The sequence below is a fragment of the Amia ocellicauda genome, chromosome 9 (genome assembly GCF_036373705.1).
Source record: "Amia ocellicauda isolate fAmiCal2 chromosome 9, fAmiCal2.hap1, whole genome shotgun sequence".
NCBI classification, from domain to species: domain Eukaryota; kingdom Metazoa; phylum Chordata; class Actinopteri; order Amiiformes; family Amiidae; genus Amia; species Amia ocellicauda.
The window spans coordinates 20,000,805-20,072,893 of NC_089858.1; the positions used below are offsets into that span (position 1 = coordinate 20,000,805).

At 36.5% G+C, this 72,089-nt stretch overlaps 1 protein-coding gene and 1 long non-coding RNA gene across 2 annotated transcripts in view; both read right to left on the reverse strand.

Annotated features, from left to right (window-relative positions):
* Positions 1–16,311: 16,311 nt before the first annotated feature.
* LOC136758255 (uncharacterized) lies at positions 16,312–53,688 on the reverse strand. Its single transcript, XR_010819935.1, has 4 exons — positions 52,637–53,688; positions 51,636–51,751; positions 19,108–19,189; positions 16,312–17,101 (listed from the first exon to the last, which is right to left on the reverse strand). It is a non-coding gene; the product is annotated as an uncharacterized LOC136758255 (long non-coding RNA).
* An 8,187-nt stretch (positions 53,689–61,875) lies between these two features.
* Positions 61,876–72,089, reverse strand: part of uri1 (URI1 prefoldin like chaperone) — a 30,220-nt gene continuing 20,006 nt past the window's right edge. The window contains exons 5-11 of the mRNA XM_066713682.1: positions 70,847–70,938; positions 70,324–70,384; positions 68,860–69,040; positions 67,855–68,101; positions 66,655–66,797; positions 63,544–63,784; positions 61,876–62,953 (exon numbers count right to left, since the gene is read on the reverse strand). Of these exons, the coding sequence (XP_066569779.1) occupies positions 62,765–62,953; positions 63,544–63,784; positions 66,655–66,797; positions 67,855–68,101; positions 68,860–69,040; positions 70,324–70,384; positions 70,847–70,938 (1,154 nt within the window). The 3' untranslated portion in view covers positions 61,876–62,764. The remainder of the gene's footprint in view (positions 62,954–63,543; positions 63,785–66,654; positions 66,798–67,854; positions 68,102–68,859; positions 69,041–70,323; positions 70,385–70,846; positions 70,939–72,089) is intronic.

The window sequence follows — 72,089 nt, forward strand, 5'->3', positions numbered from 1 at the left end:
TGCGATTATAACACTTCCCCATGTCATTTTTGCTTAAAGCAAATGATACTGTAAAATGCACTACCTCCGCTTATCGGTACATGCAGCTTGGACGCACCTAAGTTGATTTACCTCGAAAGTGCGGTACTACCCTGCGTGTGACAACAGAGGAATCGGTCTTCCATATGAACCAGATGTTTATGGCAATGGCAACACTATAGCTACCTCGTTAGTCAACAATTAGTCAAAGTCTGCCCACCCTCGTCAATGTAATGCCTACCATACAAACAACATTACAATAATCCGATGCTAAATTGTCAACAAGGATAGCAGAAAGCTGCATCCACCTTGGGCAATATTGCTACACACTCTGCCTTTGAAACAGCCGTTTCCCCCCACACCCCGGTCGGGCCTTTCCCCAGACAAACCAGCGCTGGCTCCTCGTCGCTGAGGTGGTCAGGCACTTGCAGGGGTAACGGAGGAGTGGGCGCTTGTAATATCTGGGCCATGCCGCCACTATGCTGGCTCTCGGCGGCTGCAGGCCCCTCCTCGCCGCGGTTTGCTCCGGTGTCACCAGGCGGCAAGACGGTTGCGCAGCTGCCTTTGCGTCTGGACTCGGCGGCGGATTAGCGTCAGTTTGGCGGCCTTGGACTCCGCGGTTGGCTTCTCCACTTACCCCGCCGTTTTGATACAATGATGCCATTGTGCCCTACCGAAACCACGGTCTGATGTCCATCATGCTACCTAACTAAACTATTTCACTGCCCAACTAATTTTAACTTTAGGTAAATTCTGTGGAGTGAAACTTGGTTGATGTTGTTGTTGTTGTTGTTGTACAGAACTTTGACAGTAAACTTCAAACGGCCGCGTTGGCCCCGCCCCTTCTACCGTGAAGGCCAATCAAAAACCCCTCTTCCAATGTAGGATGCAAGGGAGTTTAATGAATGAAACAGAGATACAACAGACACAAAATCGGGTGGGCATGACTGTGGGGGCCAGATTATTGCACAAAATATGGATACAAAACTGAGGGGGCACAATACCAGAACTATATGCTGAGCATGAATTATAATTTACCCACAGTTATTACAGCACTATTTCACTTGAATATGCTCTTTCATTCAGTTACCTTACTGAGGTTGTTGCCAGTAATAGCAAAGCTCATATAGCTGAAGTACGTTTTCTGAACTAAAAACGATCACATAATTTCATAACAATCACACACACACACACACACACACACATTTTTCTCTACCACTTTCTGTCTTTACCTTTGTTAGGGGGTATCAAAATGAGGCTCAAAGTCATCACCACTCCAAAAATGCATGTCAGATATACTGTTGTTTAGAAGAGAACTTATATGGCATTTGCACAGTGTTCCTATTTCAATGTAAAATACACCAGGTTGATAAATGATATACAGTGCTCTCCCGCCATACCGCCAACCTCATAGCGTGCTACTCTTTCTGAACAGATGTCTACCAATAAGTAATCGATGTTATTGATACCCCTTATACCGCCATTCGCCAAATTCACAAGTCAAACAAATGGACATAAGTATTGTAGCTTACCTCGATATAGTGCCAATTAAATACTGAACAACACACTGCTACATGCTGGTCAAGCTTGCATGCACTGTTTCTTTTTTGCAAAGAGTGAGGGTTGTTCCTGAAGACAAACAGCATTTAACCCATCCAAAGTCTCGGGTTGATTAGTCTCATCTGAAAGGCTTGATACAGTCTAAGATGAGCGACTTCTATAAACCACAATAAACAAAACTCGAAGGACAAACCAAGAATAAAAATACATGTACGGTGAGATGTGTGTTGTGTGCAGGTTCTGCTTAAATTAAACAAAAATAAAAGCAGCAGAGTACTAAATGTAGGATTGCATATTAAGAACAGTACTCAAGTTTATCATTCTTATTTCTGTTTGAACTGTACTTAAGTAACAATGTTATGTGCTACTAAAAGTACAGTTTGTAGTAATTCTTTTGTGAAAATACAGTACATTTAAACGTTCATGATACTGTAAAAACAAATAGTTCTGCCACCTATATTTGCTACCACCACTATAGCAAAGCATTTTGATTGTTGGTCTTTATAACATTTTTTGCTTGGTTGACACAAAGTAAGTGTTGTTGCATCTATATTACAGGTTTAAATACTGTAATATATACACTGATCAGCCATAACATTATGACCACCTGCCTAATATTGTGTAGGTCCCCCTTTTGCCGCCAAAACAGCCATGACCCGTCGAGGCATGGACTCCACTAGACCTCTGAAGGTGTGCTGTGGTATCTGGCACCAAGACGGTGGGGCTTCCATGGATCGGACTTGTTTGTCCAGCACATCCCACAGATGCTCGATTGGATTGAGATCTGGGGAATTTGGAGGCCAAGTCAACACCTTGAACTCGTGATTCATCAGACCAGGCCACCTTCTTCCATTGCTCCATGGTCCAGTTCTGTGCCCATTGTAGGAATTTTTGGCAGTGGACAGGGGTCAGCATGGGCACCCTGACTGGTCTGCGGCTACGCAGCCCCATACGCAACAAACTGCGATGCACTGTGTGTTCTTACACCTTTCTATCAGCACCAGCATTAACTTTTCAGCAATTTGAGCTACAGTAGCTCGTCTGTTGGATCAGACCACACGGGCCAGCCTTCGCTCCCCAAGTGCATCAATGAGCCTTGGCCGCCCATGACCCTGTATCGCCGGTTCACCGCTTTTCCTTCCTTGGGCCACTTTTGATAGGTACTGAGCACTGCAGACCGGGAACACCCCACAAGAGCTACAGTTTTGGAGATGCTCTGACCCAGTCGTCTAGCCATCACAATTTGGCCCTTGTCAAAGTCGCTCAGATCCTTACGCTTGCCCATTTGTCCTGCTTCTAACACATCAACTTTGAGGACAAAATGTTCACTTGCTACCTAATATATCCCACCCACTGACAGGTGCCGTGATAACAAGATTATCAGTGTTATTCACTTCACCTGTCAGTGGTCATAATGTTATGGCTGATTATATATATATATATATATATATATATATATATATATATATATATATATAAGCAATATCACACGAGCAAGAGTGCGATATGGCCCTACATCGGCATTGTTGTGATTACCTACGGCCTCGTGCCTGTGGCCGAATCACAGCAGTGTAGATGTAGGGCCATATCGCACGATTGCGAGTGTGATATTGCTTATATACAACAGTTCAACGAACAAGAAAATAAAAAAAGAGAAAAAAACGTAGGACTATCATTAAAAAAATGCACTTGTGTATGGAACTACTTTCTTACACCACAGAGCAGGATGTGCTGTTGCATTTCAAACGATGCACTTACCTCCAGCATTCTAAAACGTCTTGTGTGAGTGAGATAAAGAGAGAGAGAGAGAGGAAAGAGAGAGCATGTGTGCTTACCAGTGTGTGCCGTGACTCATATACAATTCAATAAATAAAGAAGCTAATATCGATCAAAATCGCTGAGGAAAACTTTGATGTATCCAGTGTCACGAGCCCCTTGTTTTCAAAGGTTAATGTGGCAGAGTGATACACACAGTGAAGCGTCCGAGTGCTGTTGGTGTCAGACCATCAGTGCTCATGGAACGTCTCTCGTCCAATCAGATTCGAGGACTGACTATATATATATATATATATATATATATATATATATATATATATACACACACACACACACACACACAGCTCTGGAAAAAATTAAGAGACCACTGCAAAATTATCAGTTTCTCTGGTTTCACTATTTATAGGTATGTTTTTGGGTAAAATGAACATTTGTGTTTTATTCTATAAACTACTGACAACATTTCTCCCAAATTCCAAATAAAAATATGAATGGAATGGAATGGCTGCCATACATGTAGAGATGCTGATTTAAGAAAAAAAATGCAGTGGTCTCTTAATTGTTTCCAGAGCTGTGTATATATATATATATATATATATATATATATATATATACACACTCACCTAAAGAATTATTAGGAACACCTGTTCAATTTCTCATTAATGCAATTATCTAACCAACCAATCACATGGCAGTTGCTTCAATGCATTTAGGGGTGTGGTCCTGGTCAAGACAATCTCCTGAACTCCAAACTGAATGTCTGAATGGGAAAGAAAGGTGATTTAAGCAATTTTGAGCGTGGCATGGTTGTTGGTGCCAGACGGGCCGGTCTGAGTATTTCACAATCTGCTCAGTTACTGGGATTTTCACGCACAACCATTTCTAGGGTTTACAAAGAATGGTGTGAAAAGGGAAAAACATCCAGTATGCGGCAGTCCTGTGGGCGAAAATGCCTTGTTGATGCTAGAAGTCAGAGGAGAATGGGCCGACTGATTCAAGCTGATAGAAGAGCAACTTTGACTGAAATAACCACTCGTTACAACCGAGGTATGCAGCAAAGCATTTGTGAAGCCACAACACGTACAACCTTGAGGCGGAGGGGCTACAACAGCAGAAGACCCCACCGGGTACCACTCATCTCCACTACAAATAGGAAAAAGAGGCTACAATTTGCACAAGCTCACCAAAATTGGACAGTTGAAGACTGGAAAAATGTTGCCTGGTCTGATGAGTCTCAATTTCTGTTGAGACATTCAGATGGTAGAGTCAGAATTTGGCGTAAACAGAATGAGAACATGGATCCATCATGCCTTGTTACCACTGTGCAGGCTGGTGGTGGTGGTGTAATGGTGTGGGGGATGTTTTCTTGGCACACTTTAGGCCCCTTAGTGCCAATTGGGCATCGTTTAAATGCCACGGCCTACCTGAGCACTGTTTCTGACCATGTCCATCCCTTTATGACCACCATGTACCCATCCTCTGATGGCTACTTCCAGCAGGATAATGCACCATGTCACAAAGGTCGAATCATTTCAAATTGGTTTCTTGAACATGACAATGAGTTCACTGTACTAAACTGGCCCCCACAGTCACCAGATCTCAACCCAATAGAGCATCTTTGGGATGTGGTGGAACGGGAGCTTCTTGTCCTGGATGTGCATCCCACAAATCTCCATCAACTGCAAGATGCTATCCTATCAATATGGGCCAACATTTCTAAAGAATGCTTTCAGCACCTTGTTGAATCAATGCCACGTAGAATTAAGGCAGTTCTGAATGCGAAAGGGGGTCAAACACAGTATTAGTATGGTGTTCCTAATAATCCTTTAGGTGAGTGTATATATATATATATATATATATATATATATATATATATAGTTTTTGAAGTTTTGTTAAAGATACTTCTTTATTAAAATAGCCTGGAAATAAGCTTACTACTTAAAATAAAACCATTGCATTTATTTCAAACATCGTGTAGGGGTTGGACATGGCATCTGGGCTTTGAAGGCATATGGGAAAAGTGCTTTTATTTCTATATAGGGCACATGATCAGCGTCATCATTCAGCACCTTTACCTTTGACCGAGAAAGTACCTAGCAATCTTTTCTTGTCATATTGTAGTTTTAAAGAAGGTAGACTGCTATAGCGTTTGCACTGTTCCTGTTCCAAAGAAGATATAAGAAGATAGGTGCCGAAAAGTTTTTTTCGCTGCACTTTCTAATATATTTAAATCATGATTATAGATACATTTTATATTATCTATGTGTCTGCATACAACATAAATATTTAAAATAATTGATACATTAATTAATAATTAAATTAACTGCCTAGCTAGCTAGATTTACATTAAAATGCACCCACCGCTGCTATATTTTCCCAATTGACTTGGGAATTGACTCCGCCTTGTTAACGCAAAGAGTTCTGGGACTTCAACGCTAAAACACTTCCGCATAAGTGTACTGTTTTGTACACTCCGTCAAAGGGAGCATTGAAGGGCACAAGCAGTTCAGTTAAGCTCCTTCACTCGTCCCCTAAGGTATTGGGTTACCCCTTAAGATGGCGACCATAGTATCTCTGCCTCGCAAAGAAGGTAAAGAGGGAGCAAGTGCGCGATTTGGGTCGCACCCAGGCTCTCCTCCTGTCTGTCCTCTCAGAATTGGATTCTGAGACACTGGGCATTTTGGGTTTTAGTGTTAAAAAACTGGAGTCTGAAAACTATTCATACCTTAAACATTAATATTCAATAAACCGGGACATATTGAAAGAATATTTATAAAACAAATTACATCACTTAAAAATATGGTATTTGATTAAAAAAAGGTGTTAATTTCCACGTATTTGCTGCTGTTTCATCTAGTTTTGTTTTGTGTATTACTTCTCCCTGTAACATGATCCAATTAACAATGACAATAAGTTAAGTATTATAAGTTAAGCATATTCTTGGAGATAGTCAACATGGGTTTAGATGAGGCAGATCATGTTCTTTGAACATGTAACTGCAGCTGTAGATCATGTGAAAGCATATGATATGATATACTTAGATTTTCAGAAAGCTTTTGATAAGGTTCCACACCAAAGACTGATCCTCAAATTGGGAGCTGTAGGCATTCAGGGTAATGTAAGTAGATGGATTATGAACTGGTTGATGTATAGGAAGCAGAGGATGTCGATTAGAGGAGTTGCTTCTAACTGGAGTGAGGTTGTTAGTGGAGTTCCACAGGGATCAGTATTAGGGCCTTTGCTTTTTCTAATCTATTTTAAAGATCTGGACTCTGGGATAGTTAGCAAACTTGTCAAATTTGCAGATGACTCTAAAATAGGCGACTCAGCACATACAATCTCGGCAGCACAGGCTATTCAAAGGGACTTAGATAATATTCAGTTGTGGGCCGACACCTGGCAGATGAAATTCAATGTAATTCCAACGCAGGTAACAAAAATGTCCACTATAATTACACTATGGGAGGAACAGAACTAGATGAAGTAATGCATGAGAAAGACTTAGGAGTCTATGTGGACTCCTCACTTTCTCCATCCAAACAATGTGGAATTTAATTGTCAAAAGTGTAGAATTTAAAACAAGGGCAGTAATGTTCAGACTGTACAATGCGCTAGTTAGAGCTCATCTGGATACTGTGTACAGTTCTGGGCTCCACACTTCAAGAAAGATATCGCTGCTCTAGAGGCAGTTCAGAGCAACCAGACTTATTCCAGGTCTGAAGGGACTGTCCTACTGAGAGACTGAGGAACTGAACCTTTTCACCCTGGAACAGAGGAGACTACGTGGGGACTTGATTCAAGTCTTCAAAATCATGAAAGGCATCGACCACATCAAACCAGAGGAGCTTTTCCAGATCAGCAGGGACACATGCACCCGGGGACACAAATGAAAATTGGGCTTCAAGGCATTCAAGATGGAAAACAGGAGACACTTCTTCTTCTCACAGAGTCATTACAATCTGGAACAAACTCCCCACTGAAAATTTGGGAACATTTAAAAATAAACTGGATAGTATCCTTGGATCACGAGCACGAAGGGTCGAATGGCCTCCTCTCATTTGTAAACTTTCTTATGTTCTTAAGTATGTCAGATATTTCTTTTTTTATATCTCTGAATGAGAATTAAATGAGTTGCATTATTAGTAAACATTTGTGTTGCTTAAATCTGTCCTGTGTAGAGTGTTTTAGCATATCAGAATGAAATATACAGTCTTAATCTATACGTAGCTAACTGATTTTAACTAACTTGGCAGAACTGATTCTTAAGAACAACTAATACATTTATATACAAATACACCAACAACACCCTGGGATCCATAACTTACTCAAACTGTTTTTCACAAATTCAGTGTTAGCATTTTTTCCTGGAAAACCTCCACATGAGCTTGACCAATTACAGTAAGTGTCACTAAATAAATGAATCCCACAGCTAGAACATTGTGTGCATCATGAACTTTAAATTGTATGGGATTCCTTTAAAAAAAAAAAAAAACCTTGTCATGACATTGTTGTCAATGGATCAGGTAGGCCTAGTAGTTGTATTAAACGCTTATTTTTCAATGTAGTGATTTAATTCTGCAGTCGGTAAACGGCTATACTACTACCATTACCAGTATTATGCTAGTAAAATAGCATACATATTGTTTTACATATACAGTTACCAGTAATTAGGGTTTGCCAATATAATTAAAATGTTGACTTCTTCAAGCAATCGATCACATAAAAACATGCCATGTCTATTTTTAACGGTTTAAACATTTTGAGTCTAAACAAGTAAAAGCTAAAAACTGGGACACTTAAATGATTTTGAGAAAATTGTTGGGACACAGGGATGTTTAATTTGAATCCAGGACATATGGTACACCTAGTCTTTTATGTTTGCATATATTTATACCAAAAAAAGTGAATATATTTTGCACTTCTAAATGTCTTACTGCTCCAAACAATTGATCCTGTGTGGAACTTTCAGACTATACATTAATAAGTGCTCCAATTTCATCATCTTCCAAAGGTAAACACATATATTCTTTCTTGGGAAAAGTTCCTACCGCTTCTCTCATATCGATAGCAGTGATCGTGTTAGAGTTAGCAAGACCGTGAAATGCTTACACTACATTATTGTAGTTACAATTTCAAAATGCAGTGACATTGCATCTGGTTCTGTAAGGGAACATAACAGTACATCCCCTAGACTAGTTTGGGATGCAGCAGGGTGCGAGGTACGAAACTGTGCTTTCTGAAACTAGTTTGGGCACAGGTGGAGGTGCACCTGTGCCACAGTGGAAATGCCTGCACTCAAATGGAAATGCAGAGGTGCACCTAAACATGGCCAGTGGAAATGGGGCATTATTTTCTATAGGGAATAAACATGTTGCATGAGAGCAAACCCTCTCGCATTACTTGTTAATATTTTTTCTGTAGCATACTAAACTTAAATTTGCCACTCCAAATGCTACAATGATTTAAATGGGTATTGGATTTTTGATATTGCAGTGGAAAATGTTTGTGTGAACTGATTTGCCAGAATTCTGATAGAGGTGGCAGGTACATCACTGTAATTTATGGGAGTATCCTATACAAAAATCGTGAAACATAAAATGCAATAAACAACAACACATACACATGGAATGTTACAATTTACCTTGTGGAGACATTCCAAAAATTACACACTTAACGTGTTACCATGCATGTGCCTATTCATACAAACCAGTGCAGTTTAGTGGGATGATCCAAGTGATGCAAAAATTCCTTTGAATGTGGGATTGATTGCTTGAAGAAACAATCTCCACTGTGCATTAATCTTTGTTGTTGGAAAGAAGAAAATAATAAATCCGTCTTCACTGTTTTTCTCACAGCCGTGGGCACAGCAACACTTCATGTTGTCTACAGAAACTATAATTACTATAAAGGAGTAAGACCGTGAAATGCTAACACTCTGTTACTCTTGATAACAACAATGACTCAACTCAAGTTGCAGCAGGAAGACAAATCTGGTGCTTGTAGGTTGTAAAGTTTTTCCTCTTTCTAAAAAGTTATAACAGGACACATCCTGAAACTTTAAAATAGAACTTTTGACATCCACCATTATTTGGTAAGCTTTACATTTTAAAGTGTTAAAGGTTACGTATCTGAAAAAATCTATACATCTTACATCATCACTAATTGCGACACATAAAGGCACAATCAATTATAATTGTAGGGACCATGCTAGTTCCCCTTAAAGGCTAGTTTGAGTGTGCATTTTTCTTATTTATTTTGTTTAAATTGAAGGTCTCATAACATAAAACTCTAAAATAAAACTTTGCTTTACACTGTTGTCCAAAATATCATATATATTAAAAAGGAACAACTAGGTAACAATATGGATTATACCCACTCTAAAAGAAAACTGTGAATCTAGAGCATGGTTTTATGTAAGAAAAAGACACATTCTGGGACTTTTTCACATGCTTAAAATAAAATGCTAGAGCATCATAATTATTAGGATGAACTGGAAAAAGAAAAATCTTCATAAATCTGGTCCAGGGTGTCTTAATAGAAAAGAGCACATTATAATGCATTGGGATATTCAAATGAAACTGTGCTGACTCAGTGTAAACAAGCCAGTACACACAAGGGGGCCTAAAACTGACTTAACCAGGCCAATAAGATGACCTACTCATCGAAAAACATAAAATAATGAAGGCACTATCTCAGTAACCACAGACATTGCTACCTATAAGGTTACATTGACAAATTCCCATGGTTTTTACTATTTAATTGCAAAGTATAAACCCAACAGTGGCAGGAGAGTCACCCTAGAAAAAATAATAGGTGTGCTTAAATTTTAAACTTTAATGTAATCAGGCATTGCTCAATTGTAAAGAATAAGATAACAAAAATATTGAATTATTTCCGTTTTCACAGCATTACACTAAGACCTATTTTTAGTTCATATCTAGTCTCTTGAAATTAAGGCTAAATTAACTATTTGCATTTTTCCCCTATATTCTGTGTAACCTCTCATAAAGAAGTAGCCTATATGAAAATGTGTTTTACATTGTTGTGAATAAATACATCCAATCTTTGTAAGGGGAAAAAAATCTTTAATAGCAGTTTCACCACTGTGTAGTGACATAATGACTGTGGAGACTATTTATTTTTAATTGATATGCCCTTTCTTACTATGAAAACAACAATTATTTCAAGCATTACACAGCACTTATAAGCACAGTACGCAACCAAAAAATACAAAGTGTAAAATGAATCAGAACCATCATTTTGCTGAAAACTTGAGAGAAATGTTGAAAATAGCATATTGATTCTGCTGTTATAATTACAATATGAAAAGCAATAAAATATGCATTTGTTGTATTTACAGGATTTATGAAGCATTACCAGCAGTATTACGGTAATATGCACAAACATAAAAGCCTTGTGTTCAATTTGAGTGTATATTACCTTTATCCCATGCAACCTTATTTCATGCTAAACAGAGTTTTCATTTTATTAGCTATAGCCATCATAAAGTTTGCTGCTAATTCACACAAGTTCATAGAAATCAAATGCATCTGCAATATTATACTGTGTAAACATGTACTATGGGCATCCTGGAGTAAGTGAAGGTACACAAAGCATAAAAGACAATAAGAAAAACAAAAATTGGGGGAACAATGATCAATTTTAAAAATCCTGTAATTTTTGTCCCTTTCTCTATTTTATATAGTCCATTGGATAAAAGCATATGATAAAAGATATGTTGCTGTTTTTTTATGTGTAGATATTTTTTTCAAAACTTCAACAACAAATATATATTTTTATTTCTCTATTAACAGGGGTTTTATTATATAACTTCAAATAATATGTTTTAATTAAGAATTAATTTAACATCTAAGAAGCTTTACTTTGACTTTTCAAACCACTAGTTAAACATTTGTGAAATGTCAATGTAGGAAACAATATTCTACTCACTTGTATACTATTTTTTTTCTTTAAATCTGAAATAGAAATGCATTGCAGTAGAACATAAAAGCAATCAGTTTTTCAAACCTAACAAGTACCTGGTCCTATTAAATGAACTCAAAACCTATTGGACTCAAAAATTGCACCACGTCAGCAATTTTCTGCTTCAGTCCAAGAGACATATTTAAAAAAAAACATGGTTTATTTTGAGAATGCGGGTAGGAAAAAGCTGAGAATAACGTACGCAACACCAATATGAAAAATGAAAATAGATCAATAAAAATAAAGAATTCAAACAAGAGAAGATGGAATCCCAGCTGATTTTTCTTCCATACCTACTGGGCGCACAGATGCCAGTTTTGAACTGTTTGAGGACTCCCTGCTAGGCTGAGCAATTTGGCGAGGTCTGGACTCAAACTGGAAATGTTCTGGACACATGGGATTCTGGAACCATCACATGATGAACCTATTATTGTGTCACACCAACGCAGTCGCTTAATTATTTGGTAAAAAAATTAAAAATGACAACCTGTGGCCTTCTTTTGTGAGAACTATCAATATTAGTGTACTAACTGCTAACAACTCATTATTTACCCTGCTCTCCTCCAGAGAGTTCAATATTTCCCACATTTTTATTAAAAGATTCACCTCTTAAAAAAAAAATCAATTTAAGCGGTTTCTAAACAAACCTGCCCTACATCCATTGAATAAGCCCAGTCAGAAAATGTCAGGAGACAAAAGCTATTAACAAAAAGCTGCCATTGTAATTTACCAGGTATAGTTTTAAAAAAATGACACTTAAGAGCCCATGACTGAGGATAAACTGACAATATTGCTCAGTAGAGGTGACAAGCATTTTTTGTCATTAATACAAAATAAAATGATGTTAATCATTGTGTAATTGGAATTGGAAGTGTAATGAACGAGTATATGAGGAAAGAAAGGCAATTTTATGTTATGTTATTATTTTATATTAACTGTGCTACATTTGAAGTTATTGTAAAAGGGTCACAAACACCCCATTATCTGTCATTTCATTTTTTGACACGTTTGTTTTATTCTTTTGCTTGTTTATTTGAAAAGTACACATTTAATTATCCGTGTGACACTTGGGCCTGACATTGATCACTTCCCATAGTAGTCTTTCTGTTCTGGTCCTGTAAATGGTCTTTGATTCGATTAATAGTTCAAGGACTGTATCAAGTTGGACTCTGTGGGTGGATGCCTTGAACCTGAGTAGCCAAATCTATCAGTAGTTCAAGTGTGTTCATTTTGCACATGACCTGTACATCGTGACTGTGTTATCCACTTGAGAAACTGTAGCTAGCGATTTGACATTTCTTACAAATAGATTTGAGGCCATTGTGATATTTATATAGATCTTGGTTGCTGCTGCTATTTCAGCCTTAAAACTTTGTTCCCACCCCCAAGGGTTCCCAATACAAATAAAATGTGTGCCGAAATTTAAATCAATGCATTGTTGAAATGAATCAGACTATGTTTAAATTGCCATTATTCCCAAATGCCATGTGTGTTATGAGTGTGACATTATCATCACATTAAACAGCTCTTCTGACGATGGTTTCCATAGGCCTTTGCATCCACTGCATGTCATCTTTTTAATGGAAGGACAAATAGTTTCAGCATGCCTTTTGCTGAAGAATGATGTAACATTTCAACTTTTCACACCAAACCAACTTTTCATCCTGCTCTCAAATTATTAATCTGATTCAGAGATACAAATATGTGTCCTTATTATTCTTCCAGATAATAACACACCAAGCCAACAGTCTAGGCAACCCTCTCAAAGAGAAGAGAAGGGTGGGGGGGGTCTCATTATCTGAAATCTCAACACCCCTTATCGTGACTGCGTTTTGTGTTTGAGATTTTCCTTTTTGTCATTTTAATTTATTTATAAGATCCTACAAGTTATTCACTGAAGCTGCAGTGCTTTGCAGTTTATGCCTAATTTACAAAATACGCTTTCGGAAGTCAAGCTTGTCATCAAGTTTTTCTGTTCCCGTTTCCTTTTTAGTTCGGAAAACATATTCTTGATCTGTGCGCCATAAATTTCTTGTGATTCACAAATCTGCGCCGCTCAGTACGCCACCGAAAGCAGCAAAAGAGGTCTGATGTTTCTGACTGTGTACTAACTGACTTAATTGTTGAGGAATTCCACACAGGTGCTTTTCTCCAAGACCCTTCATGTTGGGATGGGGCTGGAAGTGACGTGCACAAAACTGTTTTGTGTCTCTGTTTTCAGCAGGGTTTTACTAATGCCCATTATTAAAGCAACAAAAAAGAAAAAGGGAGATGAAATGTATTTTGACTGTTTTATAAAAAAACAATCTGACATAAAGTAATATTCATCTTCAATGAATCCAATATTCTTTGGAATGATATTAGATAGTATCTATTATATCTTTCATTGTGTTCCCATCTGCCCTTTTCAGGATCTAAATTATGTGCATTAGTACGTAAATGGGCTAATGCCTGTCTGTATTTAGTGGGCTACATGCCGTGAATATATTCTCTGCTTCAAGAAGTAATTGGTAATTACAATGGTCATTTAGGCAATCACTGTCTCTGGTAGATTCATGTCATTCTTAAAAATAACTAGCTCTTAACCTTTGACAGAATTCTACAGAAACTGTTCATCATCGCCCACGCTTTGATTAATTTCACACATACACAAACCTGTATCAATAAAACTGATGGTTTTACATTTGTTAACTACAGCAATTTGCCTCACTCATCAAAACAGCCTAATATCAGGTAACAGTGTGCTCGAAATCTCATTAGTTTCATTTTATAAACAATTAGAAAACAACATACACAAGTAATTTGCTTTCTAACCCAAAGCTATGAGTAACTCTTTCACCACTATAGGAGAGAGTTTCTACTTTTTTTTTATCCCACTGCCTTCTGTTTTTGCTTTTTAAACCACCCAATGCACATTAGTCATCACACATAATGAAATATTATGCGTAGAAACTTAAGTCAAGTTGGATATTGTCTCAGCAAAATAACAAGGTCTCCAACAGTAGGGTAGGATAGCTGCCCCCAACACTTAAGATTTTCATTATGTTTATCTGAGGTTTTCATATCATTCCTACGAGGCCGAATGTGAAATCAGTTTAAAGTTGTGACATAACTTTCTGTGACAAGCAGATGGGATATTTCTAATACTGTGCCAGAGTGAGAGAATATTTCATCAGCACTATTTATCACTATTATGGAAAACACTTTAAAAGTAAAATAACAGGGTAATAAAAGGCACATACCAAGGTACAACCAAATAAATAAAGTCATTTGTTGACAGCCTTCATTTATAAGAAACCAAAAAAAAAATTAAATATTAAAAAGAAAAGTATATTTTTAAGTTGCTTGATAAGTCCTTACAAAAGGGATATTCTGAGATTAGGACTGTACCTCAGCCTTTACTTTAGGAGCCTTTACTATATGAGACCACACATTCAAACTGGGTTAGCCCAGTACTTAAGTAAGTTCAAGTCTCATATTATTTTTCCTTTTACTTATCTTCATTAAGCTGCTAATGGCATTAAAGAGTTCTGCAATAAGGGTAGCAGCAGGTTGTTCAATGGCCAATATGCCACCGTTTGCCTCTTCAGTTTTCCCTTACTTTATTATATATCAATTTATATTTACCTGATAGAAACGAAACCAATATTTTCCAAACTAAGAGCCCAGAAAATGCACGTCCACAAAGACATAAAATGAATCAGTAGGGGGGAAAAAAAACTGTGTACACTTCCTAAACTCATAATAATGCCTGAACTTCAAGTAGTATAAACATGCCCATAAGATATCAGGACTCTGCAGAGCTAAGTAAAATGATTTAGGTTTGATGGATGTGGCAGCTCTATGACTGATGTGATGCTGTATAACTGAAACATTTATATGCCTCAAAATTCATTTTCCTCTAAATGCAATATTTTTACAACAGTGTACAAATATACAATTATGGCACGCATAGAAAAAAAGTCAGAATTTTGATGGCTTACCTAACTGCTTCCAGTGTATGACAATAAATAAAATACATGAATCATGGGAGTCCAAGATTTAAAACAGCCTCTGCAATTGGGATAGAAATGCATGTAAAATTCCTTTTCTGCTTAATTGTTTCACTGAAAAGGGGCATCAGAATATGAATATTCAAAGCAAACTGTCTACCTAGTCTTTTACAATATAAAATCCAACTCATTTAATAATGGAGAAGATACAGCAACTAAAAGCCATCCATATATACTGCCCAACACAATATAGGGCAATCTTCTTGAAATCAGCAGGACTTGTTTAAGAACTTCAGTCTGTACATGTGTTTTAGTGACACCAACCAATTATATTGACTTTCTTTTTTCTTTTTATAACAAACAGCTTTCTAATAATATACATACAAAATGTTCCTTCATATCCGACACAGATGTTTCTTAAAATGATTTCTGTGTGTATTGAATGTGAACATTTATGCTAAATAAAGGGACACTGAAAACTCAAGCAATGACAAGTTGCAAAAGCACTCAGTGGAACATTTACATACATTCTGCATTGTTACTCTTATCCCCAGGTAGCTAGGGTTGTGCCACGGGAATGGTGCCATTATCCGAGCCCAGTCTTTGGATGGTGGTATATTCCTGCCAGTGGAGATGACTGTATACAATAATTAGGAATGATTAAAGATGTGACATGCCTCAAATGTTGACATTTCTGATCAAGAAAATTAACAAAATAACAAAAGGCAAGGATTGCGAATGAGACCTTGTGATAATATTCAATGGCAATGGCAGGGAAAGATGAACATTTCCCAACATGTCCACAATGTCAGCTGAATGAGGATACAGACCAGACTTCTACAGTTCACAAATTGTCCACACACATGCACAGAAACTGTCTAAACTATAGCCTCACCTGTTTATTATCATTTCATACTCACAAGGGATATTTTGCAATGAGCCCAGATGTGTTGATCATCAAAAGACAAAGTTTACAAAAGGCTTTAATATAATTTGTTTAATGTTTGCAATATGATTTCGAATTGAAACCAACATAAATGTGCTCTGGAAGATGATTCAGACAGAATGGGAAAAATAGATGGTGATACTAGCCCATGTGACAGAGTGGCTAGAGTGTGTGCTGGTGTGATAGTGATCAAGGGGGGGATACTTTGCTTTACAAAGTTAGGAGTAAACATCTAGCAAAACATATCCCTTGTTGCATTTTCCTCAGAGATAATTAAAAATGTCAACATAAATGAATAGTTTATATTGATTCCAGGAACCATTTCCAGGAGGCCCCAACATCTTGAATGTGCTGCAAATACACACATATGAACATACAATTTAGATAACTGATACCACTGATTTTATTGATAACTGATTCATGCATATTAAACATGTGCAATTCTGGTCCAATATCACTTGGAGCTCAGTTTGATCATTTCTGTGTGTTTCTGGATTTTATCAAGAGTCCCTACTGACTGGAGAAATATTAGAGGGACAAATACATGCCAATTCAAACTTGCATCAAAAGCATATCTACCACGCTGCTGAAACAGTATTTCCATGCACTCGTCCTTTGAATTGCTAAAATCAGCTTGGCAAAAGAAGCGGTACCATAAAATTCAGCTGTGGTTTTCTTTCAGCCAAAGCGCTTTTCTTTTGTGAAAAAAGCCTAGGTCTTAGCTGTGCGAGAGTATGGGGAATGCAAGTGTCCATCTGGCACCCAGAGAGGAGGCTTTGTCGGGTTCGATCCAAGACACACTGCAGAAGGGTCCCATCTCGAACACCTGCAAAATACCTTATTAGATAGACCATGTCTACTGCATTCTACTATTGTTCTCCATATGAATGCAATATGTTTTTTTACCCTTCCTAGACTTTCAAACAGATTTGCCAAAACTTACATTTATTTTGATCGTTTTATATGTAGATAGATAGATAGATATTATTACTCTTACATACATCTTAACATTCACATCTTCCAGCAGATCGCGCTCCACTGCTCTTGGTTAGCCAAAAGACACTATTATGTCTTATCACTTATACTCAATTTGTTGCAGATGTTGATGCATTTTCCTTTGATTCCATCAGACCACATACAAATAATACCACTGGTAAAAGAATAAACGATATCAAAGTCACTTTAAAAGGATATATAACTCCCAGAAGGAAATTATATATTATAACAACTATATGATATGAGTAAAACATGAAAAAAATACAAAGTAATTCCTATTAATTGAGTTAAATGTACAGTATGTTGGTATTTACATAAATGAGAATGGGGTTGTGCTTAAAGAATGGTGATGATAAATCCTTTCTAAGCTTTATTATGTAATAGAAATCGTATCCTGTATGGGAACATACAACTTTTAAAGTGTATTAAATAATATAATCATATTTAAAAACACTATAATCCCTCACTATAATTAGAATTGGGTAAATCGGCATTTCCAGCATACACAAGGCAAAGTTGAAGGTGAGTGTAACTCCTTTCTACCTTGCTATGCAATGATGAAGACACTTTTTGTAGAAATTGCTTCAAAACTGGACCCATTTTACAAGGGTAATTTATGTAAAGGTAATCTTTGTGAACTACTGACAATGCCTTAGGTATAGGGCTGATAAGACATCATAAAAAATACTTTGGACATCTAAAACTGGAGAAGGCTAAACAACACATTTCTTTCATGCTTTAAGAGTTTGTGAAAGTCAGTTGTCAGTGAAGTTGTTTCAGACCTCTAAGAATAGAATGAATTTCTGCAGAACTTTAAGTTTTTAAATTTAATCAGCTCAAGCTGGCGACGCTGACATCACACCTAAGCACAATTTGTTTGTACTTGTGAGAAAACCTTTACATGTTAAATGTCTTAAACTTTCTTTTCTTCTACAGGTAAAAGGAAATGAAACACAAACAGATAACCCTAAACCCTGTTTATAATCACTAGCATAACATCATGAAATGTTGTCTTTTTCATTTACAAAGTTTGAATAAAAAGAATGGTGAAGAAGCTAGTCAAAAATGTTACCAATTTACTACAAACTTCAGGTGCATACAAATATATACTATGTCCTCCTTCCTTTTCACAGATGAGGGGAGGGAAGACTAATTGTTCTCTGCTTTGCATTAGGCTGCTTCTACTCTTTTGAGAATAAAAGCTGGAATGTCAATATCAGGTGTTCTCCTAGCAGAGGTCAAGTTTATTGTCTAATTGATAAAAGAAGGACCACAATTAACAATAGCATTCGCGTAGTGGATAGCTTAAGTACAATGAAGCATTTCAAAGTGCTTCTCACAGCACCTACATTCCTGAACACAGTGTCATGCATAGTTATAAAATCTAATTACGAGGTCACTTGCATTCCAGACAGAAGAGGATACTAATATCTTAATGTTTTGCCATCAACTCCTCACCCATATAGAGAGAAACAGTACATCAACACTTAGCATTTAAAAAACAAACTTCAACTTAATGTACATGATAGGATAATATTAAGTGGTTGAAAACAAAGAATAGTTATGAAGACAAGTATAAAATCATAAAAAAATTATTTGGCTTGATTATATATACATTGAAACTTCTTTAGTTTAATTAAAACTTGCACTTGTTTTCTTCGGTTAACAGTGCACCTTTACGACCCAGTTGCAAGGAAGTGCTGTTTTAAAAGCGATGATCTGTATCCTTGTTCCAAGTATACTGGAAGGCAGCCTTTGAGGTCAAAGGTATCTTAAAATGGTAAAGATAAGTCCGTGCCATACAGAAAATTGTGTATTAAAAAGTTTTTAACTCACCAAAAGTTAAATCTAGAATCTGCAATCTAGAAAAGATCTCCCATCTCTCTGGGTCCCTCCATTTGTGTTTGTCTGGAATAAACTGAAACAATGCAAAGCAAATGATGTTTAAGAACAACACAAGACAACACTTAAAGGTAAATGAAGGCCAGTTGATTCATCAAACAACAAACTTAGGTGACATTCACATGGGTCTTAGATGGACCTGAGCCTCCCACTCCCAAGAAAGACTTAACCCTTTTTTTTTTAAATAGAAAACTCCAGCTTTTGAAAATGAGCACTTGAAAGCAGACATGCAATCTGCCACTGACATTGACTGTGTTTGCCTTGAAGGGTGGCTTCTTTCACCAAAAGATCCAGTTTTCTGGGAAAATCTGCCAGAGCTTATACAACGAAGCCAACGCATGAACTTTCAATCAGGGATTAGCCGGATTTTCCTGTGTGGATCTTCTTTTGTAAATTTGGCCAGCGTTGACTCTATCACTGGCAAGGGGAACATAAATAGAATATGATCCTTGGGCCAAGGGATTGCCTTGCTTATTTCAAAGAAAGACTTCAAAGAGGCCATTTAGTCCTCTCTTCAAGTCTGATGTTGCAGAGGTTTGAAGTTTTGTCCATATGACAGACCACCAGAAACTTCATTCGAATCGTCACGTCTTAATGATGTACTTTATCTGTGCGGCCAAAAAGCAAAAAACAAAAACAAAAAACATAATACCACAGACTATTTGTAAATGGACAATCCAGCAGCTATTCCATATCTCCCATCCCGCCCCTTTTCTAGTCATTGTCCCATATATAAGTCTAATACCAAGATATAGATGTTAATCCAAGCTTAATGTACTGGCTTGTCAGATAAGGACTATGTACAAGCAATGCCTCACATACTGTAGCTCACAAAAATAAAAGTTCCACTCCGAGTTAGAGTAGATGGAATATCTAATACCCAGAAAGAGGTGTTTTGGCAAAATCAATCAAAAACACAGGATATTTTCTATTAAAAACAAAGGGAAGGCATCGAATCCCACGTTTTCTTTTTTCTATGTTCTTCACAATGTAAATACCCTACTTTAGAAAACAGAACTGTAAGAATGAACTTTCATTGCAACTGCTTCCTTACACACCATGACGAGATGACAATCTAAAGGAAAACGAGAGACGGAGGGAATTAAATTTGATTCTCCCCTAGAAGCACCATTCACAGGATGGGCAGACACAAGAGCCACATCTCACAGCAAGTAGTTATTGCCTCTGAAGTGCTGGTAGTTAAGAGCTTTCCAGTGGGTAAAGTAGTTTCCATGGGGAATTCTTTAAGCTTTAGAAAGAGAAGACCTAGGTTAGGCTTGCCTCCTGTACGATTTTCACTTTAATGGCTTCCTCAAGAGTTTTATTTAAATCTGAAGTAAGACTGCTCATGAGCAATTAATAACTCTGATGAGCAGCTAGAGGTAAACAGACCTGTTAATTTTAATGACTGATTTCCCCCACTCTTCTTGGTGGAAAAAAATAAATAAACCACTTTGAAACAAAATTCATGAACGCAACACTGTGCAACGTATATTCAGAAAGGTGAAATGTGCCAGGTCAAGGTAAGGAAGTATAATGAACAAGCTAGACAAAAAAAGTAAGTAACTAAAGCCTAAAGAAAGGAAACGGATGAAGTGCCAAATTGTGATGCTCGTTTTGAACACGACATATCGATTGTGCAATTAAGTTCTGTTCTGGATGTGCAATTGTTAGGAGTTACTTAGTAAGGCAAAACGAATACTGTTATTATATATTTAGCCTTTAAACCTTTTCTGCCATTTGGCATTAGGAAAATCACTCTTCCATTGGCTCTCCTTTGGGGAAACAATGCAAAGATGCAAAGGGGCGGCGTACAGCCCACCTATCTACAACGTTGGGCCAGAGACTGTCTTCTGTAAATCCAGGTTTCCAAGCACAACACAAAGTAGGAAGGATTATGTGTTCCGCTTGAAAACCAGTGTAAATTGAGTCTTCACTGTTTATTTTTTTACTTAGCATTATAAATTGAAACAGAAGAATTTCAGATTTTATTCTTGCACATCTGCAAAGAGTAACACTTAGGCGACTGGAAAGGTGAAGAAAAAAAACTCTGCATGTCCTTGTCCATATACATAAAATACCTCCTGGTAGAAGGCTTGAAATTTATTTAAATTAGTATTATTCTCTGCTATTTCCACTCCAAAAGTGTATAGAATTGCATTCTGTTCTAAGTGGTTCTGTTTTTTGGAGTATGGGGCTCTTTTACGCTAACAATGATATGCTAATCTCTGTGGGTATCTTGAGTTTCAATTTACCATTTTTAATCTATGAGATAAAATTCTCTGTTATTTTACAATGCAAGCCAGACCACTGCTGTTGTTAGTATGCTCAGTACATCTACTGGCTTGTGTAGGAGGAGAAAGAAAAATAGGGTCAGATTTTTGAAGAACATTCTTGATTTCCTGATGAATTTGTTTATCACATTGGCCTCTTTGTACAGCTCTTCTGAACACAGATATTCGTGTTGGCTAATTCATCACAAGTTCTTTTTCTCTTCTTGACTTCTTTCTCCCTTAAGATGAAAAAAACACATTAAAATCTAACAAACACCATCTTGCATGTATTCTAAAAGCTGTGCTTTCATTTGAAATGTGTTCAGTTGTGTATGTTATGGCTCTTGAAACATATTAAAGCTATGTAGCATTTCTTCATATGCGTGTGTGTTTTCTTTCTTTGTGGACAAAAATGTGCTTCCCGTTGTAGTCTTGTTTCCAGAAAACAAAACAGAAAACAAACATAAGTACACATTTCATAAAAACATCACGCCTGGGTATCAACTTACTAACATTTAACAATTAGGCTAATGACTTGAGTGTCCATGCTGAGCTGGCCAAGACCAAGGCTAATCAAAATAATGAAAAATACATAAAAACATACCATACATAAAAACAAATTCACAAATAATTTCATTATTTTGTTTATGCTCATTTTTTGTAGGTATAACTGTATTTTTTCAGACTTTGCATAGGTGAGACTGAAAATCTTTGTGAATTGGACACCATTGTCCTGTCAAACAATTGTGCAATTGTTAGGGTTCTATAAGGAGACACATCGCTGACCTATTATTAGAATTTTTTCCCACATATTAAGAATCTCAACACTACAGACTATGCCTTCTTAAAAGCTGTTAGGTATGTACCACATTTCAATCCTGCACATATTTCTTTAGTAGACATAACTTTACTGAGCCCTGTGATTGCTATCCATTAATTTATTTTTATCTAATATATGTCAGCATGGTTACTAATAGATTATATTAAGAAGAGTTACGTAGGAAGGTTATATGAATAACTGCACAGACCTTACCTCTATGTTATTAATAATATATGAAATAGTGGATGATAGACTGTACTTAACAAGGCCATAAGTGAAGCTCAAGGGATCTCCTGGATTATTTTCTTTGAGGTGGAACACAATCTTGTTTTGAATTTGGAATCCAGCCACTATGTGTTGTATATATTTATGTATGTATTTATTTTGAAACAGAAAAAAGGTGCGGAGCTGAAGCTGAGTTTAGCATAATTGCACTGAACAGAATGCCAAGTAAAGATCATGAATCAGAACGTGAGATATTTTCACATTCAAGCATTTGGACTTTACGTTTTCCGGTAGCTGTGGTTTTAACTTGATAAAGACACAGTTCCTTTAATTAATGTGTGTTTTATTGTGATTTTTTGTTTTGCTTTCTTTGGTGCCATTTTGACAGTGATGCTTTGTGTTAGGAGACCAAAAGCGATTCTAAAATGTTCAAACCTTCGTATGACCTCTGCCTCCATATACAACAATCCATGCAAACACACTACTATTTCTCAATATACACAAGATGAAGATGGAGAGGAAGTTCTGAGGAATTCTGATATTTTTAAGAGAGGTAAGGAGATTAATAAAAATCTTCAGACATCGTGCATCCTTAAGGCTAAAAAATGCCACCAAGCCAACAGAGAGCACCTCCCAGCACCCTCAATTTTAAACATCTGTATGCTATGAAAAGGAAATACTGGAAATTTGAATGTATTCAATATATTACCTTAACTTATATCATCAGTATATCAAAACTAGAAAATTAGGTATTTCATTATCTCTAAACACAAAATTATAAATCATTGCCAAAGGCTCCCTAAAGCCATACATTGTAGACAAGTACGAAAAGCATATTCTGCGTTAAAGACAAGCAGAGAGCTACAGCATTTTTCCATCTTGCTTCTCCCCGCTCAAGATGCTATTTGTAAAAATGCTTTGCATCACTACCTTAAACTTTTCATTAATCAAACCCCGAGCTTTATTATTTTAGTAAGTGCAGCAAAGATTGCTAAATAAAAAGAGATCACTTTATTAAAAATATAAATGAAACTGCATTCATTGGACCTTAAAATGTTTTGATGGCTTTTCAGAAGCACATTATATTTACATAGGAATGTGTCATTAACGTCAACAGCAGACCAGAAACTATTAAACTAATACAATGCAAAACTGTACAACCTTGAGAATTTGATTAAAGCTATTGTGAGTTTTAAAAATGCTCCATTCTTAGTTTAAAACAAAAGACTGATGCATTTTTCTATGGTTATAATTCAGCTGTCAACTTACATTGATGTATTTGACTACAGCAGCTAACATTTACATACACTATATATAGCAAAGGGATATTGCAATCTACACTGAGAATTATAATTGAGGTTTGATACAAACACGTAACTATTTGTGTTTCATTTTAAATTAGTCTCTGTAATTTTTAAAAGACTGGAGGCATTGTTAGCTTGGCAATGTCATGTGTTTTAGAATACTTTTAATTCTTTATTTTTTGTTCCAGTTGTAAAATGCTTTTTCTGGCAAGTGCTCTTTAATGGCTCTGCATAATCTTTGCTCTTAGCTCATCCTTTGCTTTTATATTAGTTATGTTCTCAATAGCTTTTCAGTCATTCATTAAGATAATACATGATTCTTTGTAGATTGATTTTTGTAAATCTTTCTTTAGATGTCCCTGTTTTGATAAGAAAATGGGTGGGACATTCTATAACTTAGCAAGGAAAATGATTATGTATCTCATCCTCACATTATATAAATTAACATTTAAACAAGGATGTGCAAATGTATGCAGAAGACAGTATACAAGTTTTTGTTACTGCTGTCTATACATTATTAAAGGCCATTTTCCACTCAGTTTTCATAAGGCTTTGCAAGATTCAATATGCACTTCAGATAATGTTTTAAAGAGGCACAATTAATATTTCACTTAGCTTGAATCGAATCTTTTGGATTTATAAAGAACAAACTTAACATATTAAAGAGAAAAAAATAAGAGATTATAGTTACTGTTATAAAAAGCAGATGCAAAAAATGTAATGCCCTTTGGTCCTTGAGGCATTAGCAGCTGATTTTAACAATGAATGGGGGAATTTCAGAAATATGGTTAAAGGAGAAAATACTTAATAAAACAAAAGCTGTGAATCACCCAGTAATCTTGACCTCCTTCTCTCATTTGTGTACAAACACTTTTAATTGTTTTAGATTAATTTCCTCAGTAGGCAATTGCTGATGCGTGTATGCACTTTTTTTTTTTTTTTTTTTTTTACAAATAAATATAACAATATTTGTTATATTTGCTAATTAAATGTGCTCTTTTTTTGGCTAATTTGTCATAAAATGGCAAGAATTTCATCAATGCACAGGATGTTTTAACAAGTAGTAGATATAGTCAATCAGTCCCGTATTTGTGTTTCATTATCTGTTTAAACGTATTTTTACATTCATTGTGGGATATTTAACATTGTTTTATCATACCCTAGAGATATTTTACACAGTGATCTAATTAAAGTTACAATTTTGCCTAGTACCCTATTTAAAAAATCTATATTTTCTATATAATTATGAAATTATGCATTATTTAATATATAAACCCCAAAGCTCCCGGAGTGTGGCTGTAATTTTAATCAAAAAGAAAATGAATAGATTTCCTTTCTTAGTTCTGTTTATGAGCTTAATTGCAGACCCGGGTAAATCTAGATTATTTTCAGAGTTTCCGACACCAAAATAAAAAGGAGAATAAATTAGTATGAAAGCATGCATGAAATCTAGTTTTAAATCATTTACATACCACATAACAAAGTGACTGTGATTACACTAGTTTTGACCGTTTCTCATTAAATACAGGAAAGAGTGGTGACTACTTCTTATTCCTATTCCGCTAGTCACTAAGTATTGAGCCCAAAGTGTCTAAAACATAATTTAGTTTGAAGATTATGGGAAACCATATTATCGTCAGCAGCATTGTTACTACAGGAACCCATTAGAATGCAAGCATGTATATTAAAACCAGAATACCCTTTTGACAGATAGTTGTCAGTTTATGAATGAGCCTGCATATTGATTGGCAAAGGTGGAGGGCAGTTCGACGCAATCATTGAAAGGGGTACAGTATCCCCTATGGCTTCAAAACGAGTCTAAAAGCTTGTTTGCTTATGTTCTCTTATCTAAAAACCGTAGAGGATACAGAAGATAGAGGATATAATCTTTACAATCATTACAAAATCTATTGAAATCAAATATGTTCATGATAATCTCCAGATGTCACACCAGGAGAGGAATGTATGTTGATGTTGGATGGTGGGGGATGGATAAGGATATTTTCTTAAAACATATATCTTTCAAAAGCAAGGTTACAGTCAAAGGACATACTACTAAGCATGTCTGGAAAAATAAGCACCAAAACTATAACACTGGACTATTTAATATTCCAATTGAGTAGTACATCTCTAATGCAGCTGCTTGCTATATGTTCATTTCTATCCCGTTATGCAACCCAACTCATTGACAGATACCGGTCTCTGTTCATCCAGTAAAAAATGTACACAAACAAATTATTCTGATCCAGATGTTTCTATAACCATTGAAATAGCCCATAGATATTGTACTGCTATCTCATTTATCACACACACTTAATGGCTGCTGCTGAAGCCCTAATTCAGAGTTATTAGTGCAAAAAACATGTTACCGAAAGTCAGAACTATTTCGTATTTGGGAGTTGTGCTCTCCTTTAAGAAAATCTAAAAACTGACCCTATTATTCTAATGGTGTACTATTTTTATTTAGGAGATTTTTGGATTTTTGCTAGGCATTGAACAATGACAAGAGCTTAAAAAATCTGGCTAAATTATATATTTTAAATTTGTGATTAAAGCAATCTATTATGTGTGTATATATATATATATATATATATATATATATATACACACACACACACACATACATTTCATTTGAAAAATTCCAATGCAGCACACTGACGTTCCTGGATTTCTAAAGCGCATGAAGTAAAAATGTAAGACCATTAGTTTGAGCTGGTACAGATGTTCTGGATATTTCCACAATTTATTTCATAAATTATACTTGTACCTGTAGTGTGATATGCATAAATTTACATTCATTAGATATTGCTATTAAGACAGTTCTCAAAAACATTCTTCCCATTTGATCCAAAGAAACATCCACCCTTTGTACCCTCTGAAACCCATCTTCCAGATGAATAAACCGAACACTTTGTGAAATTGCATCTAGCTGCTTATATTTAAGAAACACACCCTCTATTACTAAACCCTTGAACCAGTAAGCCTTGTCTTTGGAGAATTAATTCATTACAAGAATCAAGAGTGTGCCAACAGGAAGTGCATTTTGTGTTTTTAATGTGGTTTCCACTAGCATCAATCATTCCATGCAATTAGACCAATTCTCTCACAATTTCTGCTGTTACAAACTACATGCTACTAACTACACAGACAGCTGTCGGCAACGGGCTGACACAAATTAGGTAGAGATAGCACAGGACTAAATGTCACCAGGGGAAGGGTGTCTGTCATTTTTTTGTGGGCATATCTATTTTATTTGTTATACCCTCTCAGGCTTCAAGTGGTATTTGTTTTCCATGGCAACCAGATTAAATTAGGTGAGTGATTATAGCTTATTAACACCAAATGCTGTTAGTATATTTTTATAATTTTGTATGTCAACACTTTTCCTTGTAGCACTCTTTATTTGAAATTGCTTTGTGCAGAGCAGGGGCCTGAAGCTTTGTTATAATAAAAATATAATTATATATTAGACAATAGCCACTCAGAATTTCTCGTTGTGATGGGTAAGTGGCTCTGTGACTCCAGGTATAACCATCCTACTAATGAATAACAAAAATGCAGAGAGTTTTTTTATTTTTTTATTTTTTTTAATTCTAACTAATAAACCCACTAAAATTAACATACACAATTGCAGTAATAATGTATAAGACGGGGTATGACTTTACCACCTGATATTGACTGCTGTAGCCTTTAGCTTCACTTTGCATTTAATATAATACTCCAGGCCAAAGCTATTGCTAAATTATTACCTTGTTGTTCAGCTATACGTAATTAATATTCAAATTAAGGAGTTAATTGCTGTTAAGCTGTATATTACAAGCAGTACATTTAGGCTTCTGCCTTCATAATTTCACACAGTATTTTTCCAAAGCTATTTCAGCCAATCCAGATTTTAAGTGATAATTCTTACGAATTTGAATATTAAAAGTAATTCATATTGTTTGTACGGTAGTTCACACTTTTTTAAATTGATTTACTGATTTATTAGAATAGGGCCTAAAACCATAGTATTCTTCAATTTTAATATGCACAGTTTTGTGGGGGGTGTTGGAATGACCGAATTACTACTATCAATAGGGGGAGTATTTGCAAATGAGTCACTATCCATCCTTGGTGTTTGGTTAAAAAGTACATGTAATTGTGATGGATAGACAGATAAATAGATGGATGGATAGACAGATAAATAGATACATAGATGGATACACAGATAATAAAACTCAATCAGGATTGAGACAGTATACAATGTGGTTTCAAAATGTTGGTACATGGAAGGGGAATAACCTTTTTGAAAGCAACAAAAAATCAACACCATTCCTAAATCAGCAGCTGATCTTACGATTATTAATTAATGTTGGAGTCAAAGTTTATAGAATGATATTAATTTATTAAAAATAAAATAACCAAATGTGTTAGAGTGCTAATTGTTAAAGGGTGACTTTTTAAAACAGCATTATTAATGATTCTCACATTTTACAGATAAAAATATGAATAATTTTCCCTTTAAATTAGACTTGGTAATTCACATGCCTTGTTTATTCAGTGCAATTCACTAATGAAAAAATGTGCTGAAGTTATTGATTCATGACCATAATTGTTTAATTATTAATCAGTATAGTATTATATTAGCATTTCTAATATTGCAGATGTGCACAAAGAGGTCTTAAAAAGTCATAATGCAGGTTGCGGTTTGTTGGGTGTCATTTGAAACTGAGATCAACCTAACTACTGCAGTCGGGATCCAAACACTGTAATTTATTACTTTTTTATTCCTCTGGGTCAATACACCCAGGGAAAGCCATCTGGTTAGTTCAATACTTGGATTATTAGAAGAAGAAGGAAAAAAACAACTAAAAAATAAAGTTGCTGATGTAGAATTTAACCCCACATGCTGTCTGATTGTTTGTGTTTAGAAATACACTGGAGTATGAAAAATTGATGAACACTCTGAAGGCCTGTTCTGCTGCCTCCCATCTTTAAAGAGGCAGGTTTCACAGCATCCAATTCACAGCATTAATTTCACATATTATTTACCCAGATGTTGCAGAGTTCCTAAGATTGTTGTTTTGCATTACTCAAAAAATGAGTTCCAGTTTTCTGTCCCACTTTTCATTTCCCTTTTAAAGCCTCCGTCTCTCTTTGAATTGCCATAAAGTAAAGGATTGATTAGTATTCAGCATATTAATTTGCATAGTTTTGCACGCAGATCACATTGAACAAACTGCACTGATGTTTTTTTTTTTGTCTGTTTTTTTTGTTTGTTTTTTTACTTGGGTGGGGGAGCAGCTTAAGGAACACCCCCAGAATTAATGTTCCACACCTGTGCACAGCTCTGCAGCTTTTATCGAGCATCACAGGTGCGGGACATTAATTGTAGAGCAAACCATTTTGAAGGGGGTGCTCCCCTTGGCTCCTGAGAAACTGTAATTCCTGCTCCCGCAGTGTGTGCTCTCCCTCTTCATGTAAGATTTCCATCTAAATATAAGGTTATAAGGATATTTTTAAATGACATAGTGCTTGCATAATAAATCAGAGTTACTCCAAATCTGGCAGCACACAGAGGGATTCACTAAAATGAAACAAAATAAAATAATACCACTGCTTAACTTGAGTCTGGAATGCTGTCTTCACTATAAAAAGATGTGTCAAACTAAAGAAATGGTGTCTATAAAAACAGTGATACATGATGAAAGAATAGTGTTCTTCAACTTCAACAAGTGGTACTCCTCAGGTGTCAAAGGGCCAAAGGCTGAAACCAAGTCCCTGGGGTGCAATAACAATAGAAAACTGTTTGCTGGTGTGCTGAAGGGACCATACAGTATGTGGCAAAGTGGATTGACCCTGGATGAAAAGTGTTTTACATTTAAGTAGTGCATTCGAACTTGTGAATGAAAGTCCCTTTGATTTCACAGATCCTATGACAGTAACATCTAATAGAAGGCCATCCCATTCACCCTCTTGTGTGCCTTCATGTTTGTGACCATGATATCCTCCATGTTTGCTTCTTAAGGAATTTACTGCAAGGTAGTAAAAGCAATAACCTGCTTCACAGCTTCTGAATGAAACGGATATGGATATATTTTGACAGCTCTTGTCAAAAGAGTCCTGTCTAATTTAAAATGACAACACAAACACGGAACAGATCCGCAGCTTTTCACCGACGGCCATTTTGAACTTTCCAATTGACCTTATAAGACTTCAGTTACAATGACTCATATCAAAGCCTAAAAGTGTTAAAGGTATACTGCATCCCTGAAACACTTGTTTCATAATAGCTCTAACTAAAGCAAAGTGTCTGCTTCATTTTTATAAATATCCTGACCTTTAGTCTCAGTGCTTTTCCACTTGGAAAAAGGTATTCCCTTGCAGACTTTATGAACCCTTGATATATCATTTGATAGGAGTTGCTTCTAAGGTTTAGAAACAATATAGAAAATAATTGTTAATGCAGGTATAAGCCGCATCACATATCATATTTAAACATGTTACTTCTTAAATGAACAGCATATGCAAATTATTAAAACATAGATGGCTGGCCCTAAACTCCTGAGTGACCTCCACCCTTGCTAGCAAATAGACAAAACATTTCACCTGCCATGCAAAACACAGTTTTTGGTTTTCCACAAAGTGTGTCCTTACAAAATTTAAATAAATTGAGAAAGAAAGCATTAAACTTAATCAGACCAACCACATTGTGGTTTAGACGCATTGGCTGGATTATGGATTACTATTAGCTTGGATAGAAAACGATTCTTTAATTTATATTCAGGATTCCTCATCTGCACAAAATTAGACAGAAAACTAAGACTTGTTTGAAAGATTTAATATGCACACTTACTTCCCCTTTCATCTAAATAAAATATAGCTGTTTGGAGCATTTTTAAGTCATGCTAAGGAAGTCAGGTGTGTTAATGTATAATCACGAAAGGTACACATGTTCCTCCCTTCAGCACTGGACTCTAATTTAAGGACATGGCCAATGAGAGGGTATTACTTTCAGATAATACCGTAGATGTTTCCTCTTTCAAGGGATGGCAGTGGAGTAAAGAAACAGATTATTAAACCAATCCTTTGCTTTCTCTTTTGATAAAAAAGTGTGTTCATATTTAGTCCAATTTATAATTATTGTACATGCTTTTCCCTGAATGACAGCATTAATATATTTATATTAGATGAAAATCAATTATCTTAATAACTCGTTATGGTAAGTGGCAAGGTAGTATTACAGTAGCCCAACAGACCTGTCTGGAATGACAGCTTAGTTCAATTGTTGTTTTGTTGAGGGGGGGGAGGTTCCACAACAACAACAAAAACATGTTCAAGTGTTATTTATTATGCAAGTTATTTATTTATTTGCATTAGGCGTTGTATATATATATATATATATATATATATATATATATATATATACACACACACATATATATATATACACATATATACATATATATATACATATATATACATATATATATATATATATACAACTTGTTTGTATATATATATATATACACTCACCTAAAGGATTATTAGGAACACCATACTAATACTGTGTTTGACCCCCTTTCGCCTTCAGAACTGCCTTAATTCTACGTGGCATTGATTCAACAAGGTGCTGAAAGCATTCTTTAGAAATGTTGGCCCGTATTGATAGGATAGCATCTTGCAGTTGATGGAGATTTGTGGGATGCACATCCAGGGCACGAAGCTCCTGTTCCACCACATCCCAAAGATGCTCTATTGGGTTGAGATCTGGTGACTGTGGGGGCCAGTTTAGTACAGTGAACTCATTGTCATGTTCAAGAAACCAATTTGAAATGATTCAACCTTTGTGACATGGTGCATTATCCTGCTGGAAGTAGCCATCAGAGGATGGGTACATGGTGGTCATAAAGGGATGGACATGGTCAGAAACAATGCTCAGGTAGGCCGTGGCATTTAAACGATGCCCAATTGGCACTAAGGGGCCTAAAGTGTGCCAAGAAAACATCCCCCACACCATTACACCACCACCACCAGCCTGCACAGTGGTAACAAGGCATGATGGATCCATGTTCTCATTCTGTTTATGCCAAATTCTGACTCTACCATCTGAATGTCTCAACAGAAATCGAGACTCATCAGACCAGGCAACATTTTTCCAGTCTTCAACTGTCCAATTTTGGTGAGCTTGTGCAAATTGTAGCCTCTTTTTCCTATTTGTAGTGGAGATGAGTGGTACCCGGTGGGGTCTTCTGCTGTTGTAGCCCATCCGCCTCAAGGTTGTACGTGTTGTGGCTTCACAAATGCTTTGCTGCATACCTCGGTTGTAACGAGTGGTTATTTCAGTCAAAGTTGCTCTTCTATCAGCTTGAATCAGTCGGCCCATTCTCCTCTGACCTCTAGCATCAACAAGGCATTTTCGCCCACAGGACTGCCGCATACTGGATGTTTTTCCCTTTTCACACCATTCTTTGTAAACCCTTGAAATGGTTGTGCGTGAAAATCCCAGTAACTGAGCAGATTGTGAAATACTCAGACCGGCCCGTCTGGCACCAACAACCATGCCACGCTCAAAATTGCTTAAATCACCTTTCTTTCCCATTCAGACATTCAGTTTGGAGTTCAGGAGATTGTCTTGACCAGGACCACACCCCTAAATGCATTGAAGCAACTGCCATGTGATTGGTTGGTTAGATAATTGCATTAATGAGAAATTGAACAGGTGTTCCTAATAATCCTTTAGGTGAGTGTATATATATATATATAATGTATTCTGTGTGGGGCTGGCCAAGTGTGGACAATAACGCGATGTAAGGCAGCAGCGTCTTTTACTATCTTAGTCTCAGAAGGAGATGCTGTCACTTCTCGATGGTATATGTCAGCCTTGACTACGCAGTGGCCGTACTATATCATGGCAGTAAGGCAGCCCACTGCAGATAGCAGCAAATTGTTTCAGTGACAATAAAACTGTGTCTCCATTAGGTCTGAGCTTACATTTAAAAAAAACACACATATCTTTGTGTTTAAGATCTGTGCTTAAAATGCTTTGAATGTTAACTATCAAGGGATCAACAACAGAATGATGTTAACTGAGGCCTTTTTTTCTTTCTTTCAAAATCTCATCTAACAGACACCAGTACAGACAGGATGGATTAGTCAGGTGACAGTCAGCAAAACAAATTGATCATTTCATACCTGCAGCTTTTTTGTAGTGTATCTGTCATTTGCCCAAATTGATAAAATCAAGCAGATTTCATAGGTATTACCTTCTTGTTAAATCAAACAGGATAATGTGGGTCATATTTAAGAAAACATTTACATATACCGATTGTGTCTTTGCCATCTGCATAACCACATGCTGAGGAAGAGCAATTTTTATTTATTTATTTATTTTAGGTGGGATCATTTCCATTCCTAAATATCAGAGATAAAACATAAGAGGAACTCTGATCCTGTTACTTTTTAAGTATTCTTTATTAGTTTTATTGTGCAACTCAATCAAAGAGCCAGTCCTGTACATATCAACTCTTTTTACTTTCTTATCTTACATGCCCACCCCCATATATACTAAATAATTCAGATCTACCAGTATTTGATTTAGTATGCCTTGAGTCTGCTATTTTCTTTTTTTTTTTTATTTCATTATGTTGTATGACTTTAGGCCCAGTGGCTGGAAAATGACAATTATTTTGCTCCAGCAGCCAGCTATTACAAACCTGAAGAATATGTAGCATGTCGAGTATACAGCTAGCATACACTAAACACATTGTTGCTAATATGCTGTATTTTAGCAAGCACACATGAGGAATAGCCCCATAGCAACTCAAAAAATCAGTCACTTCTACTAATGTCTTTTAAATGTACCCTTACCTTTAGCAGGCCAGTTAGTGAATTAAAAAAAATATATTTAATGGCAGTTGTTTGGCCTTTTCATAAATTCTGCATAAATATGAAAAAAAAAAAACATACAACAGGCTAATAGAAATGAATGAACTACTCAACCATAAATTTGCTGTGGAAGATATGCTTGTTCTGATTGGAAAGGGCATCCGCTATCTGCAATATTGATAATACTTTTCAAATTTCATCTGCTTTTGTTTGCATTCTGTGCTGCCTGTTTAAACACACTGGGAATTATAATGAGTCCAAACATTATCTTCCAGTTTTTCAAGGCTGAACATATAACTTTATCACAAAAATGATTAAAATTCTTTGGCAGTGTTGTATCTTTTCCATTAAACCTCGCTATCAGCCGGTGACAATAAACCAACATCAGTCCAAGGCTGTCCATATGTCGTTGTAATAAGGCATGTTCCAGTTGTAGGGTGTTCCACCAAAGTGTATATTTAGGGGCTAACCTATACAACATTTCCATGCCCTGTATAAGGAAGATAAGAAACATGACAAGCTCTTACAGTGTGTCATGTACTCCGTAGCAACTGAAAAAAATGTCTCCCTTTTGTTATATCTCAGTGATGGATCACAGTTCGAACAGGACTGAGAAGCCCTGTTACAAAAAAAAACACAATTGAAAATTAAATGATACTGAAAGAGATTTTATTGCTGGAAACGGAGCTTGTGCTTGTCAGTTGCAGCCCCTTAACCAATGAATGTCTTTGTGATTCTACAGATTCCTCCTTCCTTCGTGGAATTGCAAAGGAGGGAGGGCGATTGTGTTAAAATGACACCAGATTAAGGTGCTCTGTAGTGCTGTCACAAGTTAAACTGCCCACTGCACATTGACTCAAAAGCAGTCTGAAGTAGGCCGTCTCACGCAGACAAGTTCATTTATTTAAAAAAAAAAAAAAAGAAAGAAAAAGAAAGGAAAATTAAAAATTGGGGGCGGAGGCAACTTTGTTCCCAAGTGTTCCCACGGTAGTTTGAAGTAATGAGACATCCATAAAGAATTAGATAGTCATTAGTATTATTTTAATATAATTTATGGGGAAATCATCTTATTATGTTTATTAATGTTGTAAGCTGACAGTGACAGCATAGCTAATTTCTAAGATAACACCCCAAGAAAATAAAAAGCAAAAGACCACCATTCACAGAACGTGACCAGAACCCAGAATGGATCATGGACAATTTGGGTTGGGCCAGTAATACAGATCTTATGTCTTATAAATAATCTGCTATGATACCAGGAATGGAAGACAAAAAAGCATGTATTTTAAAATGGACAAAACGTATAGTAAATAATAAATGTCATTTTTCAGTTCGTAGATCAGTGCAACCATTAAGACCAGTAGTCTTTGTCTGCAAATTCAAACAGTGCTAATAAAACAACTATTAAAAAAAACTTGTTTTTCTTCTCTGTGCTTCAGGGAACTGTCACTTTCAGCTTTTTTTCTATTTTAGAGCAGCAGTACTTATAGTAAAGATGGACAGTATAGCTACAAGGTCTGCACATATCAAAGCAGAATGAAAAAAAAATCCAGACATATGGCATTAACATTGAACTTGATAGCCAAGAGGTCAGCGTATAGTCTAGAAAAGGAAAAAAAAAACATTACATCAGAATTCATAGCCCATGAGTCCTCATATTCACTGTACCACATTTATCACTGTGGCAGTCCTTAAAGTTAGGTTATCTGAGGCTTTTAGCACAGCCATGTGAATGTGATATAGCCAGAAGCGATGGGACTTCGCAGGCACACATTCTTTAAGCTGAAATCAGCCTGTGCCTGATTGCTCGTCACAATCAAATACAATATAATAATAGAGTAGAGATATAATAAGAGAGTTAACCGTGTATAAATCATAAGTCACATATCATGTATAATGAACATGGTTGGGACAGAGGTATTATAAGGATTCTTTATACAAAGGGAGTTATGGATTGCTCGGTAATCCAGACATTTCCTGGTTTCTGGAGCTTTGACCCAGTTTTCCTCAAGATTTATATGAGCTCTAGATACAGTGTACAGAGTTAATCATGAAACAGCAGATTTGTGATTAAAACCTAAAAGGCCAGTACAGTACCGAACTCCAGATTAAAGCCATTTCTGACAGTTATAAGCAGTTCCTGTACACACAACCGTAAACATTCACTAAAACAGACGGATTTCCTAAAGACTTACATGCTGTCTAATTGAACTACAAACTCTTTTGCTGTATTGTCATCATTTCGCAGGGAACTGATTTGCTCATCATCAGCTCAGACTGACTATATTACTTGTGTGTGTCTGTGTGTGTTTATATGTACTTAAGTGAATTTTAAAATCCAATTGCTTAATGATTTCCCGGAAAAGTATGAATTAAGGTTCCTAACTTTGTTCTAGAAAGGCCATTACTGCAATTTGATCTGAAGTGACTGACAGTAACAAGCCATTACCATATAATTGAATTAATGTAGTGTTATGTCTTTGTATGGTTACAAGTAACTCAGTTTGTTATTGTGGAAGGGCTTCGGATAAAACTGTAAAAGCAAGGCAACTAATCGTGGTTAAAGCTCCAGTAGAGAAGGCTCTGCTGGCCTCAACTCACCACAGTAGCACCTTAAAACTAGAGACCAAGGGAGAACAGCTTCTGCCCAGATGATGTCTTTACTCTCTGGTTACATATTTAAATTAATTATTTTGAAAGTGATATTCAAAAAGTGCCCACCAAATATACTTGGCGGTAGATGCTTTAAACTATAGAATAGGATCCGATACAATCGTTTTTTGGAGGTAAAAATGAAGAGTGATATTCATATACACATAAACATATATCATTTTACCATTATAATTTTATTTGTGGCGGAATGTAACTTTTTTTTTTTTTATCTTAAACCCCTGGGACATGCCGGCACTCATCAACCGTAACATCCATGACAATCGTCCAGATGTCTTTGTCTGAGATGACACCAACCACACGCTCATTGCAAGAAGTGTCCCACATGACGGCGAACGCTTACAGAGCAAGATCCTGAAGTACCTGTGTTGTCAAGTGGTGGTTGAGTGGGCATGTCTATCCTGGTGGAAGGAGGGGGGGGCAGATTATTGTCATTCAGGAAGGAGTGAGACACGGTGGCATGGTTTAGAGGAGTTTATGAGAAGGCGGGGGGGGGAGTGTTGGTGGGACTGATCAGTCACAATCTGCTCCTATTGCTTGTAATTTTTATTTATCTTATTTATGTATTTAAAAATATGCACTGTCTGGGGAAAGCTCCAGTGAGGTGAAGCACCTCATTTCTAGGTAGGTCCAAGGGAGGCATACTTTGAACGTTTTATCATTTACATTCTCGTAAAAGATTGCTAATTACTCACTCAGGGTCTGTGAAGTCTAGTAAACTGCACAGCTTTATAAACAGACAACCCAGAGGTATATTTGGTTGAAAATACTTTAGGAAATTTGTTCTGTTTAATACAAAGGAAATCTAAGATTTCCTTTCCTAATTCACTGAAAGTTCTTGGGAAGGGCAGTTTGTAAGTTTCTCAAAGTTCTCGCTCAATTAGCTGCAGACTGACAGCAAGCTTCTTCCATCAAACATTGACAGTGTGTGTACCAATCAAAATGGGACATGTAAATGTGCACATTCTGTACAAATCTGATTAAATGCTGTTAGGCCCAGATTAAATCAAAATTTCAATTCCACCAGCCAACAGCAAGTGACAAACTTGATGGCAGGTTTCCATTTGGGTGGAAGGAAGAAGCTTCTGGCAAACAAAATGCTGCCATGAAGTTATGGGTTTATACTTTTGCAACTCTTGGGTGGGTCAACGTTTTGGTTGAATCCCAGCTTCAGTCACATTAGACGTGTTAACATTATCTGTAGGCTTATTTGGTTGTTGTGTGTGGAGTCTTGTAAATAATGGCTTACTCTTGTTTTTTTGTGGCTGTACTGGGTGCATTAAGAGCTCTGCGTGAGGCCTGTATCTAGGTACGCATGATTTCCTAATAAACATTTAAGTAACTTGAAGCATGCAATAGGTTTACCTTTAAGACATAATCACAGCTACAGCATTTCTTTAATAGATTTTACTGTGTAGGATGTGAAAAACAAAATAAAAAATAAAATAAGAATTTCTTCTAGTAGTTTTGAATCTGAACAAAAATGTTTCTGAAATAATCACAACATCATCTACCACAACATATTTGCTAGTGTTTACATTAGGCAATGCTTTACCCCCATCTCTGATAAACAAAAGGGATGGAAAACAGGAAAATATATTTTGCATATTATTTTAAGTAACTGTTCAAATTTCATTTCAGAATGGTAATCCACAAAACAAATATGTAGCAGCACATCTAAAAAGAGGCTCTGCTTCAATTTCCTATTGTAGTGTGTGTGTGTTGACTCTATGTGTATGCTTGAATTGATTTGCACAGCTCTGCAGACAGTGTCTGAATGCTTAGACCAAGAATCCATAATTTTATATGATCTGATAGTTCTGCAGTATTAGATTGATTTTTTCCAATGCTGATGTTAACAAACAAGCCAAGTTACCTGTTTCCACAACTCGGCACATTGCATTTTATTCTGGCTAATGAATTAGTATGTGGTTTTCAAACAGGATAGAGAACGTTGTTTCACAAGAATGTTAACATTGTCTCCTAATGAGTAAGAACCCAATCTAAATAAGGAATTGTGTACAGGCTCAGGACAATTACTGATCTTCTTAGTTTCAGTGACAAGATATGGTTGAAACGTTTCCTGATTCTCTGTTTGTTTGGCACATAGATAATGTCATATATGCCTAACTAATTGAAGACTGCTCTTTATGCAAAGCACACTTGCTTAAGGAAACCAGTCAGTTTCTCAGGTAGACAGCAAACAAAATGCATCACACTCCGCCAAAGCTTATAGATCTGACTTGCACTAAATGCTGATATTTTACCACCTTGAATAAGATCAAAAGAAAGCAAAGGGGGAAAAGATGTTCAGAAATTTCTGAAACACACAGAACCTCTCTGGTGGTGGAATTTCATTTCCCATCATTTTCTCTCCTCACTAACATCAGGAATTGTTTTGAACGCTTGTCACGGATTCAAAGAAATACTTAGTTACAACGAAGCAATCACCACTAGGACTGTGAGAACTGTGAGTTCTAAATACAAAAGAGCCTATCGGCGTACCTCCACGATAGAGAAATGCAAGTCTAAGCCTCACACTGACGGCTATACCTGTATTTTCTATTTTAAGCAAATTTTCAAACATGTTTTTTCAGACAAGCCTAAAATCCCTCTTAATACTAGTTACCCTGAAACATAGATCTTACTGTTTGGCTTTTAGCTTAGACAAGTTATTTTCTACTCCCTTTGAAATAAAAAGTAAATGTACTGACATTGACTTTATATTTTGAGCTCATTAAGCTGAGGATCTGTCTCACTGCTACCTGGATTTTTATGCCAGAGATAAACCAAATTAATATGAACTCACTAGGGCCAGTTAAATGGTTCTTGTTATCCAAAGCCCTAAGCTCTCAGAACTTATCAAAGAGCTACTGATAGCCTTTAAACTACCAAGGTGCATTTCTATAATTAAAACTAGTAACATTCATGAAGAAAGAAAAGCAAGAAAGAGAGAAGAAGTTGGTAATTTATCAGTTCCTGTTTAAAAGCATTTGTCTTCCTCAAAGAAGATGAAAATGAAAGCACTTAAAAGGTTCTTTTAAAAAATCACTCCAGAAGCATTACTGTACCGTCTATTAAGTTAATTAACGTTTTTTCAAATTGCAGTTAAGTATACCTTCCACTGCATATTATCTGTTCAAATGTAGTATTTTATCCACAAATTAACAAAAACACTGTATATCAAGGATGATGTGTATGTGTTCCTGTCTTACTAAATAAAACAGTTTGTTTTTATACACTTAGTACCATGTAAGAAACAGAATTATACTTTAAACATAAATATCATATACACATCCCTACAGTTTTCTTATTGAAATACTACCCGAGCTTTGAATTTCTTCAAGTAAAGATGAATGTCATTCAATAGGACATAAATCAATTCAAATTAGATAAAACATTATAAATTATATTGTATATGGCTTAAGCCTCTTATATGTATCTATATATATATATATATATATATATATATATATATATATATATATATACACACACATACACACACACACCATATATAAACATATATAAATCCATTGAGAGTGTTTTCCACCCTTGCCAAGGTTTTTGGAAGCTCGAGATAATACATTTCTTTTTTTCTTATTTCCTTACAATACATCATTCAGTTCTGCTTTTTGCCTGCATGAAATTCATTTTCTAATGGAAATATTTGTTTTGTAAATCAAATATGTATTATGCACAGAATGCAAAGCACAAATTAAATTATGTTAATGAAATGAAAGAGATATGAAATGCATATTTCATGGACAAAACATAACCCCAGTGAACAGCCATTTCTTGATAAAATCTTTAAACACAATCTCATTCTGAGAAAGACATATTGCTAAGGCAGATAGCACCTCATTAAAATGGTTTCCTTTAATATCAGTGCTTAGTATATATAGGATTGTAAATAACCACTGGGGACGAAGAACCAATAATGAAATACTGTCTTTAATAGCTTGCCATTGATGTCAGCATAAAAAAGTGTAGTAGTGGAATATTGGAAATTGGGTGCGCACACACATATAGTCAAAAGCTGTAAATGATTGCATATTTAAATAGAGCTGACTAAGGCAAAGATGATATAGATATTAGTAATAGGCAGAAAATTATGCTGACCTTACATAATTTGACAAAAACACTGTTTTAAATTTTATATTGGTTACACTTAATGAATAATAGATTCAGCCAGTGTTGTTGTGCAGATCATGATGTTAATAAAACTGTAAGAAAGGGGCCTCTTTGCCTAACTGACTAGCACACAAACTAGACCAGCTTTTCAAAAAAAATTACGAACCCAGACCTCGTTCTGTGGTGTTGGGAAGCAGGCAGTTGTTGCCTGTTTGACCCAGCTCACATTTGTTGATGCTAAATACCTTAATTACCCCATAATAAATAATTACCTGCTGTTCAAAATGAATTAAATGGATTTAATTTAAAATAAGGTCCAGTAAAGCACCGGTGCCTTTGAAAAAGGTTTATGTAAAAGGACAGAAACTTGAATGGTGATATGGTGTACCACTGTTCTCTACCTCCTGTGACAACAACAGAGTAACAGTAAGTGGGAAATCATTAAAAAGGACATTACAATAGTATTCGAAATAAAAGACTGCTCAGTACTTACTAAGTAAGGGTGAGATATCCAGACCATATTTTAAAGACCTTCTTGTGGGTTTCTAAATAGAGAGGTTTTCAACCACCCAGTTGTATAAAAAACAATGCAATGCTCACTTGATAATGCCTTGGAATACAAAATAAAAAAAAATAAAAAACTCTATCGAGCGCTTTTATTGAAACCACAGCATGGATTTTATAAACACCTTTCAATGTCATCTCAAGGCTTTGTACAGTAAAATAATCAGATTAACCATTCTAATGTGTTCCAATAATTGTCATTCCCTGTCTCTTCAAACAGTTTCACTTGGGTCTCAGTAATGAGAATGGTTAATGAAGGGTTCTCATTGCAGGCTGAACCAGCACAGGAGGTTTAAAAGAGGAAAAGACGTCACAGGGGGTCAGTGCACACCATCTCTTCCCATCAACCTCATATTATACACCTAATTTCCCTTCCTGAGCCTGGGTTTCTGTGATTGCTCATGGAGAATAGCTCTCAACAAAACAAGTTTGGGCATGCATCTGTAAGCAGCATTACTAAAACAGCAAAACATGGCTCTGTATTTACTGGTGAATACAGGCTAAAATAGACCAGAAAAATTGGGTTTGAAATGCTGCTTCTTTTGTGTTAACATTACATTACATTTCAAACATAATAATAATTTTGACATAATACAATTTCAGCAGAAATCCAAGAAAATACATGCATAATCCACACTGAAATTATATGTTGTGTGGAAATTCTGAGGACTACCATGACTGCACCATATACTAGATTAACCACACATCATTATATGTGTGTGTCTGTGTATATACACTCACAGGGCTTCACCTGAGTGGTCTGCTTGAGGAGTCAATTGTAAAAATACAAACTACTTCCACAAGAAAGTGATTTTTCAAACCTTAATTTGCATGTGGATGACAATAATGAAGGGACCCCCTATTAGAAAAGCAGCATTGTGGCAGCACTTGTTTTCTTTTCTTTTTTTTCTTCTGCAAACTGTCATTTTCCTCTACGATGGTTTCACTAAGACTTTAAATACTAGTAAGCGTTGCAGACCTGTCGAGAAATGCGAGACCTGCCAGTGTGACAGACAATGCAGGTGATCAAGCAGCAGAATCTACACCCGCTCCCACGACAGCTTTGCAAAACGTCGTGAAAAGGCGCTGAAGGACATTGACTGACTGGCTGTCTATGAAATCTGAACCAAAAACAAGGGGGAGGTTGTGCCTGCCGTAATACACGAATAGGCTTTTCAAAACTTTGGGGTAGAAGCGTGTCTTTAATTTAAGTAGAGAGCGAGCACCATTCCTAATAATTAAGATGTGGTGTAAGATGGCATTGACAAGCCTTGAACAGCAGCCTTAAGGAGAGATCCACCTCAGTCAAAGGAGGGTTCAACAATACTCCTCCCTTCCACAGAATGCTAAACACACACACACATACACACACAAGGGGAAAAACTGGCAGACAGTAACCAGGGTTTAATCAGCCTGGAGTGGGCTCTACTGAGACATGCAAAAGAACATACCAAGGGTCTCCGCACCTGGGATCCTAATTGCTCCCACTTACACTGATCATAGGAAGGTAGGGGAAGGACTAAACTGTTCTGGGAAAACGCCACAAGCTTAACGCCACAATTAGCAGACTGCTTGCTCCGTATCATCCTGCCTCCAGGATCTCGTTTAATGGGATTATCATCTACAAAAACTAAAGATGATAAGAGAAGCGATTTGAGAAGGAGAAGAAGAAAAAAAAAACGGAATCTAGAAAGGTTCAGTTACGGTATCCTGTGCGTCTCTTCAAAGTTCGAAGCTGCTACAGGTTTAAGGAGATACAGAGGGTCTTGTAATTGCCTATAAGTGCTGCTCTAATAAGGGACCCATAACCTTCAGAACCTTCTCAAAACCCATACGAGGAAGGGATTTTTAAATCCCAGTGAACAAATGAACAAAAACACCCCACCTTGCATGTGACTGGTATGATTTGGAGAGCTTCATCCAGCTGTAATTATATAGGCTAATTAGAGTTTCGCAATTTCTTGTTTGAAGTATAAAGAAACTACAATAGGGCAAGTATGAAAAGCTATAATGCAAAATGTAATGGTGTAAAATCCTAACTAATCCAGTACCACCATGTGCCCCTATGATAAGATACAGAAGTAGCTATGTCCTCAATTTTTTTTGCCTTTTTTTATACCATCTGGCCTTCTCATCTCCTACAAAAGAAAACTAATTCACGTCCCGAGTCACCCCTGTGATGAATAGTTGAAGTCCAGGTGCTTTGAGAGGGAAAAAGAAAAAAAGAAAAGGGAAAAAAAAAAAATATATATATATATATATATATATATATATATATATATATATATATATATATGTATATGTATATAATTCTCTATTGTAAACAAGGCTGCTTTAAATTCTCCCAATAATTACAAGCTCCATTCTTCAATACTTTCTCCTTTACAATGTTAATAATTAGATATTTAATTAGGTATTCTAAATAGCTTCTGATGCGAGAAGCTATAAATAGTGGTGGATGAAGAGAGCTGAAAATGAAGAAAAAAAAAAAAAGATCGGAGCGCTTTACTGCAGCCTTTTTGTATCATATGAAGGTCACAATAAGATGTGATTGTTTGGCACAGCGGCAGTGAATTATGCCACCCAGACAAGCTTTTAACCCATGTGTCTTCAGTCTCAGGGAGGCACGCAGAGATGTGCTCTCTTTAAACAGTTTTCTATTGAAGAGGATTCAATCACCATAATGAATCTAAGGCCAGGCAGCAATCTTCTTCACTGAAAGAATTTCTAAAAGGTTATAGAATTTGTAAAATGAACAGCTCGGGGAGTAAATGGCTGTGTGGGTGAATCAATTATCCTAGGACACACAGCAGTCATAATATTTAGTACGCATCGTTCAGTGTTTCAGGTACAATAAGACATGCTAGTCTTTTTATTGTTTGTGTTGGAAGCGGTACACTTAACACATTTTGGATGCTCTGCTTGCTATATGGTATGCCCTTCCACTTTTTTTTTTTTTTTTAACACCCAGTACAGAACACAAATTTGGTGCAAGAGAAAAATATAAAGGCTAGCTGATATATAATCGTAAGGTAGAGTAGGTTAAGTGAGTTGCAAGACCGCACTATATATCCACCGAGTACCTCTAGGGGAAGCATATTTACCAATCTATATTACATAAATATAGGTATGTGTGTGTGTGTATATATTACTTACACACACACACTGAGAGACACCCAAATATATACACATATAGTATTTACATATGCTTTTCCTTTAGACAAAATGTATTGGCAATGGCGATCTTGAAGTCTTATTGTTTTGTTTGCCAGAAAAGGGGGTGTGCGTGTTGTATTAATTTATTTAAATAACAGCAGCGCCTCCCTCTTCAATCCCAGTGCCGACCACAGCTATATTATTCTCATTTTCATAACCTGCAATCATTCCGGGCTGCATATATTTGGAGATGTTCGCTTTACACTGGTATATTGTCAACGTCAGTTTGACCCGAATGACTTTTTCAATAGTGCAGACGAGGCTCCCCTCACGGTCAGAAGGGGTCCCTTTTTTTTTAAGTTTTGTTTTCTTTAATTAACTATAACCATCCAGTAAATATAACAATGTGCTGGAAGCAGAGGAATTGCTCATCAGTGTCACTCATGAAAAGGGCCAGGATAAATGAGTCCTGAAATCAAAGGGAGATTACATGGCTGACCATGTATCATCCTCAATATATTGAACGTAGTCTTTGTAGAGATAGAGCAGTTATAAAAAGTGGTATTGTGTGCGCTGAAAAGCTGTGTGGGTCTGTGCATGACTAATCTGTCTTTCTGCATTATTTTATTCAATCTTCTCTGACTTTATGCCTTTGACATTTTTGCTACACTCAGTAAGTTTGAGTGAATGGACAATTTTAAAGATTTTAAAGGAATTTAGAGAAGCCATGTGCAGGAACAAAAAGACTATCTCTTTGTTTCAATGTATAATTTATTAAAAAATGTTCCTCTGACTAATTCTACCAGGCAGGGTAAATCTTAGCCACGTTTTTTTAAACTCACTACTGAAAGGCATTTGGGACTGTTACGGAAAATATTCGATAATGCTAGAACAAACCCCCATCCATACTGATATATATGTATATATATTTTTATATATATTCTTTTTTTCGTTTTAACTAGAAAGGCAAAGGAAAGGTTTCTTCTCTTGGATAAATAAATATGATATTTATATTCCTGCTTACTAAACTGCTAACAACACAGTTCAGAGTCAATGAGCTACTTTTACATTCATGAGGATTACTGGCATCCTCTTTGCATTTGATGCCAATCACACGCAACTCAGGTTAAAATAAGGAATTTGTTATTTCCTCTTAATGTATCCTCTAACAATGCTCTCCAATGCATCGAGGGATGATCAAAAAAGAAAAAGAAAAAGAAAAACAAGAAGAAGGGTGGAAAAAAAAAGCAGGAACACAAGCAGTGAAAAATGATTGCCTAAACGCCACATAGAGGTCATGGGTATTAAAAGATTAGTTATCCTAAGTCGATCAGCAATCATCATTTGAATTTGATTATTAATTTATCCTGTTAAATTGATTATAGTAGTGCAGCAGGCGGGATCTGCTAGATGAGCGTTTCGCAACATATGGAGCTCTGGGACTCTGTTTACAGGGCGCTATTAAGTCACCCGAGTCACACACGCTGCACAGGCCGCTGCCATGACTGCGAGGTGGGGCATGTCTCTCCCATCCTGTTTTTAATCTAACCAGGTGCATGGCTGGCTCCTTCATCGTGTCAATCAGCCATGGGGCAGAATGTACCTGCAGGCGTGAAATCAAGTTAGTGTGAGTGAGTGAACTGGGGAGAGTGCTCCATGAAGTATGCCAATCGCACTCAGCAAGCCAATGCCATATACTGTACTGGCCGGATTCTCGCACATATAGGAGGGGAAGAGAAATGTCATAGTTTGGAGGTGTTGTTTTTTGTTTGTTTTTAATATTATTTGAATCTGATATATGCACAGGATAGAGAACATAGCAGTTGACAATAGTTACCATTCTAGCAATATAAACAAGTTACTGTGTAGTGCAGACACAACCATGGCGCTTATTCAAGTGGCGCCACCCTCGGTATACTGCTCTGTGTACTTGAGCTATTTGTTCTAAGGAGTACATAACTAAAACATTCAAAATTTCCCATTTTAATCTAACTTTTAAATAACCAACAGATACGAGATAAGGAGACTGACAGCTATTGGGTGTATGCCTTTTGAAGAATGGATTACATAAAAATATCAACATGAAGGGTTGGGATTTGATGAGATTGTCGTAGTTAATTAAGTGATTGTCAGTATGGCCTTGGTGCTGTAGTAAAGGCACCGAGACAAATTCACCTTTGTCACATTGTGGGGTGTTTGATGCATTATGCAAATGCAAGAAAAATGCATACACTTAATGATGATGACACTGCATTACATCATTTTAACATCCAAGTTGTGAATCACAGTCATGCTTAAAAGAATCCAGACTGTTCAGATTGTATACAATCTATGCAGCATATGTTTAGGTATTCCTTTGAAAGATGAAATAACTGAACTAAAAAAAAAAAACACATACATTGATGTACAAGCAGAGAATCACATTCCAAAGAATGCCCAAAGAACAATGGAAGAGGATTCTCCAGTCTTCAAATCAAAAGTGCTTATGTCAGGTAACAACTCATACAGACTACCAGTCTACCAACTAATACCTCTTTTACAATACATACCTTTTTGGGAAATGCATATATCAAAATATAAGTACGAATTCTGAAATAACCAAAGCATAAAATAAGCTTTAAACGGGCTAATAAACTGTATTACTACTGTTATATGCATGGCGTGCTTTGAGCAGCTCAGATGAGCATGTAGCTGCCATGCCATGTGGTCTAGGTGTTTTCATGAAGTGGTGAAGGCATGGACGATCACAATTCTAATTCCCTCTGCAAGCTAGTGGTCCCATCCAGCACTTCAACCACAATTTCCTCTGCATCGTCACACTGGAATATGAAGTTTTTGATATATGAAGTCACTGTTTAAAAATGTTATGACTGTGTGCAATATTCATGACAGAACCAGTGATACCAAGCCATTGGAAGCTGTGGCCATTTTTGAAGGCTTAGAACCAATAGATGTCTCCGCCTGTTTAGAATTAAATATATACATCACTGCCCCCTACTGGGCACAATTTAAATGATTTCTGACCGGTTTGTTTAAATTTCAATAACTATTCATTTTCAATTTTGCCTATTTTTAAAATGAAAATGTTATACAAAATGAACTCAGTTCAATATTTTATATCTATCTGTTTACACCAATACATAGCATACAATTTACACTATTTTCCACTTAAAATCATTAAGTCCCTTCTGTGTCCTTCAAGTCTTAACTTTAACACACATTTGTTCTCTTTCGAAGTTACATAACCTGTTACATTTGTCATTACTAATTTTATGTTTAATCCCATTTGAAGTTTTGAGTGTTCCCTTATAAAATGTTAGAATGCTGTAACATACAGACGGGTGACAAATTCAAGGAAAAACCTAAACAAATGAGTGGAGGAACATAACAAATGCAGATGCCTCCAAAAAGGTGATACACCTCGATTTTGGATCAAGATAGCAAGAGGAAAGGATCTTTGAAAGAGGGGTCATTATTGGGGCACGAATGGCAGGAGCTTCAGTCACAAAGACCGATCAACTGGCTAGTGTTCTCAACAAGTGGGCAAGTGCATGTGTGGCGACACCAAGAGAATAGTGCAGGCCTGACTGCTTGACCCCTACAGTGAGGGGGTCCGGAGGCCCTGTTATGCTGTGAGGGGCATTTTCCTGGCATGGTTTGGGTCCACTTGTCCCCTTAGAGGGAAGGGTCACTGCAAATCATTACAAAGTTATTGTGAGTGATCACCTTTATCCTATGGTGAAACATGTCTATCCTGATGGGAGTGGTCTCTTCCAGGATGGCAATGCCCCATCCACAGGGCACGAGGCCTCACTGAATAGTTTGACGAGTATGAAAATGATGTGAATCATGTGCTATGGCCTTCACAGTCACCAGATCTCAACCCAACTGAACACCTATGGGAGATTTTGGACCAACATGTTAGACAGTGCTCTCCACCACCATCATCAAAACCCCAAATGAGGGAATATCGTTTGGAAGAATGGTGTTCATCCCTCCAGCTGAGTTCCAGAGACTCATAGAATAAGGCACATTGAAGCTGTTCTGGCAGCTCGTGGTGGCCCAACACCTTACTGAGACACTTTATGTTGGTTTTTCCTTTAATTTGTCACCCGTTTGTATGTATATATAGCTTCTTTAGTATGTATGCTGGGAAAGCACTTTCAACTATCAATTAATCTCTATCAATCTTTCTTTCTGTACAGTGACTTTCATGATTGCTTCAAAGTGCATCCCATAAATAAATAGTTTAAAAGTATCAAAAACTGCAATAAAGAATACATTCACTGTGGCTGTTTATTGTAAATATTTTACTATATATACTTATTATTGGTTGTCTTTCCCTGCCCAATATTAGTGGGATGGTCGTCACCATGAAAAGGTGCTCTATAAAATAAAGCTCTATTGATTTGTTGTGTGTGTATTATTTTCTGCATATATTAATCAAGACTTTTTAATAGTGAGAATGCTGTACTTTAAGCTATTGTGACGAGTCTACAAACAAATCTATGCCGTATAAATGATGAATGACATAATAATGTCAATGTAATGTGTTTCTTTCAAAAAATGTGGTGGGAAAATGGAAAAACAAAAATGCCTTCTCTAAGATTTGAATAAACAGAAGCACACGCTGAATATTATCAGCACCAGTAGGTTTTGTTGTCTCAGAAACTGTAAAGAGCAACATTTTGCCAATAGTTAATGAAACAGTTCCCGGGTTCATCAATCTTTCCATGCAGCAAAACTGTCTTTTCGATCACCTCTTAGCTTTCTAAATCTGATTTAGGACTGCACAGAAGAACCTTCCTACTAGACAAGAAATGCAGGAAACCTAGTTTGTCAGGTTGTGTTTTCATGCAGGGTAAGAAAACAAGACATTTTTACAGAAGAAAAAAAATCATGAAATACCCACATCATATTGCTATTGTCCCAGGTACATTATTTTTACCTGCAAACTTGACTTGCCAGGAGGAGAAAGGAAAACTCTACCCAAATCCCTCAATAAGTTAAACTGTGAAACACCCCAGGTTCTATAATGTTAAATAAGTTCTGAAATTAACATTGTTATGTTACATACATGTATCGATGTCTATTGACAGTTGTGTTTTTGAACACATTGGCTACATTGGCTATATAATTGTATGCCATTATAGAGGAAATTAGCAATTCAAAGTTGATAAAACAATTTAAAACCATTACGTGGACAAGGATACGTATTTTCTGTTTTATTTCCATTTTTTCTATTCTAATTTAGTGAGGCGCACGCTGCCACAAATGGCAGAAATCTGAAATTGCTCTTCTTGTAGAGGCTGTTATGTAACTGGGTGGTCAGATGGGAAAGGACCATAAAGAGAAGGCCTGCTAGTTACAAATATACGGTCTGTGTTAACATTAACAATTATATGTGTTGCATATAGCACAGCACATACTATCAAGGATCGCAAAGCACTGCACAGAGCTTGTGAATTATAGTGTAGGGTGCAATAACTCCAGCAGGCAAGCTCAGCAGCTATTATGCTATTAGGTTTTCAGCAGGAATCCACAATACAGTACACAAGTGCACACACCCTGCTGAATTTTAATGTCAATGACAATTGGCATGATAGATGTTATTTCTTTGATTTGGTTGTGGACCAGCACTGCTGTAGACCTGAAGAGCAGGGTAATTACAAAATATAGTAATAGATCTCTTGTCTTTTTCCTTTATGGAGACAGTCTCTCAACTGTCTGCAAGCAATCAGCCCGAGGGTGGGGTCTGACACCAGGGGCCAGACTTCTCACTTATCTATTTGTCTAAGCAAATACTACTTAGCGATAGTAATTTAAATTTATCTGGGGTCTCTCAAGATTATGTGCAGAACAATTTAAATTTTTAATATTCTATTTAAATATATGGACAACCTCACAGGCAATTTTCCCCCCATTGCCAAATTCTGTGATTTATGTCTCTGAGACACAGGCACTGTGCAATACAGTTAATGTCTACTGTTACCTTGCGTTATTGTTATCTTTCAAATGTTTCACCTTAAGAAATAATCAATAAAAACAATTATAAGATTTCTGCAGATCCAAAGACGCAGACTGCACTGTAAACCTCTGCACATTAGTTTTCTCTGTGACTCGGAGAGTAAAATATTTAATTACAGTTTGTAATTTATGCAGGTTATCAAAACTCCAAGTGCATCATTTTATGTACATTGTGCAAATGACTTTTTTTTTTTTCTCAGGGAGGAGGGAAAATTCTTTGCAGGCATAGACAAAGATATTGAAAGCCAGCGCAAATCTAAAATGAATAAACATGCTGAATCTCTTCTTCAAGGGTCTAAATGAGATCTGTACAAAATAATTTAAAATAGCAATAGGACCATTCATCATGGCAAAAACAGCGCCTCCAGCCTTGGCTACAGCATCATATCACTTTAAAAGTACCATTAAACAGCCAAGTTTGACTTCAGGTTTCAGGGCTTTTATTGTTATTGAGAGAGCTACGGACTTCCAGGTACTTGGTATAAATGATTTCATTCTCCACAACATTAGTCTCTGATTTAGGGTTTGCTTAGGCACTATAGATAAAGAATTACAGGTCCCTGCCTTATATTTTGATACAATAGATAAATAAATAAAGTGAAACAGTGACTTCTGCTTGCTTTGGGCCTTTAAGTTCACTTCTAATACTCTTATTGTTAGGAATAAATACATAGCATGCAATTGAAGGGACAGCCAAATGGTTTCTTTAAATATTCTTCAAGCCAGAGCTTGTGAGAATGAACTGAAAAAGGATTATTGGTGTTTTGTATTATATCAATATCAAATTATTAATTTGCATACATCATGTTGACCCATTCTCATTATTAAAATCATGATCTGTGCAAAGAATGATTGTATATATACAGCTCTGAAAAAAATTAAGAGACCACTCCAAGTTCAGAAATGACTGTTAAGTGGTCTCTTAATTTTTTCCAGAGCTGTATATTCCTAATATTTTTGCATATTTGTATATTTCTAACAAAAATAAAGATATTTTAAGCATATGAAAAAAACAATATGTGACCATTTTACATGCTATTCACATGTCAGATGTAGGGCCAAAGAACAGTAAAAGATTAAGAAAGAAAGGGAAGCAGGATTTGCTGGAAGAATTGCTTCGAGAATTAAATCTGGTACCCTATACTTTAGGGAGTGAGGAAAATAACCTTACTCTGTTCAGTGACCTTTAAACCACCTGGAACTTGTGTTTTTTTTAATAATAATGAGCTACACAAAGATCCCAAGAAAAGACTGTGCAAATATTTGTTCCCCAGTTGCAGTTTTTAATTATTTATTTTTATTTTTTAATCTAAACATCATGTTCAGAAGCACATCAAGTGCATAATAGCAAAGGATTTGGGGAAGAAATTTCAGCATAGGGTGGCAGCATACAAAGTCTAAAATCCGGGGTAAGACTCTGACCTGATTATTTATGTAGCAGGTTGTTGCAACAGATGAATTTCCCTCTGAATCTGACACTATCGTAGCCATCTTCTGATGGGAACACTGCTCTGACTCGTCATCTATCTTCGACATCTCTGCAGAGATATACAAGGAGACTTTACAAGATAAAACTAAAACAAAGATAGAAAATCTATTAAATAAAAAATAAAATGCATTGAGGTATAACGTATTTTGATGTGTTGTACAATGTATAATAATTTGATATACTTTGATGGATAAATTAGTCATAACTACAGCGATAAATGACTTACTTTTGTTGGAATGAAGTTACAAGCGTAATCTTTGTTGTCAATGGGAACATTTCATTAAGACTCCAGATATATATTTCATACCTCTCCCTTCATTGCTTTTCTTACATTAGCTGATACATTAAGGGCTTATGTGAATGAGAGTCTGTAGCTTGTGTCATGTTCCCTTATGTAATGCACTGAATACAACTAATTTCTCCAGCAATACCCCCCCCCCCCCCCCATATTATTATTGTTATTTATTTATTATTATTTAATAGTTCAGGCAACTATTACCATGTGGCCCCCCAGTGACCAGACTTTTTTGTGCGGAGGACATAAAGACACTGATTGAGGTGCTCAACACTTAAAATGTAAGAGTTTCTTTTTTTTATATAGTTTTGGCTCGATAAATCAGCACTCTGGAGTCAAAAACGAAAACTGTAAAACAGAAATGATTCACCTAAAAAGAAATAAATTAGATTATTTGCATAACCACATTCTCAAATTTAATATATCAGTCCTAATGAAATGCAAATATTTTTCATTTTAATAGTGACTTTCAATGGATTGCATAATAAAGATAACCCGAAAACAAATACATATGAATTACATTTTTGTAATTAAACTGTGACAGGACAATGTACACTGTATTTTGTGAATAAGGTGTGTAGCAGCTCAGCATTGAGCTCTACAAATTATAGATCTGCAAAGGGTTAAACAACTATTTACCTATTTCAAATCCCTGCAGAAAAAGAAGGGGAAAAGTCCCCAAAAGGCACGATGAGTCTGTCAGTAATGCATTTTCTGTATCCGGTGGACAGTGGTTTCAAGAGCATTTTCAGACCCAGATCTCGCCACAAATTCCACATCTCTGTGGTAGAATGTAACCACATTCCTTCATCCGTGGTGCGCTGCTGAAACACAAAGAAATCATTGAGTGTTTGTGGTTAAAAGTTGAAAAGTATGTCTAATTTTGGTCAAAGTTCATTAAAGAATACAAAAGTTGTACTTCATTTAAACATGAAGACAGTGACAAAGCCAAGTGCTTTATGCATTTCTGATAGAACAGAACTGGGGAGCATGAAGTTGCCCTAAAGAAAAACAAAAAGAAAGAAATTATTGTACAGTAATTGCCAGGGCTGTGATAAATGCATTGCACGGTTTAATAATGTGTCTGGCTAACCTTGAACAAAGTAATATTTGAATCCAATGTTAAAGTAAAACTGAAATCATGTCTATTTATTTGTGGGCTTCAGTGTACACAATGCATGGCAAATCTGACAGAGAGAAAACAAAATAATGAATAAAATAGATGTCCAGCAGTGTTATAATGCTCTTTTTTTATTTTGTGCTCATCTTTTCTTTTTTAAGAGAAAAATATATCTAAATAACCTTTGCTATCTAGATTGTAAGAAGACATTTCACTCCATTTCTCATCATAACTTCAGCAAAGCACAAAATCATCATAATAAAACATAAAAAAAAATATCATGCCATTGGAAAGAGCTGTGTGTTCCATGTATTTTTAGGAGTTTCTCCTCTTTTAAAACCACCATTAACTCTTTCTTCTTCCTGCCCCTGCTACCGATCCTCTTAACCCACATGTCAGTATATCTCAGTGTTTTATTCCCTCTCTCTCTCTCTTTCTCTGTCTTTTTCTTTACAATGCCTTCTTGGTACCTTGTGAGCTACACGCAGTCATGCCTAATCAACTAATCAATAGTGAAGGCTACCAATTAGTGAACCACTGGAAACCACTCGCTTCGCCCCAGTCAAAGCTACTCTGCTGATCTCCCAAGCTTTTATGATACACCTATGGGTGCTTAAAAGCAGCATACTAATTTTTAATATTAGCTTTACTGGAATCCTACTAAAGCACTGGCTGCAGGGGATGTCTAGTCCTGACAGAAGCTGCTGTCACGGCTTCTTTTAACGCTGCTCACAGTAGTCTGTGTGTTCCATTGACATAACATGTTTCACACTAGCATTTAGGGGTTTCCTCAACAGGCCACAAGCTTTTATCCCATCAGAAAGCATAAACTAACCCTCCAGCTATCTATGGGGGCTGATTGCCCTCGAATTATCCAAGTACGCTTCAGTTTATTAAGAACCCTGCTTTGTGTTTTTATCGCCAGTTACAGGAGACTCTTGATTTATGGTGTTAAAATAATTACGGAATGCCATTGTACGTCGGAATATTGCATTCCATTCAAATAATAATGCACCAATCAAGCCTTACGTAAAGATGGAATTTCCCCCTATCAGTCACCCTTCTTTTCTGGTAATATATAAAGACACTTATTTCCGATTGACATCCATTTAACAGCAAGGTTTGAATTTTCAACGGGCACCTGTCCATTATTTTTGTTAACACTGAAAATTTGAAGAATCTTGACTTTGAATTACTTACATATATTTATGCCTCCCACTGTTTTGCCTTTATTTTCATGTTGAGGCAGAATTCCAGATAACAGGTTGTCAATATTTAATGGACATGCACCAGTAAGAACAGAATCATGACAGAGAATGAATAATATTTTACTTTCATACAGCTTTTGCTTTCCCAGCATTTGAGTAATTTGCCCTTGGTAACATAAAAAAAAAAAAAGTTGATCGGTAGGTGAGGATTGAGCTTGTGTAATTTTATCAGGACAAGACTGGGGACACCCTTCTCTCTTACAGATTTAGCCAAACATCAAGAAAATGAAAATAAATGGCTTATCAACTCAGAGACAAACCTATTTCAGCCATCCATCATCCCCTTCATAGATTTCTGAAATCCTATCAGGTTTGTCCCCTTTCCCATTCTCAAAGGGCTTGGATCCCACACTTATAACCACTGGAATATCTCCAAACTTTTCTTCAGTTGTTGTCATTAAGATTTTTTATTTATTTTTTCATTGGCTTAAAAGTGTTATTTACTTTCTGCTTCACACCAGTACTGTACTTTGTCAGCATATTGACTGATCTGATAAAAAACTGAGGGGACTTACTAACACTGGCGAGTGCCAGATGGGATTTTCTTGGAATTTACTCATAAAACTCCAGTAAGAGCATTCACTCAGGCATTGTAAGGGTTTACTTGATCTAAACTTGAGAAATCTCATATATAAAAAGGACAGACATAAGTAAGGATGTTTCTTTTAGGAAAATCATAATGTTTAAAGAAGCTGAAACCACAGACCAACTGTAAGCAAAAAGAGTATGTACACAATAAGTATTAAGTAAATATGGATTAATACTGATCTTGATGCAGCCGTTGTCCTTACATTTTCACTCCGATCTGACAGAGTATCTAAGCAATCTGATGAGAAATATTTTGAAATGACAATAATTCCTGGTCCAGTTGAAGCATTGTAGCAAATCGACTACAGACCCTCACTTGTGATGAAGAGCACCACGTGGATAAGAGCTGTTTTGTATTCACAATGATAACAATAAATTGACTGTCAGCACCAGGATCAAGAAAGACCTCGGTTTTAAGTCATCATCCAGGATCCATTATCATCATCATAACAGTGGAAAATTGCCAAGATTTGGGTGGTCAAATGTCACTGCCACACCATTGCCAATTCTGATTGACGAGACTTTGCAATTGCCGTGAAAGTGATGACAATACAACATGACAGGAAAATAAAAAAGGTAAGCGGAAATAGTATAGTATGGGGTAGTACCAGTGAAATAAAATACAAGAAACAACACAAAATCAAAACAGAATTATATACAGCATAGACTGCTTACCCTCCATTCTGCATTTTTTTTTTTTTTACATCAAACCACAGGGCGAGGAATTGTTCTACCTGTCAGCGTATCTCTAATGCCTGGATATGAGGAAACAAAACAAAAAAGGAAAAATATTTTAGGTTTGATTGTCCTCTTCTTGATATGAAAATGAAAATAAATAAAAACTATAATGTCTAGCAGGTTATCCTAGAGCGCAAACATTTTGAATAATGCAATCATTTGCCCAAAGGTGCTACTAAAACAGAATATACAGTAATATTGCGGTTTTCTAGGTCAGTAATATCTAGAATTCTAGCAAACTTTTAGCCCTAAGTATGTGTAAGTGGGATGCTTTCATCTATCATAATTAATCGGGAAAGACTGCCATGCCCATTCCTCCTTTTCTGAGGCTGACTGGAGACCTGGGGGAGTAAATTCATTCATCTCAAGCCACCTACAGCTCTCTCCAGCACTGAAACCCGAAAAACTCCAGCGTTCTCCTTTTAGGAGCAGTTAACTATTCATCGTAGAAGGGTATAACATGGAACTTATTTGCCGACAGTCAGGAGAAAGCAGGATGTGAATAAATCTTACATCCTAAGTAGTTCTGAATCCGAGACTCATTATTCTCATAACTGCTAACATTTGTTTAACAACAGATGCAATCTGTTCTGACGAAACGCACTTAACAAGTAGAGTGAGGATGGGAAACAGACTAAAACCCAAGGAAAAGGGGAAACTGGCAATGGGCAACACAATACAGCCCTGCGGTACGTGCTCACCTTTGAGGTATTGAGAGAAACTCTTAATAGGTTTCATCTTCAAAGCACTTTGTATTACCTACTAAATGGAAACAATTAGTAATTACAGAATAAGGTTAGTGTGAATAGGACGTGTGGGACCCACCTCTCGCCTAATGAGCTGTGATTCTGACCTTGTGAAACCATGCTTTACAGAAGTCTTTAACCTCAAGATGTACAAATTCCAAGCTGAAAAACAAATTGTCATTTGGAAAAAATAAACTAAATTCAAAAGCATCAGTATTTAGTGCTTGAAGTTTCCATTAATACAAACATCCCAGCCTGCTGCTATTTTAATTGCTTCACCTCTCGTATATCTCTCTATACTATTTGGATTAGGCTGGCTAAGGCATAGATTAAAACCTTTACACTTCATATGCGTTATCATCTCCATGTTACATATATTGTACATATGCAGAGGCAGAACATATTGCACTCAATCACCAGCAATTTAATACATCTCTACTGAAAAAACAAGTGGTACAAAATACATGGTACAAATAACATTAAAATAACAACAACAACAACAAGGGAATAAAAATAACTATTTTCCCACTTATTGGTTATTTTTCTTGTGATCAGCTTGCAATATGTTCAATTTGCCATTTTTGTTTATTGCCAAGTGTGAAGACGTAAAAATGTTAACAGAACTGCCTAACAGTGAACAGTACTACTGCAATAACAATAAAATGTCATCAATCTGCAAAGCCTCCCGCCTCTGTCACACCAAGTTTGTACAGATTAATGACATTATGCTTTAGTTGCAGTGCTCTTAAAGGGACCAGCCTATAGCAAATTCGAGAAACAAACAGAACCCAAAGCAAAGAGGGAAGACAGCGAAGGTACTGGTCGCTGCACAAGAAACAGATGGCACCAGAAGCAGAGGGAAAAGCTGGAAATATCGGATGGCCGATTCCAGAGGTATTGGGAGAAAGGGCAGACAGATGACTGTTCAATTAAAGCAGGTTCTTCTAGGCTATGAAAGAGAAGACATAAGAGACACTGTGCCTTTGTCTGGCATGATAACGTGAGAGATTTGATTATTTCCACTGCATCGAACAAACCCACCACCAGTGTTGATGCGCTGACCCGACATTTCAGAAGAATACAACATGAGAGTGTCGTTTTATTATTTCAGACCTTTATGGAGTTTCCCCAGAATGTCTCAAGTGTACGCCTTTACGGTCGTTCTCGCAAAAGCATCAGGTGTTAAGAGTGATGGGACCACTGCAATAAGTGCTGTGGTACAAATGGGAATCAACCACATAGTGAAACTGGTTTTAACAAATGGGGAGAAGAGAAAACCCATTTAAGATAGTTTTTGTTTTAACTCTACATTAAATATTATGTTTCTCATCTACTACTACTTAAGGCTAATACAAGCCATCATGACAGAATTTGGTGAAGGTACTTTGTTTCTGATTTGTTCTTTCTGGCACATGGCTGATTCCTTAATGCTCGGTGGTTAGGTCACATTCATCCCTGCTCATATGCCTTCAGTTATTAAATTCTAACAAAGTGCAGAGAACCGCTGAGAAAAGGGTCCTGCTTAGATTATATTTTCTCCAAATTGCACTATTTCCAAAGCTTTCTTAAAAGGCAAATTAATGCTTTAATGCAAGCATGCTGGTTTCCTTGCTCATGTCGTACTGTGTATTGTATTGTTTTGCCTAAACAAAACTACCCTTAGTATGAACAGGATTTTTTATTACAAAAATTAGCAGCATTATATGGTAATTGCAGTAAAACATTCCAGAGAGATTTAAGTGGGTGCCAAATCAGTTGCACAAAAGCTTGACATTCACAACCAAATCACGCTATACAGAAATATTTCTGTGTATTGCTCAATGGGTATAATTAGGCAAGACGCATCGTGCTGGAAATCTTGGTGTGTTCTGTAGGTCATCCTTAATTATTTTCCAAAATCTGCCATTTCCTTTTTTTTTCCCCTACTGTCATTAACAAAAAACAAATATAAACTTTACAGCTTAAAACCTATCACACAACTTTCAGAAAGAACCCAAAAAAAGAAAAAAAGGGACATTACAGTTTGACAACAGTGTTACTTAAAAGTAAAACAGCGGAGTGAAAAGGCCAATTGATAGTGTCTGGGTGTGCTTTTATCCCAGCCTGAGCCTTTTATGCTTGAATGCACCTTATGATGCTGTTACTAACCTCAACCTGGAGCAGCAGCAGGGCAGCAGCCCTCCCAATACAGCAATGTCATGCTTTACAGGCACACTCGCAGCAAGAGCATGAATGAAGCAAAAAAATTGGTTGCCTAGGAAACACTTCAGTCCTGGTAATTATTACTGTAACTATCTCTGCACACCCCACCTATAATAGAAATGGATCATAAATTATAATCACTGACTGGCAGCCTTCTGTTGGAGCTGCTGCTCACTGCTGCCATCTACTGGGAGGTTGTTGAATTTGTAGACCGGAGGTTTTCTCAGTCAAGTACGATGCTTTGCCGAAGCAACCAGAATGAATCGACTCGGCTGTGAATAACCACTATTATTATTTTGACAGTTTTTGTCAAAATTGTAAAATACATACATTTGTTCTGTGGAAATAAAATAACGATGTTAATTCCAATTAATATTTATGGAACTTAATTCCCATATTTATTTTTAAGTATTTTAAAAATACAACATGTTAGGTTATATGTTATTCTATTTTCTTTAGAAAACATATTATTTTTATGGAAAATACTGCACTTAAAAATACTACAGCACAAGATTAAGAATAATCGATGCAATAAGTGCTAGTGAAGCAACCTTTTTCTTCTGTTGAAACTAAAGTAACAAATAAATGAACTTGCTCATTCGATAACTTAAACACCAGCCAAAGGAAATAGGATAATTACCAAAGCAGGTTTCATCTTCATTGCATTAGAAATGCATACAATAAAGTTTTGCCTTCGCCTCTATTATGAGAGACAAAGTACTTCTGAGCAACTAGAAGATATTTATACATTTCAACTTTACAAATGATTTAGTGGATTGGATTTGGACAGCGCAGCAGGAATTGGCAAAAAGACACGTATCATGAGGTTACTGCGGGTTTAAATGTGGCCCATTGTAACAGAAAATTGCCTTAAATCAACTAAATACAGCTGATTTTAATTCTGCTTTCTTTTCTAAAATGGAAAGCATTTTTGATCTGAGACGAGTGTATAACAGAGGTCTTAACCACTGTGCCAGTTTTCCCAATTACTGGCAAACTGCTGTGCCTTAAACCAGTTATCACATGTAAACATTTCCTTTTTTTCTCTCTCTTTTTTTTTTACAAGGGCCGCGAGTTTCAGCTTAAGGATATTCTCCCACCGCTGTCCTGAGCCACACTCCTAAGTTGCATTCTCAGCTGTATGGCTAAATCCTTTTTTTCCCCCACACAAATTCTGTACACTCACCAGGATTACCTTTGGCAACGCTGGTTTGCCAAATCAATGACTAAATGTTCACACCAGATGTCATTTCTGTGATCTGCAAAACATAGCAAAATCATCAGTGCTGTCCTGAATCATTCCCTGATCACTCCACAACGTCAGGGATGAGAATCAGTTACAACTGTTTGGGTTTGCTTTTTAATCAGAAATTTACTAGCTAAATAATTACTGTTTACATCCAAAGAACAAAGTACAGGGTGTAAGCCCAAATGATCATCTCACAAACGCGTGTTCCACCTCGAATAAGAAAGAACATAAGCAAACGCAAACCTAACAAGGAATGGCTTCAGAACAGATTAACTCTTTCCTGTTCTGTAATAAGCACTGTGCTATTTTTCCCAGATTTAGTATTACATTAATCACCAAAAATAACCATTAATTTCCCCCCCAGTTGCTGTATTACACGAGGAATATTTTGGCACACATCACATTCGATGAAAATTGACTTAATTTCTGAAAATCTCATTAAATTACATTTAAAATTAGTAACCATGATTTAAGCTTGAAGTTAGTAAGTACTTAACTCCATATTATAGGTTTTAGCACACATCATAAAATGACAAATCTCTATTAAAGTTCATTTCTACAAAGAGAAACAAGGTGAGGTGAGACTACACTAGAAAGCGTTGGTCTAAATCTGTATTACACCAAGATATTTAGCACTCAGTTTTAAGCCTTTCAGTCATTAAGTTGACAGATCTCATTTATACACTTACTTTATATTTGAGTTTACATTCTTAAACAAAATTAATGTAAGCACAACCAATTTAAATACACACATACACACAAATATTGCCAAGAGTCATCCGTGTTTAAAAACATGCAAACAGACGCTTCAGCTCAACATCTCCTCTTCGCATATTTCAGACCAGTTTGTCAGACAGTGGAAATTATCTATTTGAAATTTTGAGCTCAACGAGAGCTGATTAAGTATTCACAGTAACAAAGGGGCAGTGGAAACAGAGCTCCACGGTATTTGATACTGACAACGCCTCATACTTACTCCAGCAATTTTTGAATGTTTTTTTCTCTTCTTTCTTTGACCTTTAAGGAGGCTTAGGTTCACAAAAACACTTCCAAACAGTTCTCTCTAATGGCCCCTGCTCAAACAATTCAGCCACTGTACTGCAAAAATGATTGATCTCCAAGAAACAGCTAAGTCGAAGACATACGGCCTGATGTGAACGATGAATCATAAGATTAGTTCCAAGGGAAAGGGAGGTCAACCCAGCAAACAAATCCCTTGTCAAAAAAGACATTGGAGCATTGGTGCAGCACTTTTCACCTGGGCAGGTATTTGGTTTCAAGCTGTTTCTGAACTGAATGGGGCAAAACACCCTAGGGTCCTTAAGTGAGTCTGCTATTACTGTGATTACCTTGTGTACTTTGTACAAATAAAGCACATGCACGCTTTTTTAACATTAATCAAACATAGATTTCAAAATCGGGTAAATAACATGTTCTAACAGTCTGTACTTCCTGAAAAATATATATATATATATATATATATATATATATATATATATATATATTATACACACAGCGATATGTAAGGGGAAGAAAATGCACAAATCAGATGACAAAAACAAAAAAAACATCCACTTTAAGGTATAAATCATAAATTAATAAACCTAAAAACCACCTGTATTACAATAGGATTCCAAATCATGTTCTCCTATGATAACGTTTCTTTTACAATTTCAAAATCAGCAGTCGGTTAAGCACTATAGATGTCACATTTGAGTTTAAACAGATGTAGATCTTAAATAGTATGTTCCCCCTCATTTGCCAAAGCAATGCTATTTTTAAAATCTTAAAATACAGCAGAACTATATGGATTTCATGAACAGTTCTTGATCACCCAACAAACTACCTCTATTCAACAAACCATAAACAAGGCATAAACATATCATGGAATGAGAGGAATGACTTCAACTTAAATTAACTTAAACAGTTAAAACAAAATAAATAAAAAGCTAAGAACACCCAGTAAGTCTTTGAGAAAGTTCATTTATTTAGTTATTTCAAGACATAGCATTTGACTAACATGGTTTCTTTTATTTTAAGCCGTAATAAGCCACAGACTGTGGTCGATGGAAATTACAGGAACAGGCACAAAAAAATAAACAAAAAAAATAAATGTATTAAATGTATGAAGATCAAACTTTGCATTTTCTCAGACCTATGCTGAAACAGAAAAAAGCATGTGAGAAAATCATATCAATTACATTTTAGCATTGCTTTGAAAAAGGCCAGCAAATTAACTCAAGCCAATCAGCGATTCACAGTTAAAAGGATTATTCAGTCAATATGAGATCAACATGAGACTGACTGACTACACAAACCATGCACACCGACTGAAAAATGACAAACCAGCAACAAGTTCATCTTTTGGTCTTAAACCTCTGGGTACAAGCACCACGCTGTCACAGAAAATAAATGCTGATAAATGAGAGTCACAGAACTGAATTCTAGACTAAATCACATTTGTGAACCTAAGGATGAGCTGCCAAAGTTACAACACCAAAAAATTTACTTGGAATTCTAGGCATTATAATATTCAGTGTACAAAGATTGCACTGAAGTTGCACCATGACACTTTCATTTGGCGGTTTCATGAAAGCCTGAATACAAGGTACAGTGTCACGATGATGAAAGTGCAAGGGTAACACCCTTCTTTTAAACATTGCAGCTGGCTCTAACAAAAATAGCATATCTGTAGAAGCAGAAAGCGAACCTGTGAAAATATGATAATAAAAAAGATATGATCAAACAGAAGGGGAAAGAAAAAGAAAAAAAAAAAGTGCAGACAGATGTTACCTGCTCATCTTAAAGTGTTACAGTAAAAATTAAACCTAAAAATGGCTTGAGCCCATGTAATAGTTATTTCTGCTGCTGCAACCTGGCAGCTTTGAACTTCGAGACCCTCTTAGTAGGCTCTGTCAGAGCTTCAGGGACCAGCTCCTCAGATTTCCGCTCAGGAATCGTGGGGAGGGCCGGGGGAACAATAGTCAGGTGAGGAATCATTGACGGCAACATGGGGTCCTTTTCCACCACTGTCCCAGAAAATGCCTAAAAGGAAACAAACATACATGCATTTTCTACATCAACCTGCATTATGCATACCAACAAAAAAAAATACAAGGTAAATAGAGAGAGACCACGACATACTACTTTCCAAATGTTTGCAATCACGTTTTTTTTTAATATATTTTTTTTATCTCAGTTTTATAAATGGGTCAAAAAGTCTTCATGTTCTTGTGATGTTCTGTTTCATTTGGCATCCCAACCCTCCCTTTTTCATTCTTTCCATAAGCAGTTATCAAACAAGGCTTTGGATCCGTTATGTATCTTATCATAGGCCTCTAGTAAATGTGTTTCCATCTGCCTTTCATTAATGTCAGACTTGCATTGGAATCAAAACTGAACTGATAGAAAACATTTACAACAAGAACAATATGAGAAGAAAAAGAGGAAAAGGATGGTTATACCGTGTGGTAACTAAAATCTGTGAAGTGTATTTAGGATTTTTGTTAATGTATTTATTAATACAAAATTCTTATTCATTTGCTTTTGAAAAACTAGATACATTTTTTAAAGTCTTAATTAATGCACTGGCATTCCTGCCACAGCTCTATTGATGAAACTGAGGAATGTCTCACTTCGAAGAGCCCTGGCAGGGGCAGAGGTTTGCTGGGGGAGCTCTCCTCTTCCAGGATCCCTTCGCTGGTGTCACTGTGTGTGGCCTCATCATGGCTCATGCTACGGCTGAACCCTCGGCGGTCATCAAAATCCGCCGTGCTGCTCTCGCTCGTGTCGCTGCAGACGCTGTTCTCTCGGCTCCGAGACTTCAGGATGGACTTTCGAGGGACAAGCTCCCCATTTACAACATCCACGAACACCCTGAAACCACAACACTGGACCTTAATAATAATAATAATGTACAGAATCTTTCAAAAATAAATGAATAATAAAAATAAGTGTATATATATTGTGCTGAAATGTATATAAAATCCATAATTGCAACGATTACAATAGACAAAAATGTATGCTTAAGTACTTATTAATACTGCAGTATAGATAAGAGGGGTGGGGCAGTCATACTGCTTGCTATAAGTGCAAATCTACGTATATTTATATGCTGTTTTTTGGAGAGCTGTGTAATTAAAAAGAGCAATGCCAGTGGGTGGGTCCCCTTTAAGACCTAACGCTGGGATGGAAGGAGCTCCATGCTCCCCTCCAGCTGAGAGGCAAGGCTGCACAGATGCAAGCTCCCTCATGACCAACGCTTGCCAAAACTGGCTTCCGAGCAGCAGCCAGCTGGGAGGCTGGTGATGAGGCAAATGCATCCATTTCCTTGGTTACTCTGTTCTCAAAGCCAGACGCTGCTGACCCTGTTACAATGCACAACCTTCTGCCAAACTAATTATACTTAACAGGTAAAAAGGCCAACATTAATATTTCCTTTTAGTTTTGGTAGAACTTATTAAATTTATGAACTGAACACAAAGGTCTGTGAGAAATGTTGACCAAACTATTTATAGATAAAACAAATGTCTACAAGGCTTGTCTACGGTCGTTTGAAGATAAACTATACGCACACACACATTCACACACTTGAACGAAGACTAACTGGGGGAAACACTCCCCCACTCCAGCCTCTGAATTTGGCTAGTCTCTCTGCCATGATTTTCTTAAGAATGACACCCAAGTGATAGAATAATAGTGCTTTGTAAAAAAAAAAACCTGTTTCATAGAGCTTATAAATTCACCAGAAGGTCAAATTCAGCACCTGTTCAGGTCAGAACTGGAACAGAGTGGAAAGAAACTGGAACATGTTCAGTTCCAGCTCTGCAACCTTATGTCTTTATGAAGGAGTAGAACACTGAACTACAAACGCAGAATCAAGCCTTCTTCAGGCACAACATTTACAGGGTTGTAATGTTAATATCATCTGCATTTCAGCTTTTCATGTTGTGTGCCTTTTAAGCTAACTACAGAAAACAAGAGTGGTGCCAAAAACAACAAGTAAAAAGGCAGCTGTGTTTAGGAGCCAGTTAAATGGTAAATCAAAGATGGCTGATGAGGGGGGACTGGACTCTGAAGAAAATAAAACACTTTCAATGAAATGTTTCTTTTTTTCTTTTTGTTTAGATATCAAAATACAGGTAGAAAATATTTTAACCTGATTTAATAATGAAATAAAGAGAGATGATTAGTTGTGTAATTTTCACTGCCTTTATTTATTTTCCTTAATGAGATCTGCAGATTCACCAGTTTTCACTGTTTGTTTCTCCACTTATTTGGTTCCAAAATGTTTATTTTTCCTAGTGCCCTACACAAGCTTGATGATGCTCCGTAAGTTAAAACAAAGGTGGGAAAAGGTGATAAATACATAAATAAAAGGTTCCACACTATAGCAATAAATTGACTCTCTATATGTTGATGCAGAGTACATTTAATGTAATAAAACATACATCCTGTATTACATTATAGCAAACTCCCACACAGAAAGGCACATGGGCAAAAATACCTTCGACATTGCCTCTAGGGTTTACATCCACTGTCAAACCTAAATTAACAAAAAGGTGACATTGTTCTCACTATGAGACAGTTTTTTTTTTTTATATATATATATATATATATATATATATATATATATATATTAGGGGATGCATATGAATAGCAAGTGAGATTTTGTTATTAATAAACGTGAAGACAACGTATTTACCAGTGTATGGAGAAAACAAAATAGGAGTTTTAGCATAGCTCTGTGGGGAAAGAAATCTTATCTTTAACTTCCAACTGTCTGCCCCTAAAGTGTTCTAAAAACTCACTGAAAAGGTGTAAAATGCAAAGGAAAGAACATTATTTTTTTCCATGTCTACTATCACTGGTAAAGAATTTCAAAAAGCATTTACCCTAAAGAACACAAAGATGAAAGTTATCACAGCATCTGTCTATTCCTTTGCTGCTTTACAGAACAAGAGGGTTCTGAAAACCTATGTGCGATCAGTCTAAACAGACTATTGCCAGTGGCTACACCTTTCTTATCTGAGTGAGTGTAGGACAAGGGGGCTAAAAAAGCTCTTTCCAAAGCAACTCACTTGCCATTAACCCCCCTAGACACATTCCCACCTGTCAGAATATTCTCACAGCATCATGTGATTTTTTCTCTTAATTTGGATCATTTAGATATAATTTACAATTATACCCCCCATAAATTTGGACTCCACAGTTGTTAAACTTGTCTCTGCACTAAAAGCTCCACTCAGACAAAGTTAGCATCCTCTGACCTGTGTGCCGTCAAAGCACCCACTATTTTGCGCACTGAAAGCCCAGAATGCCCAATGCCCGTTTATCACATCAGTTGGAGGATTTGATGCAGACCAAACAGCTTAGCACTATGAACCTGCAGGGGCCTCTGAGGCTACGGGGGTGGCCTGACAACGGAGAGCTGTTAACCTCAGGCGGCTTTCACCATGCCTCCCTCAGTGGTGCTCGGGCAATCATGTGCCACACTCCTTGAGCTCCCAGCCAAACTGGCAATGGCACCGTGGCACAGGAGACCAGCCTGCACCAACCTGTAGAGGCATAGCATGCACTCCGAGCAGAGGATTAGACCACTACGCCAAAGTATTGAACACTAGCAATACCAGAGCAGCATCTCGAAGATCGAATGGCTCCTTCACTTAATCTTGATCTCTTCCATCCAAGATGTGTGTACTGAATATGCTGGTAATATAGGGAAATTACCTATTAAATTAAATTACCTGTAAATGTCTGCGGGCGTTTTGATCTTGGGGAGATCATGGACTGAATGGCCATTGCCGTTGCTGTTTTTCCTTTTTCGCTTGGCCTCCTCTTTCCTCTCACTGAATTTCAACATTGTGTTCTTCCCCGTGTTTATCCTGACCTGCATCCCAAAAAAGAGAACCGCACTTGAGTCAGGTCTTGCAGGGGTGAAATCCCTATTGATTGGAAAACTAGGATTTACAGTACAACTTATAGTTTCTAAAATAAGCAATCTGATCAGAAAAAAGTACCTTTTAAATAACTAAGTCTTTCCATTTGTGTTCTAGTAAAGATATATTCATTATATACATTAATACATAATTTAATGCGAAGGATTTTAACAGGCTAAAATATCTTTTACGAACCCAGAGAATAGTCTGTTAATAAAAGTATCTATAATGTTTATGTCCTACAACACCAATTCAGTGGCTACTGATCCTTGTCAGAACCTTATTCAATCAGATTTTCCTCTCTGTTTAAAGAAACTCCTGAAGCAAGCGAACTTGAGGAATACAGGGATAAAAGGGATGGACATATCATGCAACTCAAATAAGAACTGGAGTGATGTGATGCGTTTACATATAAATACATTTAAAATGAATTTGTCCAGCACTTGTCAAAAGCATGGTAATTAAAAAAGCACTAAACCCTAGAAGGCTTTTTGCCTAAAGGCTCCACTTAAAGCAAATTATCGTTTACCTTTAGAAGTAAGCCAGATCATTAGGCAACAACATTAAAACCAACCACACCACCAGTTCAGTCTCACTGTTGTGGTGCCCAGCACATAGCTGTGTGATGACATCAAAGCCAAGGCTGCTTAAGGTTGCCATGTGTCCAAATAATGTGACATGAACAGATGCATCATTAAAATAATGCAGCATGCACATGATAGATGTTAGACAATCAACATTTCAGATTGTGTGCACTTTTCTAAATTGAAAAAACTTGAATGTCTATGAAAATATAATCAGAGCTGAACCTTCTTCGCAAGTAACAATGAAGCCATGTGACGTCCAGAACAGTGCCAGAATCATAAACCAGATCTCAATAGCACATTACTTACCATAGTCAGACAACATATTACACATCTCCTAGTGCATATTACATAAAACATGATACTGAAAGGCTTTATATAACACGTTTGGATACAGATCCAAGACATATGCAAGCAGACCCACCCTTTTTAACTCCACAGTATGCGAGAAGTAAATTGTCGGCACAAAGCTCCCCTCATCCTCATCATCACTGTTAGGCTGCCCTGTGCCATTAACCTGGCAGGTGATCAGCCGAGAGTCTCCCTGAGTCACTGGAGGCCAAATCTCCTTTTCGTGCAGGCCGTTGGACAAATTCCCGCTGTGACAGTCCTTCTCTTCCTCAGAGGAAGAGGTTGTGTCTTCACCATTTGTGTCTGCATTGTCAGACATTCTAAGACAGGGAAATAAAAATGGAGCAAATAACTGACAGGTTGTTTGCAACTCACATGTAAACAAATTGAGTTGCTCTCTATAGATAATAACAGCATATAGCATCTTATGTCGAGAAGCACTTTGTAAAGCTTGAAGAGGTTAGCTAGTACTCTAGGGACGGGAGTGTATATGAGGTTATCAAAGGAGCTTATAAACAGTGAACTCTTTAACAATCTCCATCTGTTTAATTGCTACTATCCACAATTCCACTTGCCTTATTAGGTGTTTTTTTTTTTAATCAGACAGCTTTTAAAGATCTGCTTTCTGTATCACCATTTTTTCTACTACTCTGATAATTGTGCAGATGAATTATTCAATGTGTATTAGAAGGTAGAAAAGCCTTAGTTTTCAAAGAGGTTTCTTTGAAAGAATTCTGTTTCAGTGTTTAACAAGTTTCCTATCAACTGCTGCTGTCTCTCAGGCAAACAGCAGAGGGAGTCTAAAATGTGTAGAATGGAAAAAGCTTGAATTGTTCATATTTCAAGAAAAAATTAAAATAGATGTAACAGGCCAGGTGTTTTATTTATATAGCGAGAAATCACAAAAGAAAAAAGTATAATCAATTTACTTATCAGGCAATACAATCCTCATGACAGATTTATGTTCAATATACCTTAACCTTATGCCTCATTATGCAACGTAACAAATCCTGAGCAAAGCACTGATTGCAGTTATATAGCGTTTTAGAGACTGTATTTGTCCATAGTTTCGCTTTACCGATCTTGATGATCCAGCTGTTCTTCTTGTGCCTCAAGTTCATCCAGTCTGGCCCAGAGGTCTTCTTCAGACAGGAGGCTACTCATGCCTTTGGAATCACCTTCTTCACCCTCAACATTGGACTCAAAAAAATCTTGGATTTTCGGTTTGGAATTCGGCTTGTGGGCCAATCTTTGTTTTCCTGATGAAAATTTACAAAAGAGTCACCGTTTACTGGAGTTTGACTAATTAAGTGAAAATAATCAACAACATGCATACTTTGTTCATGAAGTGCTTCACAGAATATTAATTGCTGATTGACTATTTCCACCAAAAAGACCTCAGGAAGGGAATCTACAGGATGGAATTATCTATAGATCAAGACACTTCAAAGTATCATTATGCAGATTATTTTGTTATATGCTGCATTCACATACTAGTTATAATTTCAAAATTCAGTTTATTTGGCCTTTAACAGGATACCAATGTGTTCTTTTTTGTGTTTATATATACAGCTTAATGGCTTTTTTATTTTAAATGTAATGTTTCTGCTAATACAGGTATAGTACTATATACTGTTATGACAATCAAGGTTTTGTTTCACTACAAGAAATTGCACTTGCAAGAAAGTGTAGATTTATGGAAAATGTTCCCAGCTTTCTGCCTATGCCACTAAACTTGGTACAAATTAATTATTGATTAATCTCTTGCATTTAAAAAAAAATGCAGACAAGCAATATTAGACTAGTTTAAATAAATGTTATAGGTTCAATCCAAAGTCAGTTTATTCAACTCATTTATTACCATAGCATTGACAACTGAGTTACTAATCAGTGCTCAAAAGAAAATAAGTCAGCAAAATGCCTTTAAATTGCCATTTTTAGATCTAAAGCCTATTTCTGACAAGTAAAATTAAGTTTATGTCTTCAAATGACCTGACTTATATTGACATTTCCCCTATATTCTTGGTTTTAGAAAGGGTTAATCAAAGCCAAATCATTAGACTTGTGCATGAGTATACCAAGCATCCTGGGACTGAACCTCAACACTACTCGGCACTAAGTACCTAATGGAAAAGGTCAAGGCAAAGTTTAGATGATCTACTTGGTTAAAGATATTCATGGTCAGCTTCATCACAGACAGGCTTTCAAAACTAATGAGAAGGAATCTGTACATATTTGCTGATGGTCTGAAAACTCCCATGTTACTGAACTTATTTTGAATACAAAGTGTGAAATGCTTTAAAAAAATTACCAAATAACATATTAGTTCATTTGTGCCGATTTTCAAAATTGACACACATAATTGAAATTACACAGGGCTCAACGTAATAAATTCTAATCAGAGTACTTTGCCTTATTTTGTTATACACTTGTGAATAACTTGCATCTGTAGCCACAAATTGAAATTTTACTGTTAATTGCATTCCTATCCAGTTAGCTATATTAAAATAATGAAGAGATACCAACAAGCCTGTTACAATACCTTTGGTAAGGATATCTTCATTTTCAACATCTTCTCTTATGTCCACAAATTCTGCCTTTGCCTAATTAGGAAGAGAAGGTTACAGAAACCACCGTGAGAGGCTATTTGCTTTATAAAAACCAGATTTTTTTCATAACTTCAAAACAAACAATAGGCTGCAAATAGTCCCGACTTTCTATAGATACCTAGAAAATGATTCCCCTAATTATACTATTGTGCGATAAAAACTGAATTTCTTGAAATCAAAAAGTAATCTTGCTGGAGTCAAATGGCCATTAGAAGTATTTTATTCTCAACTGTCTGTTAGCACATACACATTACACTGTGCAAATACATCCTGACTTATTATCCTGTCTTTTAAAACAGGATAAGCGCAGTGTTTGTGTAACCTAAGTATAATTTTCCAAGAGTTATTCAAATATCACAAGTCAGGAAAAAAAAGAAGTTGATTACTCTATTGGGTGCTAAGCTGTCACAAGTGGGATTCTTATGAAAGGCTTATTATTGAGTTACTGTAACTTACACCAGACAGTTTTTCAAGGTCTTCTGTGAATCCAACTCTGGTTTCAAAATTCTTCACTACTTTGTATAAGTCATCAAGTGCATTTTTTACATCTGAAAGCAGACAAGGAAATAAAAAAAGATGAACAGCACATTACTGGGGGAAAAAATGTGAATTAGAAAAATGATCAAAATGTAATCCTTCTTATGTCTGAAACAGGCTGGGAAAAGCAAAGATTACTTGATACCTACAATATCTTTACAATTAGTTTTTGCGTACTTCACTCACATTTCAATGACTTATAATAGGGTCAAGGAAAAGATGATTAAAATGTCTATTTGTGTGCTGCCTAAAACTATCTAGTAATTTGTCTATGTCTAACATTATTTTAGCAACATCTGGCGCTGGGTGATTTAGGTTAGACAAGTAATTACTGCCTTGTATTTGTCCTAGAGACAGGTGTATTTTCATTACAATATTGTATTTGTTTATCATCTATGCTGTTATTGATCATATGGCAGAGGATTACACACACACATATACATACAGTGAGGGGAAAAAAGTATTTGATCCCCTGCTGATTTTGTACGTTTGCCCACTGACAAAGAAATTATCAGTCTAAAATTTTAATGGTAGGTGTATTTTAACAGTGAGAGACAGAATATGAGAGACAGAATAACAAAAAAATCCAGAAAAACGCATTTCAAAAAAGTTATACATTGATTTGCATGTTAATGAGTGAAACAAGTAATTGATCCCCTATCAATCAGCAAGATTTCTGGCTCCCAGGTGTCTTTTATACAGGTAACGAGCTGAGATTAGGAGCACTCTCTTAAAGGGAGTGCTCCTAATCTCAGCTCGTACCTGTATAAAAGACACCTGTCCACAGAAGCAATCAATCAATCAGATTCCAAACTCTCCACCATGGCCAAGACCAAAGAGCTGTCCAAGGATGTCAGGGACAAGATTGTAGACCTACACAAGGCTGGAATGGGCTACAAGACCATGGCCAAGCAGCTTGGTGAGAAGGTGACAACAGTTGGTGCGATTATTCGCAAATGGAAGAAACCTCGGTCTGGGGCTCCATGCAAGATCTCACCTCGTGGAGTTTCAATGATCATGAGAACGGTGAGGAATCAGCTCAGAACTACACAGGAGGATCTTGTTAATGATCTCAAGGCAGCCGAGACCATAGTCACCAAGAAAACAATTGGTAACACACTATGCCGTGAAGGACTGAAATCCTGAAGCGCCCGCAAGGTCC